Raw genomic sequence first — 72,089 nt, 5'->3', positions numbered from 1 at the left:
CGCCGCTTTTGTCGCTCATGCTCTTGTCGACAGTGACTATCCTGTGTTGATGAGGGACGCACAAAATTTCACGGTAAGGTCAGAGGCTTGTTTCACTTTACTGGCGAATCGTAGCCCTTGATGAAGTCACATGAGCTGCAATAAAGTTTGGGAATGTAGTAAACAAATTGGCAGCATCTTTGTGGATATTTGGTGATGAAAAATTAGCATTTATATCTTAATATGAGACGTGTATGCTCATTTGTACTATAACGGTGGCCTCTGACACAAGAAAAGGAAATGATTATGTTGGGCGCCAGGCAGCATTAAAACTGCCGTGTCAGTATTAAGACTACGTCACCCTTCCCGTTTTAAAGTTGACAATAAAAGAAACACAACACAGCATATGGTTTTCAAGCAGGTGATGCAGTGTATTAAACAAAATGTCATTCAGTTCAGGACGTCGGCGACGTCGACAACAGTTCATTAGATCAACAAAACGCTATGTCTATGGCGACACACACAAACAAAACAATAACCAAAAACAAACAAATGAAAACGAGCGGCCTAGGAGGGCTGCAGCAAGTGTTCCTGTGTGTGTGTGTAGCCTATATGAGCGTGTGTGTGTCCCGGGAGGAGAGCAGCAAGGAAGAGATGAAAACGACGTAGGCCTAGTTGAAACCGAAGTTTTTGGAGGAGGTTTAGGGAGGTATAGGCTTGATTAGCCAGGCAAAAAGTGTAGCCTAACACTTCGCACTAATCCAATAGCACAGTACCTTTATAATCCACACGTCCATTCCGAACATCCACGTTCACTTCCAGTAGTCCAATAGGTCCATAGATTTTAGTTTGCTTCCAGTAGTCCAATAGGTCCATATCCTTTCATATCCACTGATTGATAACGTCTTAAATCCCTCTCGACATTTTCAATTGACTCCCACTCAAACTGAGTCTCCAAGGGCCTAATGTTTGTTCCAACACTTCCGCTCCAACAATTGGACAAATAAAGACTTCTCAAAGATTTGCACTCTTATCACAGGAGGCTCAAAAGTTTAGATACAGACACAATTCCAGGGAGCTTACTCTTTTCCAATTCCCTTCAAATTGACACAATTCCAGGGAGCCCACTCTTTTCCAATTCCCTTCAAATTGACACAATTCCAGGGAGCCCACTCTTTTCCAATTCCCTTCAAATTGAGAGCCCTTTATGACAAAGATTTTGCAGCCGTCTCTCGAATTAACTCTTTTTATATAGTTACCACAGTGCCACCTGTGGTTGTATAGAGTAACCTGTGGTAACTCTATACAAAACATATTGATCTCAATGGTGCATCTTGCCCATGTTCAGGGTGGAAAGTAAAAAAGAAAGATTTGCATAAGACAAGTCATTGGTGTTTTTAAAAAGAAGGGATCATGGAGAATAAAGAAAAAAATATCAACGAAATCTTTGTATATTCCCACAAGGTGCTCTGAAAATGAGAACCAAAATGATTTCTCAGACTTGTGAGGTCTGCTGTTCAGACCCTGAAGGAATGTATTTTCTGGTCATTGCTTTTTGTAAGAGTGTTTCCACTTATCTCAGTAAGGAACATAAATCAAGAGCCTATGCTAAGTACAAATATGTCTTCTGAAGGCCTAAACAGAGCCCAGCCAAAAACTCCAATACAATTTTGATCAACTTTGAGAGACAGCTATGACCATGCAGGATCCTCCAGACCAAATGTTACGATTCTGTTACATACTATTCCTATTTATGTACCAGCATGCAAAATGTGAGCCTCCTACATGGTTTAGTTATTGCGGTATGGGCTTGTGAACTTTGACAAAAAAAGAGGGCGAACACAATCGACACCCCATCCTCCTGTAAAACTGGCTGTATCTTGGAAAGTATTGATCTTACATAAAAGTAATTTTACAGTGTACACCTGGTAATTTTTTCAGAATTTTTTGAGACCTAAGTGCATGGGCCCTGGTTGAATTGACGTGGAATGACTCAACAGCAAATAATGCTGATGAAGAAAGCAGAAAAAATAACCATATTTGTATTACTTTGTGTCTTACCTTCGTCTTTATAACTATATTTATTTATTAAATAAATAAATTGACATTGACTTTTAAATGTTTTTGAAAAGTTTTGTGAAAGGGATTAAAGCCCGCCTCATAGGCCTGTCTGAAATATCAGCTGGTGCTGCAGTTAGCCGTTTTTGAAAAAAAAAAAAAAAGGACTGGCCTAGCCAGGGAATACAAATACGATTTTTTGGCAAATTTGGGATTCAATGAAAGGAAGTCAATTAACCTTTTCCCGACCCACTCCCAATTGTACAGTTGTGAAGGTCTGGGTTGTTTGAAGTTTTACGGGTAAGCTTATTTTCCAAAATGTTGGCATGTTCCTTTTAAAGAAATGAGAAATGTCTGCACTTTGCATGAGTTAGTTTATCACACAATACACAGATGGTTTTCCTGTGGTGTTAAGACTAATAAGTGATGGACTGTTTAAAGTAGGCCAAGTGGGGATGCCAATGGTTTTTGTTCTTGCCATTTGAGGCTCATGTCATCATTAACAATTGTAAGCCAGATATCCCTGCCTCACATTGGCCCTCATTGGATTGGAATTACAGCTATCAAGTATGGTTTCCAAGATACAGGTGGTAGCTCAGCTTACCCACTGGCTCCAACTATCCCTTCTACGTAGTATGGATCAGTTATTGTTGTGGTTAATATATATATATATATATAATAATCAGTACTGACATAATAACTCATGGTATACAACTTAAGCCCTCCTTACACTGACAGACTTTGGAAAGATTCGCAAAGATTTGGAAAAGATTTGTGAAAGACTACAGTCTCAGACCCTCTCACATCTAAAGACAAGTAGTAGAGTTTTAAGTCACAGACTATGATTTTGCAATGACTAGGGATCTTGCAGGGTCACTATTTACAAGACTGCAACTAGATTCCTTTAAATTATTACCCATTGTGCAATAGATAAACACGGGTTGTACGGGAGCGCGCCGCGATTCCAGTACAACTCCCATGATTTCTGTCCGACTTTGGAAATGTAGTCGCCGACTGTGAAAACAGACCAAAATCGTACAATGTAAGGCCGCCATTAGTCTGCATAGTACCTTACTAAACTGTGGAAGTTAACCCCCATAAACTATTGGTTAGGGGAGGGAGACTCAGAAATGGTAATGCAAGTGTAGTCTAGAAATTCCTCACTGGATGATACTTGACGATATGAGAATTCATACATAATGCAGGCAAATCATTATTTTGTTTGTCTACTTATTTCTATATATCTCTATGGTTGTGACAAATAAAATCCTTGTATCTTTGTAATTGTAAATGTCATTGAATGCAGACCGACATGAGCTCAATTTGTCAACATTACATTATATAAGCTTTTGTAAATGTTTAATAAATACAGCCTTGTGCTTTACCACAATTTATGACTTATATTGGGAAAGACCATAGACTTTATATTATATTGGGAAAGACAGGTAAAGTTCAGTATCATTCGCATAACCATGATAGATGAATCAGTGGGAGCGAATAATCTAACCTAAGGAAGTGGTGTAAATGGAAAACTAATTTACATTGTGAGTAGAAACTAAGCTCAAAACAAGATTAAGTAAAATAACTAAGAGTTGGTATTACAGTGTGTCAAAACAATGAATAGAGCTTTGGCTAGAGGACATGGATAACAATTGGATTTTTTTTTACATTGTAGGTTTGTACTTTCACTTTGCTACTCCACAACAACTCTGCACAGTGTCCCATTAACTGCATGACAGTACGCATTTACATTTTTCTGTGAAGTAAAAATCATGATGGGTGTGCGTACCATAACATTCATTCCTCCAGGCGCCTCTTGGTAATGCTTAATAATATGTTACACTGACGATGGCTTAGGCCGAAACGCGTCTGTGGACATGGCATTAATAAATAAGTAAAGAGAATGTTCTTGAGAGTGCGGTTTTTCTATTCTAAATCATCTCTGGTGACACATTTTATGTTTACAACCTTGTCTGAATACTGCTTTTCGGATCTTTGGAAGTTGAAGCCCATAAATTATTGGATTTGATAGTGGAGGGAGAATCAAAAACAGTATAGCCAATGCATTGCGTACACTAATTGGCAGGTTTTCTGAACCAACCCAACTGTATGATACGTCAAACAGTGTTGTCATGATGAAGATGGCTATAACCAAAATATGGGGCACACAAGTTTTGGCAAACTTTGTTCTGCCCTCACTGGATGATATGCAAACCCGTACAATACGAGCATATGAAATTAAAATTAAAACAAACTGTATACAGTAAGCTGTAATATGTAACATGCTCCAAACCTGGTTGGCTGTGGCTAGAGAACAACCCAGCTTTAGTATTGAAGGATTATCACAGAATAGTTTACGGATGTGAGATCCACAAATGGGTATTCTAACAGTAAGAACAAGAGCTGTTGCGGTTGCCAAAAGTGGATAAGCCCAGGCCACTACAAGCAGTTTAAGCACAGCATGTGGAGTCAAAATACTGTGGTATTGCAGTGGTCTGCAAATTGCCACATAGCGGTCATAAGACATCACTGTTAAAAGAGTGATTTCACACATTACTGAGGAATAAATCACATAAGCTTGTGTTATGCACCAACTGTATGTTATTGTATAAGTATCCGATTGCAAGTCCAGCAAAAATTTAGGGTAAAAACCAACAGTCCCATAAAGGCTATTCAAGCATAGATTAGAGAGGAAAATATACATGGGCTCATGGAGGCTATTTTCTATGATCACTGTTAAGATCAAAGTTAAGTTGACTGTAATGATTAGGACATAAAGGACAAACACCAACAAGACGTACATAGGCTTATAAACAGATCCCTGCAGTCCAGAGTAAACAAACAATTTAAAATCAGACAAGTTGTCCATCATCTCAAGCATAATTCACATGCATCTTAATAATAGTCTAGAGGTAGCATTTGAACATATCCACATAGAATCACACACCAAGTAACATCATATTGCAGTATTATGGTCAATATATATCAAAGACCATTTACAGGTACATTAATAATATAGAAACATTTTGCATTTGAAATGGTGTCATACAGCTATTATATGCACTGCCTGTTTTCGGTTTTGTTGTGAACTCAGGGACTAGATGGATTGCTCATTTATAGCTTAACCTCTACCTTTGGGACCGATCATATGAATAGCCTACCTGATTAACTCCAAGGTAATGGGGACTTCACATTGCACGTGACATGTGCTGTGCTCGCCGCTAGGTTGCTCTTGGTTGAGTAATGTCCCATGGTTTTTTTTTTGTAGTGCTTGCCGCCAAGCTCAGCACAAAATACCAATGACAACATGATTGAACTTCCACCGCGGCAAGAGCGGCATAAGAGGCAAAATGCTGCTTGCTGTGTGCTTTGCTCAGCGCAGTGGCAGGCCAGTTCTTGTGCGCGTGTGACAGTAGCCTACCTTGTATATAAACAGTCACCAGGTTCTAATACCCTGTTACCCAGGAACCTACCCGTTAAATTAACCTGATAATTTCCTGTTTACCACTAGGGTTACACAAGTTGGTAGTCTGAATAATAGGCAGAGACGTGAGATTACAATACAAAACTATTACAATTTATTTATTTAAAACAGGATCAATGTACATGCACTTAAATACCAGAGCAACACCATGTAATGCTAGATCGTCAGGATCAATGTTGAAACTAGATTGGGCTTACCGTAGAGGGCAGATGTCAAAGCCTCGGAGGCGAAATCTGTGATTCAAACCACACTGCAAATCAAAATGAAAAGGTGACTTATCTAAACTAATTAACACAGCACACACAATAAGGGATGGACACCAGAGGAGAATACACCCTCCAACATGCGCCCAATGTAGCCCCCAGCAGGAGAGACAAGCAACATACACAGGGAAAGCCCACTTGACAGTACATGCAGTAGAAAAAACAAACAAAAACAAATGAGTACAAATAAGACAAAACAAAATACAGAGAAAAGCACAGAGCATCAATAGAGCAGCAAGCAAACCAAACTCCCACACATGCACACTCATGCAACAAACACACACGTCCGCACTAAACAGGCCCAAGCAGATAGCCACCACCAGGTTAGCTAGCAATCATGCATCAGAGACGCAGCGATGGAAGGCCACAGAGAGAAGCGGAAGGCGCTCCACACAGCAAACCCCAAACAGGAACAAAACAGCAAGGCCGTCACCACATCAGGATACCATACAGATCCTATAAGGAGTACAGAGTCATTACTCTAACGTTATGCTTAATTTAGGTAAATAAAGCTACAACCTACCATGCAACAGCTAACGTCAGATGTAGGGAGCCCGGACAGCGCAACACTCTGTGATGTTGCTGTAATTAACAGATAACGTAAACGAGTGGCCTAGCTATGCGATAATGTTTGCACACAGGAAGGACTACACCTACCTAAGCTGGAATTGATGAGCACACCGGGGGTTAAGAGCAGCCGTGAGAATATCCAGCCAGTAGTTTAGCAGCGACTTCTGTTACTGGAATGTAAACAAGTTCTGAACTTTCCAGCACATCAGTGCACAAACGAATGTTCATCAGACAAAGACTCAAGCCTACCTGGAGCAAATGGTGGAACAAACTACAGCCAAACGTCGGGGATAGGCGATAGGTCGGTCAGAGTCGTCCCTGGACAAAGCAGACGTCTGCCCTGGATAGCCGCGCTTCCTTTTTATGGAGCACAGCTGCCAATTACCCACTTACGAAGTAGGTGGGGCAGGAGCGAGACACAACAAAACCCATCACAATGCTCCAGGTAAGGACTCGTCCGGCTACACGCGCAAGCTATTGAAAATAACGTGTTTCATAGCGCAGCACTGCCGCTTGAATGTGCAATGTGAACCCCGCTTAAGAGTGTTTTTAAACTACACTCTCAGCGAATCAGTCCGAGTAACAACAGCTTAATGTTTAAATGAACAGCATTTTTTGTATTAACCAGGAAACACGATCTAAACTAGATGTACATTCTCTCCGCAAAAATAAATCACGTGTGGATGTGTGTGTGTGTGCGCATATTTTGTGTTTGTTTTTGTGTATATCTGTGCTTCTGTGCATGTGTGTGTGTGTGTGTGTGTGTGTTTATGTGTATGTTTATCTGTGTGTGTGTTTTTATTTGGGGTAAAGCTATTTGCACCCCTGGTACAATAAGAAGTGAATTCTATTTGTACCCCGGTGCACACAGCAGATAGATAGATAGATAGATAGATACTTTATTGATCCTCAAGGGAAAATTCAAGCAATGTGTTCTATTAATACCCTGTCTGGTACCAGGGCCGGCCCGAGGCATAAGCGAACTAAGCGGCTGCTTGGGGGCCCCCAATCGAGTTTCTTTTTTTTTTTTACATAATAAATAACGTAAACAAGTGACATCAATGAATGAATAAATGAAACAATTAATAATTCAAAACAAGAAAATTCTGATTTCATGATAAACATGCCTGCCTACCTCTACTGTGTCTGCCAGCCTTTGAGTCACGCGCATAAACTAGACACCTCGGGTGCATAGATAATTCGTGCAGACACTGCATCAAGTTCAAAAATCGGAAGAGACGGCAATGTTAAGACAAGTCACAAAAAAGGACGTATCCCTCTGGTGCCGAAAACAGAAAGAAGAAAATGACAGAGGAGGAGAAAAACAAGCTACAGGTATGTTTGCATGATTATTTACAGTATGTTTTGTGCTTGAGGTAGCTAGCACTAGCTAGCTGTCATGATCTAATATAAGCCATCACCAGAGCTAAATCCCCGCCATCAACAGAGAAATGTCTCCCATTAATATACATTTATCTAGGTGTATTTTAGATGTCAAGGATATTGGGATTGTTTTGGATGTTCAATCAAGCATGTTCCCTAGGCAAAGGTGGGCTTATGTTGTAAATTGAAGTTAGCTAGCTGACTGAAGTGGACATTAGCACTACAGTAGCTACATGAAAACGTAGCTGAAGGCAAATTTACCACAGAGGGATTGTTTCTGATTTCGCACTTGAAAGTGTTGATAGTTTATTACTGTTCTATAATATGTGACATAGTGGTAAGTCTGATAGCAACAGCAGGCTAAGCCCAGGCTCCCAGTCCCAACCCCAACCCACTGACTAGCGCGACTCCGGGCATCGGTAACGTTCCAGCTTCATAGGCAAAGATGGAACAGTACGTGCGCTCTGCTCGATCTTTGGAGAGAGATGGTAGTGTTTGAGAAAATATACCATGTTGGGTGGGGAGACTTCTGTGATGAAAATAGACTTTTTGATTAAGAGAGTGGCAAGTGATGTAGCGGTGCTACCCTAATATTTAGGCTGCAGTAGATCACCATGTTAAGCGTTCACTATACGGCAATTATGCCTCATTTGCCAATAGAATATGAATTGTTAGATGTGGAATTGCTTGTTGATGAGTGTAAGTAATGATAGCAAAATAAACTCATTCTGCTCGATCAAATATGCACTTATGCAATATTTTAATTTTTTTCAGGGACACTGTTAAAATACTTTGGAGCACATCTCTACCTCTACCTAACTCTACCTCATCAAGTGTCTGCCTCCATGGCTGATGGACACAGAAGGTGAGGTTTTCTTGATGGCAAATGGTTAGCCTGTTAATATGACATGACACATTTAACATAGTTTTTTTTATTTATTTATGTATTTATTTAATCATTGCAGATTCGTCCACTGCAGAGTTGCAGATGCCTGAAAGCCAGGAACGAAGTAGGAATAAGTATCTATTTTTTGGGACATTTTATTTTTTATTATTAATGTTTGTCTATTTTGGTTTTATTTTGTAGTTGAAGATTGCTCATTTAATGCACATTTGCGGATTTATTCTGCAAATCTGTTGAAAAACAAGTCATTAAACTGATGTACTTGTTTACAACAAATACAAATGCTGTTGTATTTTGTTATTTGTCAATTCAACTTCAGTAAACCACCCTTAGTGCTTCACTTTGAATATGAATGTTTCAAATAAATCTGTGATTTTAGTACCCTCTAAGATTAAAAGGTGACAGTTGGTGTAAATAACAACTATATTAATACATTGGTTTACCAAGCACATGGGGCCAGAAGTCTAAAGCGGAGCCCCAAAACATTTTTGGCATGTGAGCAAGGATGGATTACTGAATGAGCCTACCGAGTCCTTATGCATGGGTGTCCAGGGGGACAGTAGTTCATAATCAGTCACTGTATTAATACATAACCTAACTGTATTAATTTATAATATGACATTATAGTGTGAAGTTGTCAATTATCGCCAAGCACAGGTGACTCTGCGTTGTGGGAGGGGGCCCCCAAATCAAATTCTGCTTAGGGCCCCCAAAAGGCTCGGGCCGGCACTGTCTGGTACAAATATCAGTGTATGCTATTTGCACCCCTGTGCATTTATTCTGGCATATTTATCACACAATGTAATAATAATTTTTTTTTTTAAAACAAGCAACATGTTTTTTTGTTGCTACGTAACAGGGAATAGCTCAGCTGTGTAATAGACACTCTAAATAAGGTATGCTGTTTGCATCAATGTACAGTTAGAAGTGGATGCTATTCGTACCCTGGTGTTTATAGTACTGTATGCTATTTACACCTTGGTGCATGAACTAGCTAATTGTTGAAATCAATACTTCCGTTTGAGAACTGATTTCTTGTTCAAATTGCGCACCTTCTCTCCAGAGTGCACACTCACTCTGCCAAAACGCATTACACGGAAATTGAACCCCGGTCTCCCACGTGCTAACCCTAGTCTATGACCACTAAACTATCTTCTTCCACAAGTAGATGGTGTTTGCAGGTAAACTTATAGTTTATAGGCCTGAACATCATATTCACGAAATTTCTGTTAACTAATCTGAACAGATATTAGTGCCGAAACCTTTCAGAATTCTTCCCTTTCTGCTGACGAAAAAACGAATGTCTGCCATGTTTTTGTGCACGTGAGCAACATCTTTTTGTTGTTATGTCACAGGGTGTAAATAGCTCAGCTGTGTGGCCAAGGCTATTCGTACCAGGGGTGTAAATAGACAATAATTTTATTTGTGTGTGTGTGGGGGTGTTTGTGTGTGTGGGTGTGTTAATGTGAGTGTGCATGCTTCTGTTTATGTGTGTGTGTACGTGCGTGTGTGTGCATATACAAAACATATTGATCTCAATGGTGCATCTTGCCCATGTTCAGGGTTGAAAGTAGAAAAGAAAGATTTGCATAAGACAAGTCATTGGTGTTTTTAAAAAGAAGGGATCATGGAGAATAAAGAAAAAAATATAAAATAAATCTTTGTATATTCCCACAAGGTGTTTGGGTGCTCTGAAAATGAGAACCAAAATGATTTCTCAGACTTGTGAGGTCTGCTGTTCAGACCCTGAAGGAATTTATTTTCTATTCATTGCTTTTTGTGAGAGTGTTTCCACATCTCAGTAAGGAACATAAATCAAGAGCCTATGCTGAGTACAAATATGTCTTCTGAAGGCCTAAACAGAGCCCAGCCAAAAACTCCAATAAAATTTTGATCAACTATGAGAGACAGCTATGACCATGCAGGATCATCCAGACCAAACGTTACGATTCTGTTACATACTATTCCTATTTATGTACCAGCATGCAAAATGTGAGCCTCCTACATGGTTTAGTTATTGCGGTATGGGCTTGTGAACTTTGACAAAAAAAAGAGGGCGAACAAAATCGACACCTCATCCTCCTGTAAAACTGTCTGTATCTTGGAAAGTATTGGTCTTACATAAAAGTAATTTTACAGTGTGTCTCCTGGGTAACATAGGTACACCTGGTAATTTTTTCAGAATTTTTTGAGACCTAAGTGCGTGGGCCCTGGTTGAATTGACGTGGAATGACCCAACAGCAAATAATGCTGATGAAGAAAGCAGAAAAAATAACCATATTTGTATTACGTTGTGTCTTACCTTCGTCTTTATAACTATATATCTATTTATTAAATCAATAAATTGACATTGACTTTTAAAAGTTTTTCTTGCAAATTGGAAAATAATTCTGTACACAGTGTTACGACCCCCTGTGCCCCTTCAGGCCTCTCCTTGTCAGTGCACGGGCAGGTAGGGCCTGATTAGGTCAATTAGGAATTGTGTACACCTGCATCAGGGTGTGGTTATATAAGGAGTTCTCCTCTCTTCTCCTGGAGGCACTTTTCTTCTCTCTTGCAGGCACCATTTTGACTTTCTCTCTGCACTGGCACTTTACTCTTTCTCTCCTCTCTCTCTAATCTTTCTATCTTCTTTTGTCTACTATCTTACATACTGATGCTGACATTGCATTCATACATACACGCACGCCAACAGTCATCTTCCCCCTAGACACATCATGTTTGGTATTACTATTGTTGCTTAATCTTAATAAATTATAAATTGGAACTTTGTTGTCCGTTTCCCTTTATGTTGCGGTCAGTAAACGAGCCGGCCGTAACATAATTGGGTGCTCGTCCGGGATAAACAAACAAACAAGTAAAAACGGGACCATAGACTCGCGGAGATCCAGGTGAGAAGCTCTTTGGCTTAATTGGTTAATTAACAGACTCTGGCTAGGAAGAGTCCTCCAGCTGGGCTGTGCCCTTCCACCGGTGCACTTTTTGTTTATTTTGGGTTTTTGTAAATGTAATTTTTATTTTGGGGGTAATCCTAGTCGGGAATCTTGCATTCCTGTTGGGGGCACGCTTCTCGCGCAATCTTTCGATAATTTTGTGACGAGGTTCATGCGTTATTCAGTCGCCCCGAGGCTGGCAGGCCCCTGAAGACTAGCCAGGTGGAGTTAGTAGTTTGGTGTGATATTCAGGTCACCAGAGGACTGTTTAATCAAGGATGTTACAGCAAGTTATTTGTGACTGATGTGGCGATTTTCACCTGGATTACTGTGATGTTATTTTGGACTGTTCTTGTGAGTTTGGGTAAGTGCATTTAACGTAATTGTTGGCGTTCGCTGTTTTGCATCAATGTTTAATGTTTGTGTTAACTAGCTTGTTAAGAGTAGCCTATACAATGCTACGTGATTTGTTCTAGAAAGATCACTGAAGAAGTTCGCATTCTTAGCTAGTTACATGTTTGTTTGAGATGGGGAGACGTCGTGCTTGAATGAACTTTCAGGAAGTTTATGAATGACTGATGACGTAGAGCTCGCGTAGTGAGTCATTCGTCGTAATTTGTAGTGCCGCTTTGGTAGTAGGATTACATGCCTTTTAAGTAATCATTGAACAGCGTTTTTGTGTGGGACTACGTGATTCGAATCAGATTGTGTGTTCATTTTTGTCCAATTTGCTGTTAATAATTTGCTTGTGTGTAATCTCAATTTTGTGATTGTGCTTTGTTCCGTAGAGAGAGTATTGGGATATTTTTGTGCCTCGTTTTTTGTCTGCTATCTTAAAAAAAAATAAGACTAGCTACCTTGTGCTATATTTAATGGTGTTTTCACACTTTAGTGTTTGAGAGTGGAGGTTATCTTGTGTTGTGAATTAGTGACATTTCTATCTATCTCTAAATCATGACTTCATCGGAGGAATTTATCGCTGGCCCATCTGCAGAATTGCTAGAAAATCTCACTAAAGAGCAACTTTGGCAAGTGGCAGAACATTACGAGTTGATTATAGCTGCTCATTAAAAGAAGCTAAAGGAGACATTATTTATTGCTGTTAAGAACCAACTGACTCAGAAAGGTGTACTTGGGGAAGGTACAGCTTCACCAGATAAACCTTTACAGTTCGATTTAGAGAAGCTGAGGGCCGAGCATGATGCTAGATTAAGGGAAAAGGAGATGGAAAAGGAAATTGAACTCCGCCGGCTTGAGCAACAAGTAGAGTTGAAACGGATTGAGATAGAGGAACGTGAGCGTGAACACCAGCGTGAGCGTGAAATTCGTGAACACGAACTTGCTCGCGAACGTGAAGAACACGCGTTCACTCTTAAAAAGCTTGAAATTGAATTGGCTGCTCAAGGGGATGGTTCTTCACCTAGCTCTCCTTCTGTCCCTGCGCCCACTCCTTTAGTTCCAATACAGCCTGGTTTTGATGTAGGCCGAAACATCCGGCTAGTGCCACCCTTTTCTGAAAAGCACGTGGACAAGTATTTTGCACATTTTGAGAGGGTAGCCATTACACTGAAGTGGCCCAAAGAAGTGTGGCCGCTGCTGTTGCAGTGTGTTTTAACTGGGAGGGCCCAAGAGGTGTACACAGCACTTAGCCTTGAACAGGGTAGCCAATATGACGTGGTTAAAGCCACAATCTTGCTGGCTTATGAGCTGGTCCCTGAAGCGTATCGCCAACGCTTCAGGAGCTGTACGAAGCTGGACCAGCAGACCTTTGTAGAGTTTGCCAGGGAGAAAGAGGGTATGTTTGATCGATGGTGTACTGCTCGAAAGGCAGAAACTAAGGAAGATCTTAAACAGCTGCTTCTATTAGAAGATTTTAAAAGTTGCCTCCCTGAATCTGTGGCAGTGTACCTAAATGAACGGCATGTCCAGAAATTGGAGGATGCTGCGGTTCTAGCCGATGAATACACCCTTACCCATAGGCAGACTTGCAATCCGCAATGCCGTAACAACCAGGATAGGTTAGAGACTATGCCTGGGGGCAGATTGAGGCGTGGGTCTCAGGATTCAAGCTCCTCCAGGTCATCTCCTCCAGGTAGTCGCTGTCAATCCCCTGCTAAGAGTGAGGTTGTGTGTTTTTACTGTAGGAAACCTGGCCACAAAGTCGCAGACTGTTTGGTCCTTCAAAAGAAAGGAAGAAGGCCCAAGTCTCTTGGCGTGGTAACACCTCTTGCTATTGGGCCATCTCATAGTATTGTTGATAGCAGTCATTCTGTGTATGAACCTTTTATTTCAGAGGGAGTTGTGTCGCTGCTGGGTTAGAAAGATGGGGTGTCTGTCCGCATCCTCAGGGACACAGGGGCTGCTCAGTCTCTGTTGTTGGACGGTGTTCTACCCATATCTGATCATACGGTGACAGGACATGTGTTGGTAAAAGGGTTTGAGAGTTTTGCTAAGCTGCCGCTTCACCACATTCAACTGACCTCCAAGATGGTCACCAGTAGCGTGGTTATTGGTGTGTGCCCATCTCTTCCAGTGCCAGGTGTGTCCCTACTACTGGGAAATGATTTAGCTGGATGTAATGTGTGGGGAAGTACTGCCATGGTGTCGCCACCTGCAGTGACGGAGTTGCAACCAGAGCTTGAGAGTGTGCAGAGACCCCAAGGGGATGCTCTCGGTTGTGTAGACTCCATCACAGAAAAGTTGACCCATTGTGAGAACTTTAATTTTGGGCATTTGGATAACATCATTACTGCTGCTGTGACTCAAGTAGATGATTTGTTGGATTCACCTGCGGGCCAGGTGAATAGTGTCACGGTGTGTGTGTATGATTTTGTGGGGTGTGTTGAAAATGTTGCTTGTGCGACTAGTGTAACAGGAAAAATTACGGAAATTCCAGTTGGTGTCACTTGCACTGAGGGCACAAGTGACTTTAGCTGTATTGTGTCCGAGTTTGATCCTTTAGTGAAGCCATTCCCATCTCTCTTCCCTAATGTGCCTTTTTCCTCCTTGGCCCAGCATTGTGGTGATCGTGGGTCGGTACCACCCAGTTATCACTTTTGCATTTTCGATTCGTGGGAATGTAGCGACCCGAGTGAGGGAATTGGTTTGGGTTTGTGTCCATCTAGCGAACCTACTTGGGGCAGGACTACAGGACAGGTCTTGTGTGTCGATACGTCGCATGCATGACCATTTGGTCATTCCGAGTAAAATGCTTGAGAGTATGTTCGATCACTCACCCTGCCATGAACTAATGTTCATGATTCAAATCGTTCTACTTTTGATTTCAAGGTTTATTTTCCATGTTGGGTGGGGTTTACAAATTGCATTGGGTTCGTAATTATGTTTTCTTTAGTCTTAACCACTGTGTGTTCTGTTTCTCTCCTCTCGCTGTCTAAGGGCCCAGGATGGTGAGTTCAGAGAGTCGGGATTTAGAATGGACCACAGGAGGTCTTCTGTAGTTTTTTTTGTTTCCATACTGGTAGCTGAGGTTTTCCTATGGCAAATCTCTTTTTAGGGAGGGAGGTGTTACGACCCCCTGTGCCCCTTCAGGCCTCTCCTTGTCAGTGCACGGGCAGGTAGGGCCTGATTAGGTCAATTAGGAATTGTGTACACCTGCATCAGGGTGTGGTTATATAAGGAGTTCTCCTCTCTTCTCCTGGAGGCACTTTTCTTCTCTCTTGCAGGCACCATTTTGACTTTCTCTCTGCACTGGCACTTTACTCTTTCTCTCCTCTCTCTCTAATCTTTCTATCTTCTTTTGTCTACCATTTAGTCATCTTACATACTGATGCTGACATTGCATTCATACATACACGCACGCCAACACTCATCTTCCCCCTAGACACATCATGTTTGGTATTACTATTGTTGCTTAATCTTAATAAATTATAAATTGGAACTTTGTTTCCCTTTATGTTGCGGTCAGTAAACGAGCCGGCCGTAACAACAGGATGCACTAAAACAGACATTGAAGGCTGTCAAGAACATGTCAATCAAACAGATGGTGATACTGGCCAATCGGGGAACCGACAACTCCCTTTTTTCGAGATGGGCCTTGCTGCAGAACACAAAATCCAAGGGGTGGAGCTGGACCTAAATCCAACTCCTCCTCCTATATCCGCGCTTGCACCCTACCGAACATTGACGTGATGCTGTAGGTGGCGGTAATGCACGGAATGTCGCCTAATCTGCCAATAAACACTCACAAGATGAAGATGACTTTGCATACTCTTGTACAATCACTACATGTTATGTCCCAACAAAATATGGTTTTAAGCACTTTGAAGAAGTACTGCATAATTGTTAGCTAACCAAAACAGCAGAAGTGAACACACATTTGAATTATGTATGAAACATGTTAAAAATATGACATGGATGTATGTATTCATTGATATTAATAAGTCTACTTTACAAAATTGTTTAATGAACTTATTTTAATCCTCGGTTGGCCAGCGCTGAACCAAATCCATAGCAACAAGCTAACAACCCCAAAACTATATTCAGACATATCCGACTCCACCCATTGAACCCAAATTCAGTGTTTTAAAAAATATCTGTTTTAATTGGTCGAAAACAGAGTTTTTGTATAGATGAAAGGCAAAAATGCATGAAAATACATTTTTCCATAATTTGGAGCCCAGATAGCTACTAATATGGGTAGGTATTCAGATAGCCTACTAATATGGGTAGGTATTCAGATAGCTACTAATATGGGTAGGTATTCAGATAGCCTACTAATATGGGTAGGTATTCCAGCAGTCCATCATCAGATAGCTACTAATATGGGTAGGTATTCAGATAGCTACTAATATGGGTAGGTATTCAGATAGCTACTAATATGGGTAGGTATTCAGATAGCTACTAATATGGGTAGGTATTCAGATAGCTACTAATATGGGTAGGTATTCAGCGTGTTTGAAATAATTAATTCGATAATATTTTTCATCTTTGCAAAGGAAAAGATATGTGTGAAAGGGATTAAAGGCCCACCTCATAGGCCTGTCTGAAATACAAGCTGGTGCTGCAGTTAGCCGTTTTTGGAAAAAAAAAAAAGCACTGGTCTAGCCAGGGAATACACATACGATTTTTTGGCAAATTTGGGATTCAATGAAAGGAAGTCAATGAACCTTTTCCAGACCCACTCCCAATTGTACAGTTGTGAAGGAAGGTCTGGGTTGTTTGAAGTTTTACGGGTAAGCTTATTTTTCCCAAAATGTTGGCATGTTCCTTTTAAAGAAATGAGAAATGTCTGCACTTTGCATGAGTTAGTTTATCACACAATACACAGATGGTTTTCCTGTGGTGTTAAGACTAATAAGTGATGGACTGTTTAAAGTAGGCCAAGTGGGGATGCCAATGGTTTTTGTTCTTGCCATTTGAGGCTCATGTCATCATTAACAATTGTAAGCCAGATATCCCTGCCTCACATTGGCTCGCATTGGATTGGAATTACAGCTATCAAGTATGGTTTCCAAGATACAGGTGGTAGCTCAGCTTACCCACTGGCTCCAACTATCCCTTCTACGTAGTATGGATCAGTTATTGTTGTGGTTAATTTATATTTATTTATATATATATATATATATATATATATATATATATATATATATATATATATATATATATATATAATAAATCAGTACTGACATAATAATCACTCATGGTATACAACTTAGTCTGCATAGTACCTTACTAAACTGTGGAAGTTAACCCCCATAAACTATTGGTAAGGGGAGGGAGACTCAGAAATGGTAATGCAAGTGTAGTCTAGAAATTCCTCACTGGATGATACTTGACGATATGAGAATTCATACATAATGCAGGCAAATCATTATTTTGTTTGTCTACTTATTTCTATGATAGCTTCAGCGAAAGTTCTACTAGGAAGACTCGTAGTGTAGCTTACTCCTCCCATGCTTACACGGAGCCAATCTTAGCGTTGCCTACTTTCGGGAAAGCCCTGCAATCTGATCATTCACTCATTCAATCAGCGCTAGCCTATAGGAATTCAGTGGGCTCTTTAAATATGTACCACCTAACACTGCTTCTGCTTCTCAGTACGCTGACTTTGACGTCCTAGCTCAGGCTTCCGCGTGGACCTGGGCTCTCTGCATTTTTACATTCGCCCCTTCTGCCCTCAGTGGCGTTACTTGTTACAATCCAACCGCGCTCGTTCGCTGCGCTGTTCAGACCTGTGCGTCCTTCAGTCAGGGCCACTGCATGTCGCTTCATCGCTAATCTCTGCCTATCGGAGCCAGTCACGCTCACGCTGTTACAAGGATACAAGGATACAAGGAAGTTTATTGTCACATGCATATAGTTACTGGAAGTAAGAAATGCAGTGAAATTATGTCTGGTGTCAGCCTATTTGTGCATTAATGGGGGGGGGGGGTAAAAAGTGCAGTAGAAGAGGGGTTTAGTAGATTAAGTGGCAAGGGCTGCATAAAAAAGGTGGGGGAGGATTGGGATTGGGTGGGGGGCACCAACAAGGAGCACCCAAGAGCAACAGGGGCAAGGAAAAACTCCCTTACCAAGGAAGAAACCTTGGGCAGATCCACGGCTCAAGGGGCTAACCCAACTGCCAGGGGTCTTGGTGTGTGTGTTGGGGGGATGACAGGGGAGATGGGATAGTGTGCTGTGTATGTGGGGAGAGGGCAGTGTGCAATATGTGTGTTGGAGAAGCTTCCTCATGAGACAATGTGCTGTGTATTGGGGGGGGGGGGGGCGGGCAGTGTGCTGTAAGTATGTTGGGGATGTGTGTTGGAGAAGCTTCCTGATGAAATAATGTGCTGTGTATGTAGGGGGGGGGCAGGGACTTACTATTGCAAGCAGAGTACTGTATGTAATGTATGTGAGTGATGACAGTGAAGATGTGTGTGTGGGCGGGAGGGGAGTGGAGCAGTGACTGTGTGTGTGTAGTGGGTAGGTGGGTAGGTGGGGGCAGTGTGCTGTAAGTATGTAGAGGATGTGTGTTGGAGAAGATCCTGAAGACAATGTGCTGTGTATGTGGGGGGGGGCAGTGTGCAGCAAGTATGTAGAGGAGGCTTACTGTAGCAAGCAGTGTGCTGTATGTATGTGAAGTGATGACAGTGATGATGTAAGTGTGTGTGTTGGGGGGGGGGGGGGGCAGGGACTTACTATTGCAAGCAGAGTACTGTATGTAATGTATGTGAGTGATGACAGTGAAGATGTGTGTGTGGGCGGGAGGGGAGTGGAGCAGTGACTGTGTGTGTGTAGTGGGTAGGTGGGGGCAGTGTGCTGTAAGTATGTAGAGGATGTGTGTTGGAGAAGATCCTGAAGACAATGTGCTGTGTATGTGGGGGGGGGCAGTGTGCAGCAAGTATGTAGAGGAGGCTTACTGTAGCAAGCAGTGTGCTGTATGTATGTGAAGTGATGACAGTGATGATGTAAGTGTGTGTGTTGGGGGGGGGGGGGGGGGGGGTCAGGGACTTACTATTGCAAGCAGAGTACTGTATGTAATGTATGTGAGTTGCAGCCTTCAATTCACGATAGCCTACTGCCGGGTCGCCGTCCTCGCGCAACTCTGTTGCAGGCCCATGTCGTTTTCGGCAACAATTTCTCAAGCTTCAGCGTCTGGTTGGTAAGGTTATCGTGCTCTCTTCCCAAGCTCCTCAAGCTGGGCTACACTCTACCCACAGTCATGCAACCTGCTTGCCAACGATATTCGGCGGGCAGCAAACAAACTGACTTGTCTGACACGGTTTAACTTTCACTTAAGCCTCCTTACATAATTCCTGCTGATTTTATAATCCTTGCGATTTGTGCTGTAAATTGCTGGCCTGCACCACGCTGCCATTGAACCCAACCCTGTATTAAGACCTGTTTAATTGATGTTCTACACTCACTGTGGTTATCTCAATGTCTACCTTGGTTGAGCGTCGTCAAACCAGTTGTCTTTTTGTGTAGCCTCTTAATTTGCCTCGCTGCTCGTTGGGCTGCATAGGCTTTAGGCTAGGCTACTCGTCTGCTGGACCTTCGGTTCAGGTATCACTCCTTGTGCATGGCTGCGGGAATCCAGTTCATCGCTGCATTCGTTTAATCATCTGGGATTGTGTCCCATACCTTCTGGTAGGAAGTCTACACGGCCTTCCTCGGGTGATTCTGTGCATGCACTTGCCGTTGCTCAAACTACTCTCAGCTACCGCTGATCTGTGATGTCCCAGGTATGCCGTGACGTCCCCAACGTTTTCAGCTATCTGGGTTCTCAATTTTGGGGGGTCTTACACCAAAGCTCGAACCAAAATGACGGCACGCCGGCCCATGGTCATCAATTGCCAGTATGTCACACAAGCTATTATCTAGGCAATAATAGGTGTTTTCTTTTCAATGCCCGTATTATGTCAGTGTTCATGAGCTGACACCACAGTGTGGGCTCATGCCCACATGGTTGAGCTTTTAATTAAGAAGCTGTATCATTTGTGTATGTAACATATCCTTCTAGCGTCTTTTGTATGTGTAAAATGTCTTTTCTGATTCCGTATCGTGTATTGGGTTCCTAGGAATTCTATGGCAGGCCTCACTTTGCTCACTGCCCACCAGTGGGTCGCTTCAGCACTCCATATATTGGTTTTAATGGTTACCGGCTGTTCATGATTATGTCGGCAATTTTACATTTTGCTAGTTGTGGTTTAAATGGTGGCCTATGCTGGAAGTTCGTTGATCACGACTACCAACGTAGCCGTTGGCTGGTTGTTTTACCGATGACGATGCTACATGTCGCCTGTCTAACCACTCCTTCCTTCTCGCAGGTCAAACGGAGCGGTCCATCATCACTGGCAGACTCAAGTCTCCTTCAGGCCAATGCCGTGCCCTTCATGCACTCTCTTTAGACACAATGGGTCTCTGCGTGTCCACGTGATTTCAGCCCATCTAGTCATGCCATCAGTCACATTGATTGCTGACTCGAATTGCCGTTTTAGCAGGATCCTCTGCAAATGTGTACTCTAATTTCCATTCTCCTATTTTGCCTTGGCTGTTTTGTTTTTGGCAGATATGCTCACCCGAAGTGATCGCGCCAGGGAGGACGTGCAAGTTCCTTTTACATTCTCCTCCCAATCTTTAATTTGCTAACCCCTGCAGGTGCATCATGCCTCCCCTCTTCCGTTGAGGGGATGCAGTTCGTCAATGGAGAAGCAGTTCCACATATCACACTAACATCTACTTTCTTACAGGGATGGCAGTGCCGGTTCACAGAATCACGCAATCGTGTGGATCATGTTTCCAGTTCATACTGGAGGGGGGTCATCCCTCCGTCTTCACAAATCTCCCGAAGGCCAGCGCTTCTGAGGATATCTCCTCTTGTAGCACGGCTTAAAACTAGCCTTCCTAATCCCAGCACTTATCACCTGTCTAGAACTGACTCTTGACTGTGTAAAACCGGCACTCACTGATGCACTTTTCGTTATTGTGCTCTACCTTGTAAATTGTTTTTAATTGCACTGGCATTGTGGGAGAATTGTTTTAGCTTTAACCTGTTTGCCGTCACGTTGGTCTAGGTTGCCCTAGACGCTGGTTGCCCAGCTCACTGTCCAGGTTGCCTCGGATGCCGGTTGCCCGGCTCATGACGCTCGTCTAGGTTGCCCTAGACGCTGGTTGCCCAGTTTGGTCCAGGTGGCCCTGGATGCCGGTTGCCCGGCCGTCATGTCTGTCTGGGTTGCCCTGGACTCTGGTTGCCCAGCTCATGGTTCAGGATACCGCTATACAGTCAATGTTAACTGCCTGATTCCGGACTTCGACGCAATTGGATGACACTACGTCTGTCATCTGTTTAGATCGCCTCTGGCCCGCTAGATCAGCTACACATATATTGGTTCCCCGCGATGCAAGGGGCAAAAGTTACGTGCATCATACTCCTTGCCAGACTCGAGTCTCTCCCTGAGCAAACGCTTCTGTGAGAACTCTGGATTCCCAGGGTACATCGTCAGTCGCTTTGATTAAAAATGTCCTGGCCACATGGAATGTCACGTGAATGCACACCCCTCCACTCACTCAGGGGCCAGTGCTTGGCGCATGACTAATATAATTTCTGCATCCAGTTGGGCGATATGTATTGCTTATTCTCTCCTCATTGCTACCTTTACTCATTGTCTCTCCAGCAGCCAGTTCTAAACTGTACTATCCTGCCAGTGGTGCAGCTGGTATAGCAAGCTCACGTTAAGTCATTCTCAGAGCTCCTCTGCACTCTGAGATGCATAAGCACCATGGTGGTACCCCAGCACTCATCTGTTCGTTGTCTCGTCATATTTCAGTTACATATGTTTCTTCCTCCTGTCACATACAGGCATGAATTGTCCTGAAGTCCTTTGTCTACGTCGCAAGGTCATGCTTCCCTCGCATTACTGATGCTGCTCATCTTATTTTGGGGGGCTTTCCAAGAGCAGGTGCTAAGGTGTAGCTCACACGCATCCATCTTGGCCTTGGGTCTGCAGCTCAATGCATTCATCTCACTCTAGCTGCTGCAGATGAGCTATCGAACCAGAACACACATCTGGCTTCACAAGCACTAGTCTTCTACAAAACTAGTCATTATGCTTATCTATCCTAAATATTAAACCACATGACTTCGATGCGAATATACTCAAGCACCCATATCAACTAACTCATTGCTCTGGTCCCAAGCATCTGCAACCACAAGCTCTATTCCCCTGCATTGATCCTGAGTACATCATGTTTAACCTTTTAACCCTAACCATGTTTTGCTTCCCTGGTCCCCGTTCACTACCTTAAACTACGGCTCACACTTTACCTGATTTTCAGCAGCCATCTAGCTAACGTGCTGCTTAAATGTAACCTCTCTTCAAAGAGGTTCACTTCTCACTCATTCCGCATCGGCGCAGCCAAGACTGCCGGCCAAAAAGGGCTATCCACGTCATCCATCAGGATGCATCAAACTAACTCCTCTTGACATTTTCGATGCTCAGAAGTTGCTCTCCCATGTTAACTCGGGTACCTCATTTTACCTTCACAAATCCTGGTGGCGGTGGTTAAATTCTGGCATTCGCCTTGTACTAATCGCTGAAACATATTGGGGCCCAGCATGCCGGTAGCTTGTGGTGATTTAGTCTCAGCCATGGGCATGTTGCCCTTTTCACTGGTTGCCCAGCTCGTTCGACGCTTATGGTTCAGGTCACTTCTCGCCGGTCGCCCGGCTCGTGATGCACGTCTAGGTTGCCCTAGACACTGGTTGCCCAGTTTGGTCCAGGTTGCCCTGGATGCCGGTCACCCGGCCATCACATCGGTCTAGGTTGCCCTATACGCTGGTTGACCAGCTCACTGTCCAGGTTGCCTTGGACGCCGGTTGCCCGGCTCATGACGCTCGTCTAGGTTGCCCTAGACGCTGGTTGCCCAGTTTGGTCCAGGTGGCCCTGGATGCCGGTTGCCCGGCCGTCATGTCTGTCTAGGTTGCCCTAGACGCTGGTTGCCCAGCTCATGGTTCAGGTCGCGTCGTACGCCGGTTGCCCGGCTCGTGACGCTCGTCTAGGTTGCCCTAGACACTGGTTGCCCAGTTCGGTCCAGGTTGCCCTGGATGCCGGTCGCCCGGCACGTCACGTGGTCTAGGTTGCCCTAGACGCTGGTTGCCCAGCTCGCATAAGCACTAAAGTCCAGGTTGCTCTGGATGCCGGTGGCCTGGCTCGTCACGATGTACTAGCTTGCTAGTCACTGGGCGCCCAGATCGTGAAGTGCTTATGGTCCAGGTTGCCCTGGACGCCGGTTGCCCGGCCGCCGCATTGGTCTAGGTTGCCCTAGACGCTGGTTGCCCAGCTCGTCAAGCTTCTAAATCCCACTAAAGCGAAAGCATGCTGCGGGCCCCACTACAACCCTAGGTTTATGGTTAAAACCTAGCTACTTTAAAATTCTGTCGGCGTCCTGGCACAACGTCTTCACCCCGGCCCAGTCATGCTGTTTAATTCATTTTGTATGTATACTAATGTCGCTGCTCCTCTCAGAACCAGATTACTGAGTCACCGCCCTGGCGGACATCACTCATCCTTTTGGGGGTAGGCTCCCCGCCCCTGCCTTCATCCATCGGCAGGAAATGAGATCCTCTCATCGCTGGACGGATCCGAGACGGGGCCTACGCCAAAGACTGTTACCTATTCAGGACTCCATCATGCTTGCATCCAAGCCGTTCCTTTACTAATTAAATTGTTAACTGATTCTATTCTGTCTACTGAGTCTTTCTGGTAGAAATAGATCTGACAAATAAAATCCTTCTATCTTTGTAATTGTAAATGTCATTGAATGCAGTCCGACATGAGCTCAATTTGTCTACATTATATAAGCTTTTGTAAATGTTTAATTAATACAGCCTTGTGCTTTACCACAATTTATGATTTATATTGGGAAAGACCATAGACTGTATATTATATTGGGAAAGACAGGTAAAGTTCAGTATCATTCGCATAACCGTGATAGATGAATCAGTCGGAGCGAATAATCTAACCTAAGGAAGGGGTGTAAATGGAAAACTAATTTACATTGTGAGTAGAAACTAAGCTCAAAACAAGATTAAGTAAAATAACTAAGAGTTGGTACCACAGTGTGTCAAAACAATGAATAGAGCTTTTCATGAGTAAATCACCGTATAATTTCATTTAAGAGTGAGATATCCACCAGTTACCAAACCCAGGACATGGATAACAATTGGATTTTTTTTTACATTGTAGGTTTGTACTTTCACTTTGCTACTCCACAACAACTCTGCACAGTGTCCCATTAACTGCATGACAGTACGCATTTACATTTTTCTGTGAAGTAAAAACCATGATGGGTGTGCGTACCATAACATTCATTCCTCCAGGCGCCTCTTGGTAATGCTTAATAATATGTTACACTGACGATGGCTTAGGCCGAAACTCGTCTGTGGACATGGCATTAATAAATAAGTAAAGAGAATGTACTTGTGAGTGCGGTTTTTCTATTCTAAATCATCTCTGGTGACACATTTTATGTTTACAACCTTGTCTGAAGACTGCTTTTCGGATCTGTGGAAGTTGAAGCCCATAAGTTATTGGATTTGATAGTGGAGGGAGAATCAAAAACTGTATAGCCAATGCATTGCGTACACTAATTGGCAGGTTTTCTGAACCAACCCAACTGTATGATACGTCAAACAGTGTTGTCATGATGAAGATGGCTATAACCAAAATATGGGGCACACAAGTTTTGGCAAACTTTGTTCTGCCCTCACTGGATAATATGCAAACCCGTACAATACGAGCATATGAAATTAAAATTAACACAAACTGTATACAGTAAGCTGTAATATGTAACATGCTCCAAACCTGGTTGGCTGTGGCTAGAGAACAACCCAGCTTTAGTATTGAAGGATTATCACAGAATAGTTTACGGATGTGAGATCCACAAATGGGTATTCTAACAGTAAGAACAAGAGCTGTTGCGATTGCCAAAAGTGGATAAGCCCAGGCCACTACAAGCAGTTTAAGCACAGCATGTGGAGTCAAAATACTGTGGTATTGCAGTGGTCTGCAAATTGCCACATAGCGGTCATAAGACATCACTGTTAAAAGAGTGATTTCACACATTACTGAGGAATAAATCACATAAGCTTGTGTTAGGCACCAACTGTATGTTATTGTATAAGTATCCGATTGCAAGTCCAGCAAAAATTTAGGGTAAAAACCAACAGTCCCATAAAGGCTATTCAAGCATAGATTAGAGAGGAAAATATACATGGGCTCATGGAGGCTATTTTCTATGATCACTGTTAAGATCAAAGTTAAGTTGACTGTAATGATTAGGACATAAAGGACAAACACCAACAAGACGTACATAGGCTTATAAACAGATCCCTGCAGTCCAGAGTAAACAAACAATTTAAAATCAGACAAGTTGTCCATCATCTCAAGCATAATTCACATGTATCGTAATAATAGTCTAGAGGTAGCATTTGAACATATCCACATAGAATCACACACCAAGTAACATCATATTGCAGTATTATGGTCAATATATATCAAAGACCATTTACAGGTACATTAATAATATAGAAACATTTTGCATTTGAAATGGTGTCATACAGCTATTATATGCACTGCCTGTTTTCTGTTTTGTTGTGAACTCAGGGACTAGATGGATTGCTCATTTATAGCTTAACCTCTACCTTTGGGACCGATCATATGAACAGCCTACCTGATTAACTCCAAGGTAATGGGGACTTCACATTGCACGTGACATGTGCTGTGCTCGCCGCTAGGTTGCTCTTGGTTGAGTAATGTCCCATGTTTTTTTTTTTGTAGTGCTTGCCGTCAAGCTCAGCACAAAATACCAATGACTTACAGCGCGCCACAGTCTAAGTTCAACATGATTGAACTTCCACCGCGGCAAGAGCGGCATAAGAGGCAAAATGCTGCTTGCTGTGTGCTTTGCTCAGCGCAGTGGCAGGCCAGTTCTTGTGCGCGTGTGACAGTAGCCTACCTTGTATATAAACAGTCACCAGGTTCTAATACCCTGTTACCCAGGAACCTACCCGTTAAATTAACCTGATAATTTCCTGTTTACCACTAGGGTCACACAAGTTGGTAGTCTGAATAATAGGCAGAGACGTGAGATTACAATACAAAACTATTACAATTTATTTATTTAAAACAGGATCAATGTACATGCACTTAAATACCAGAGCAACACCATGTAATGCTAGATCGTCAGGATCAATGTTGAAACTAGATTGGGCTTACCGTAGAGGGCAGATGTCAAAGCCTCGGAGGCGAAATCTGTGATTCAAACCACACTGCAAATCAAAATGAAAAGGTGACTTATCTAAACTAATTAACACAGCACACACACACAATAAGGGATGGACACCAGAGGAGAATACACCCTCCAACATGCGCCCAATGTAGCCCCCAGCAGGAGAGACAAGCAACATACACAGGGAAAGCCCACTTGACAGTACATGCAGTAGAAAAAACAAACAAAAACAAATGAGTACAAATAAGACAAAACAAAATACAGAGAAAAGCACAGAGCATCAATAGAGCAGCAAGCAAACCAAACTCCCACACATGCACACTCATGCAACAAACACGCACGTCCGCACTAAACAGGCCCAAGCAGATAGCCACCACCAGGTTAGCTAGCAATCATGCATCAGAGACGCAGCGATGGAAGGCCACAGAGAGAAGCGGAAGGCGCTCCACACAGCAAACCCCAAACAGGAACAAAACAGCAAGGCCGTCACCACATCAGGATACCATACAGATCCTATAAGGAGTACAGAGTCATTACTCTAACGTTATGCTTATTTATTTAGGTAAATAAAGCTACAACCTACCATGCAACAGCTAACGTCAGATGTAGGGAGCCCGGACAGCGCAACACTCTGTGATGTTGCTGTAATTAACAGATAACGTAAACGAGTGGCCTAGCTATGCGATAATGTTTGCACACAGGAAGGAGTACACCTACCTAAGCTGGAATTGATGAGCACACCGGGGGAAAGAGCAGCCGTGAGAATATCCAGCCAGTAGTTTAGCAGCGACTTCTGTTACTGGAATGTAAACAAGTTCTGAACTTTCCAGCACATCAGTGCACAAACGAATGTTCATCAGACAAAGACTCAAGCCTACCTGGAGCAAATGGTGGAACAAACTACAGCCAAACGTCGGGGATAGGCGATAGGTCGGTCAGAGTCGTCCCTGGACAAAGCAGACGTCTGCCCTGGATAGCCGCGCTTCCTTTTTATGGAGCACAGCTGCCAATTACCCACTTACGAAGTAGGTGGGGCAGGAGCGAGACAACAAAACCCATCACAATGCTCCAGGTAAGGACTCGTCCGGCTACACGCGCAAGCTATTGAAAATAACGTGTTTCATAGCGCAGCACTGCCGCTATGAAACTGAATGTGCAATGTGAACCCCGCTTAAGAGTGTTTTTAAACTACACTCTCAGTGAATCAGTCCGAGTAACAACAGCTTAATGTTTAAATGAACAGCATTTTTTGTATTAACCAGGAAACACGATCTAAACTAGATGTACATTCTCTCCGCAAAAATAAATCACGTGTGGATGTGTGTGTGTGCGCATATTGTGTGTTTGTTTTTGTGTATATCTGTGCTTCTGTGCATGTGTGTGTGTGTGTGTGTTTATGTGTATGTTTATCTGTGTGTGTGTGCTTGTGCCTGCATGTGTGTGTGTTTTTATTTGGGGTAAAGCTATTTGCACCCCTGGTACAATTATCAGTGTATGCTATTCGTACCCTGGTGCAATAAGAAGTGAATTCTATTTGTACCCCGGTGCACACAGCAGATAGATAGATAGATAGATAGATAGATAGATAGATACTTTATTGATCCTCAAGGGGAAATTCAAGCAATGTGTTCTATTAATACCCTGTCTGGTACAAATATCAGTGTATGCTATTTGCACCCCTGTGCATTTATTCTGGCATATTGATCACACAATGTAATAATATTTTTTTTTTTTAAAACAAGCAACATGTTTTTTTGTTGCTACGTAACAGGGAATAGCTCAGCTGTGTAATAGACACTCTAAATAAGGTATGCTGTTTGCATCAATGTACAGTTAGAAGTGGATGCTATTCGTACCCTGGTGTTTATAGTACTGTATGCTATTTACACCTTGGTGCATGAACTAGCTAATTGTTGAAATCAATACTTCCGTTTGAGAACTGATTTCTTGTTCAAATTGCGCACCTTCTCTCCAGAGTGCACACTCACTCTGCCAAAACGCATTACACGGAAATTGAACCCCGGTCTCCCACGTGCTAACCCTAGTCTATGACCACTACACTATCTTCTTCCACAAGTAAATGGTGTTTGCAGGTAAACTTATAGTTTATAGGCCTGAACATCATATTCACGAAATTTCTGTTAACTAATCTGAACAGATATTAGTGCCGAAACCTTTCAGAATTCTTCCCTTTCTGCTGACGAAAAAACGAATGTCTGCCATGTTTTTGTGCACGTGAGCAATGTCTTTTTGTTGTTATGTCACAGGGTGTAAATAGCTCAGCTGTGTGGCCAAGGCTATTCGTACCAGGGGTGTAAATAGACAATCCATTTTATTTGTGTGTGTGGGTGTGTTAATGTGAGTGTGCATGAGTGCATGTGTGCTTCTGTTTATGTGTGTGTGTACGTGCGTGTGTGTGCATATACAAAACATATTGATCTCAATGGTGCATCTTGCCCATGTTCAGGGTGGAAAGTAGAAAAGAAAGATTTGCATAAGACAAGTCATTGGTGTTTTTAAAAAGAAGGGATCATGGAGAATAAAGAAAAAAATATAAAATAAATCTTTGTATATTCCCACAAGGTGTTTGGGTGCTCTGAAAATGAGAACCAAAATGATTTCTCAGACTTGTGAGGTCTGCTGTTCAGACCCTGAAGGAATTTATTTTCTATTCATTGCTTTTTGTGAGTGTTTCCACATCTCAGTAAGGAACATAAATCAAGAGCCTATGCTGAGTACAAATATGTCTTCTGAAGGCCTAAACAGAGCCCAGCCAAAAACTCCAATACAATTTTGATCAACTATGAGAGACAGCTATGACCATGCAGGATCATCCAGACCAAACGTTACGATTCTGTTACATACTATTCCTATTTATGTACCAGCATGCAAAATGTGAGCCTCCTACATGGTTTAGTTATTGCGGTATGGGCTTGTGAACTTTGACAAAAAAAAGAGGGCGAACAAAATCGACACCTCATCCTCCTGTAAAACTGTCTGTATCTTGGAAAGTATTGGTCTTACATAAAAGTAATTTTACAGTGTGTCTCCTGGGTAACATAGGTACACCTGGTAATTTTTTCAGAATTTTTTGAGACCTAAGTGCGTGGGCCCTGGTTGAATTGACGTGGAATGACCCAACAGCAAATAATGCTGATGAAGAAAGCAGAAAAAATAACCATATTTGTATTACGTTGTGTCTTACCTTCGTCTTTATAACTATATATTTATTTATTAAATCAATAAATTGACATTGACTTTTAAAAGTTTTTCTTGCAAATTGGAAAATAATTCTGTACACAGTGTTACGACCCCCTGTGCCCCTTCAGGCCTCTCCTTGTCAGTGCACGGGCAGGTAGGGCCTGATTAGGTCAATTAGGAATTGTGTACACCTGCATCAGGGTGTGGTTATATAAGGAGTTCTCCTCTCTTCTTCTAGAGGCACTTTTCTTCTCTCTTGCAGGCACCATTTTGACTTTCTCTCTGCACTGGCACTTTACTCTTTCTCTCCTCTCTCTCTAATCTTTCTATCTTCTTTTGTCTACCATTTAGTCATCTTACATACTGATGCTGACATTGCATTCATACATACACGCACGCCAACACTCATCTTCCCCCTAGACACATCATGTTTGGTATTACTATTGTTGCTTAATCTTAATAAATTATAAATTGGAACTTTGTTTCCCTTTATGTTGCGGTCAGTAAACGAGCCGGCCGTAACAACAGGATGCACTAAAACAGCCATTGAAGGCTGTCAAGAACATGTCAATCAAACAGATGGTGGTACTGGCCAATCGGGGAACCGACAACTCCCTTTTTTCGAGATGGGCCTTGCTGCAGAACACAAAATCCAAGGGGTGGAGCTGGACCTAAATCCAACTCCTCCTCCTATATCCGCGCTTGCACCCTACCGAACATTGACGTGATACTGTAGGTGGCGGTAATGCACGGAAGGTCGCCTAATCTGCCAATAAACACTCACAAGATGAAGATGACTTTGCATACTCTTGTACAATCACTACATGTTATGTCCCAACAAAATATGGTTTTAAGCACTTTGAAGAAGTACTGCATAATTGTTAGCTAACCAAAACGGCAGAAGTGAACACACATTTGAATTATGTATGAAACATGTTAAAAATATGACATGGACATATGTATTCATTGATATTAATAAGTCTACTTTACAAAATTGTTTAATGAACTTATTTTAATCCTCGGTTGGCCAGCGCTGAACCAAATCCATAGCAACAAGCTAACAACCCCAAAACTATATTCAGACATATCCGACTCCACCCGTTGAACCCAAATTCAGTGTTTTAAAAAATATCTGTTTTAATTGGTCGAAAACTACGGAGCCCGGGAGAGCTCACTTTAAGTGATATTTTTTCTGGTTGTGATAATTTGTGACCACGTTTTCCTTTAATTGAGCCCTTGAATTTATAAAACGTGACCCCGTTGTAGGCCTAAATTGAGCTCTCGAAATATGTATTTCGTGCTCACATTTAGTAATTCCCGACATTCTCACCGCTCGCTGTGCTATGGTGGCAACTTCGTGTTACCTTGGCATGGACTAGGCCTACAGCTGTCTGTAACATTACAGTTCATATTGGTAATGTGATGATAACCGTAGGCAGCGTCAGGATAGTTTATAGCGGACTTCTACTCTTTGTAGCAGGGTCACATGTGGTGTCAACCGCCAGCTATGGAGACCCATAATGGGGAAATTGTACTAGGCTACTCGGGCTCTGTTGTAATTACCGGTTTCCACTACCTTCTGGATTGTTGACTAAAGCCTACGTTAACTGTGAGGCCTAGAAGGCAATCGAAGCACACACAGCGACAAGCTCCCAAACAATTACAACACGTAGACCTATGCTGTTGGTAGGCTACAATAGGCTAGGCTACTGCGTATTAGTAGGAATACCCACCCAATACAATAAGGTTCCCTCTAGCGCCCGATGGGCCTCACCATATAACCCACCCGCACACAAATATGATGCACACAACGCAGTAAGCTTTGATACGGACTATGAAACAGGAGACATAAACAGTGGCGTACATGATGCTCACCTTCTCACGCTATGTAGCTCACACCGTTCGCGATAAACACCACAGCTCTCTGCATAAACTTGGACTTCAACAAACACTCAAAACTTCGGCAAACATTCAGCTGGACGAAGATGGCAAGGGGCCTGTGCAAACACACAATCATCTCCCACCTATAGCCTACCTAACGGGGCTATATCCAGGTGCACTGCAATCAATGAGATTCCCCCTACGTCACTACAAGCGACACACCTCCCGACGTCATTCCCGGGGATACCCCTTGACACCACACTACGTTTTTGTGCACACAATTTAATTTCTTCGAGCCCACGTTTTAATTATTCGTGGGTGCGTTTTAGTAGATCGAAATCTCGAATATACTATAACGTGCTCATGTTTACATGTGTCAAGACAATATTGAGTGCACGTTTTACAAGTTGTGGCCACGTTTAAGTAGATCGTGCACACAATGTTCTATAACCATGTTCACAAATTGTGCTCTCGTTTTAATAAATCGTGCCCTCGTTTTAGTAAATCGTGCGCTTGTTTTAGTAAATAGTGCACTCGTTTAATAAATTGTGCCCTCATTTACTATGCTTAAAATGAGAGCTCAATTTAGTAAAATGAGCACACACTATATAGTAAATTGTGCACACGATTTAGTAAACCGAGCACACAATTTAGTAAAACGAGTGTACGATTTAGTAAAACGAGTGCACAATATAGTAAAACGAGAGCACAATTTAGCAAAACGAGCGCACATTCTCTCAACATGCAAAACATTTTGCGATGACACCTCTAGGGCTCCGTAGAAAACAGAGTTTGCATGAAAATACATTTTTCCGTAATTTGGAGCCTATCATCAGATAGCCTATATGAAATACCGTATTTTCCGGTCGCACTTTTTTTCATAGTTTGGCTGGTCCTGCGACTTATAGTCAGGTGCGACTTATATATGAAAAAAATTATATAATTGAACATGTTTTTAAATGTTAATTTATATTAACTGACATGAACCCTACATGAAACATTACCGTCTACAGCCTCGAGAGAGCGCTCTCAAATGCACAAGTCCTGTGCACTTTCAGTCAGAGATTAGTGCTTGCTATGCCTGAAACACACTTGCATACTTAAATGCTCAAATTATGGCCGGGATTCTATTTATAGCCGGCCATCAGATTCGGACAAATAAAAGCCAGTATAATTTTGCTTCAATTTGACTCATAAAAGAGCTCTTCTTAATAATTTATATTGTTGGTTGGTTTAATATTGTTGCCAATGAAAAGTCATCATCCTACACCATGAGTCTCCAACACGTTGCTCTCAAGCTACCAGTCGCACGCAGCCCCTTTCTGAGCTAGAGGCTGAAGCAATAACCTACATTTAAACACAATTGTTTCTGCCAGGCATCAGCCTACGAATTTTATAAAAAAAAATAAATCATGCATAATTTAAAAAATAACTAAATGTAGGCTATCTTAGACCTCTTTGGCTATATGGAATAAGTTTTCCCTTGCAGCACAGCACACGTTCCATGATGAAAGCGGATGCCTTATCTCGCAATAAGCGGATGGAAATCCCGACACTCTTTCATACATGAAACTTAATGAACCATTGCCATTGATATAGGCCTAAGCCGCTCCTATAACGAAAAGTATAGGCCTATGTCTCACAGTAAAACGCAAGAAATAAAGGCCTATTGCTGACTCGAATAGCCTACAAGCCATGGTCCTGTGCTTTGCCCAGCCATACTTTGAGGATTTACGATAGTCTGTCCCCTAAACATTCCTCACCCGTTATCTAGACATACATGAAAACATTTGAAAACAAAATTCACTGCCATGTAATATTTGATCGCTGTTTTGTGACTAATTATCTTTCACGTGAATATGCAGAAAGTGAAAGTAGGCCTACTATGCTCCGTGTCTGTAGCTGTCTGTTCACGTCCGCCATCGATTATAACGTTCCTCAAATGGAGAACACATCCATGTTCTCTCGCGTTATATTATAGGCTGTCATGGTTCTGTGTTCTCTAAACGTTTGTTAAACGTTTGTTTTCCTTTCCTGTCGATAGCGGTTGATGTAGAAGCACCTATAGGCTATAATTTGACTTTAGCGGTGACAAATCCTGCTGAGAGAGAGACACAAATGCACGGCTTTTTTTCTCTCGCTCCCTCAGAGGTGGCCAGCGAGCATTTGTTCTGTTGCTTGTGCCAAAATATCGTCCAAAATGCTTGATTGCATTGCATTCTCCACATTTTTAGCTAAATGTTCATGTACCACATCAGCATTTTTGTTCAGTGAATCTTTTGTAAATTGCTTTACAATAGCGTCGGGCCCTTGTCAGCAGCCTTCGGCTTGCCTCTTGCCACTATTCACTCCTTCATCTTCAACATTCCCTGTAGAATTCTCAATATTTTTGGCCTCTGTCTGACATAGTCTGTCTGTTCTTAGTCTTGGATTTTGTGAAATACATTTCTAAATATCACCTGCTTGCTGCAGCTTTGGTCTGCACGTCCTTTTAAACCCGCATCTTTTTCTCTCTCAAGCCTTTAATCTGCTGCCGGCTTGTAACTCCACATCGTCCAAAATGCTTGATTGCATTGCATTCTCCACATTTTTAGCTAAATGTTCATGTACCACATCAGCATTTTTGTTCAGTGAATCTTTTGTAAATTGCTTTACAATTACCGTCAGGCCTATAGGCCTATTGCCTGGCTTGCCTCAGCTTCAGTCACGTCCTTTTAAAACCGTCTTTTTCTCTATCATGAGTATTTAATCTGCTGCCAGCTTGTGACTCTACATCGCCCAAAATGCTTGATTGCATTGCATTCTCCACATTTTAGCTACATTTTCATGTATCATATCAGCATTTTTGTTCAGTGAATCTTTTGTAAATTGCTTTACAATTACCGTCAGGCCTATAGGCCTATTGCCTGGCTTGCTTCAGTCAAACTGCATCTTTTTCTCTCTCGTGAGCATTTAATCTGCTGCCAGCTTGTGACTCCACATCGCCCAAAAGGCTTGATTGCATTGTATTCTCATTTTAAATACATTTTGGCGTACCACATGGCATTTTCTTTCAGTGAATCTTTTGCTTTGCAATTACCTTCCTGCCCTCCTCTTGGCTGCCTTCACTCCTTCGTCTTCATTAATCTTTTTGCCCTCAATAATCCAGTTACATAGTCTCTGTTTTTGGTTTTGGATTTAGTGAAATACTTTTCTAAATAAATGCGACTTATAGTCCGCTGCGACTTATATATGTTTTTTGTTATATATGTTCCTGTTCATGACTCATTTTTTGACTGATGCGACTTATACTCAGGAGCGACTTATAGTCCAGAAAATACGGTAATTAATTCGATAATATTTTTCATCTTTGCAAAGGAAAAGATTTGTGTGAAAGGGATTAAAGGCCCGTCTCATAGGCCTGACTGAAATACAAGCTGGTGCTGCAGTCAGTGGCGTAACTATAGTAGGTGCAGCAAGTGCAGTCGCACCAGGACCCGTGACCTCCCGGGGCCCGTCGCTACCCCCGCCCTGCCTCCTTTTTTTTTTTTTTTTAGAACTTTAGAATGTTAGAGCACGGAGAGTGAAGCGTCACTTTGACGATCTATCGGAAGATGAGCGCTTAACCGATGCAGAGAGATACTTCAAAGTGCAGGTATTTAATGCAAGTCTGGACATCATAATCAGTCAGCTCTCCCAAAGATTTGCAAGTATGCGGGAAACTTGTCATGTGTTTGAGTCTTTACTTCCTATGACCCTTCAACTCGCAGGTGATGATGAACTGCTTGAAAAGACTAGACGTTTGTCAGACCATTATAGCAGGGACATTGCACCGACATTCCCAACACAACTCCTCTCATTCAGGTCTTGCTTTAAAGCAGAAATTTCACAGAAGTCATCTATTTTTCAACTTGCCAAAATGCTGGTGGTAGATTATGACAGTGTAACATCCACATTCGGGGAAGTGTGTACTCATGTTGTTTCTGACATTGCCTGTGACTGTGGCAACAGCTAAGCGATCTTTTTCCAAACTCAAACTTATTAAGACCTATACCTAAGGAGCAGCATGGGGCAGGAGAGGCTCCGTGGGTTAGCTATCCTGTCCATTGAAAATACGAGAGCCAGAGCATTAAATATTGGGAACATCGTTGACAATTTTGCACAACAAAAGGCTCGTAAGATGGCCTTCTTCTAATGGCCTAATTCACGCATATTGGGGATTGTATGCATATGAATGATTTTATTTGGTTTCTGGACGGTTAAATAAGTTAGGCTACATTAATTGTACAGTTGTGAAGGTCTGGGTTGTTTGAAGTTTTACGGGTAAGCTTATTTTCCAAAATGTTGGCATGTTCCTTTTAAAGAAATGAGAAATGTCTGCACTTTGCATGAGTTAGTTTATCACACAATACACAGATGGTTTTCCTGTAAGTGGTGTTGAGACTAATAAGTGATGGACTGTTTAAAGTAGGCCAATTGGGATAGAGCAAAGCATTACCCCTGGTCTGGAGAGGTTTCAATAATACTGTCTTCGTCTGACTTGCATATAATGTACCAAAATAATTTGCAATGTAATATAAATGTTGTCAGACAAAGACTGTTAAGTAAATATGTAGATCAATGGAAACAGGACATATGGAAGAAGCCAAAACTTAGAAATTATGTTCAATTTAAGAATGATTTTGTAACAGAACCTTATATTTTCCTTAATCTAAAGAGAAGGCAGAGGTCCCTCTGTGCTCAATTGAGAACTTACCTTACCTCTGGCAGTGGAAGCGGGTCCATTTAAAGGTACACCTGAACACTTACGTTTGTGTGAATTCTGTGATCTTCAGGTTGTGGAAGATGAATTTCATTTTGTTTTTTGTTGTCCTTTATACTGTGACTTAAGGAACTCTCTTTTTGAATCAATTCAGTTAAAAAATCCAGATATATTTTGGAAATATGAAGGGGAGATTTTATGCTGGCTGTTGATGGCAACAAAAATGATGTTTTTGCTTTGGCAAAGTTTATAGAAAAGGCCTGGTCTCTGCGGCAAAGTATTTTGTATCCCATATGACAAGCCATCTCTATGTGTATGTATCCTTATTTTTAGTGGTTTAGCTATGTTATGTTATGTTGGGTTCTGTGTTACGTCACGTGGTTATCTGGAGATAACAGTGAAATTATTACTGCAGTCAAATCAATCAATCAATCAATTGCCATTTGAGGCTCATGTCATCATTAACAATTGTAAGCCAGATATCCCTGCCTCACATTGGCTCAGCATTGGAATTACAGCTATCAAGTATGGTTTCCAAGATACAGGTGGTAGCTCAGCTTACCCACTGGCTCTAACTATCCCTTCTACGTAGTATGGATCAGTTATTGTTGTGGTTAATTTATGCATATATGTATAATAATCAGTACTGACATGGTAATCACTCATGGTATACAACTTAGTCTGCATAGTACCTTACTAAACTGTGGAAGTTAACCCCCATAAACTATTGGTAAGGGGAGGGAGACTCAGAAATGGTAATGCAAGTGTAGTCTAGAAATTCCTCACTGGATGATACTTGACGATATGAGAATTCATACATAATGCAGGCAAATCATTATTTTGTTTGTCTACTTATTTCTATACATCTCTATGGTTGTGACCGACATGAGCTCAATTTGTCAACATTACATTATATAATCTTTTGTAAATGTTTAATAAATACAGCCTTGTGCTTTACCACAATTTATGACTTATATTGGGAAAGACCATAGACTGTATATTATATTGGGAAAGACAGGTAAAGTTCAGTATCATTCGCATAACCGTGATAGATGAATCAGTGGGAGAGAATAATCTAACCTAAGGAAGTGGTGTAAATGGAAAACTAATTTACATTGTGAGTAGAAACTAAGCTCAAAACAAGATTAAGTAAAATAACTAAGAGTTGGTACCACAGTGTGTCGAAACAATGAATAGAGCTTTTCATGAGTAAATCACCATATAATTTCATTTAAAGTGAGATATCCACCAGTTACCAAACCCAGGACATGGATAACAATTAGATTTTTTTTTACATTGTAGGTTTGTACTTTCACTTTGCTACTCCACAACAACTCTGCACAGTGTCCTATTAACTGCATGACAGTAGGCATTTACATTTTTCTGTTAAGTAAAAACCATGATGGGTGTGCGTACCATAACATTCATTCCTCCAGGCGCCTCTTGGTAATGCTTATTAATGACTAAGACAATCATCTCTGGTGACACATTTTATGTTTACAACCTTGTCTGAATACTGCTTTCCGGATCTGTGGAAGTTGAAGCCCATAAGTTATTGGATTTGATAGTGGAGGGAGAATCAAAAACTGTATAGCCAATGCATTGCGTACACTAATTGGCAGGTTTTCTGAACCAACCCAACTGTATGATACGTCAAACAGTGTGGTCATGATGAAGATGGCTATAACCAAAATATGGGGCACACAAGTTTTGGCAAACTTTGTTCTGCCCTCACTTGATGATATGCAAACCCGTATAATACGAGCATATGAAATTAAAATTAAAACAAACTGTATACAGCAAGCTGTAACATGTAACATGCTCCAAACCTGGTTGGCTGTGGCTAGAGAACAACCCAGCTTTACTATTGAAGGATTATCACAGAATAGTTTACGGATGTGAGATCCACAAATGGGTATTCTAACAGTAAGAACAATAGCTGTTGCGCTTGCCAAAAGTGGATAAGCCCAGGCCACTACAAGCAGTTTAAGCACAGCATGTGGAGTCAAAATACTGTGATATTGCAGTGGTCTGCAAATTGCCACATAGCGGTCATAAGACATCACTGTTAAAAGAGTGATTTCACACATTACTGAGGTATAAATCACATAAGCTTGTGTTAAGCACCAACTGTATGTTATTGTGTAAGTATCAGATTGCAAATCCAGCAAAAATTTAGGGTAAAAACCAATAGTTCCATAAAGGCTATTCACACATAGATTAGAGAGGAAAATATACATGGGCTCATGGAGGCTTTTTTCCATGATCACTGTTAAGATCAAAGTTAAGTTGACTGTAATGATTAGGATATAAAGGACAAATACCAACAAGAAGTACATAGGCTTATAAACAGATCCCTGCAGTCCAGAATAAACAAACAATTTAAAATCAGACAAGTTGTCCATCATCTCAAGCATAATTCACATGTATCTTAATAATAGTCTAGAGGTAGCATTTGAACATATCCACATAGAATCACACACCAAGTAACATCATATTGCAGTATTATGGTCATTAGGCTATATCAAAGACCATTTACAGGTACATTAATGATATAGAAACATGTTGTATTTGAAATGGTGTCATACAGCTATTATATGCACTGCCTGTTTTCTGTTTTGTTGTGAACTCGGGGACTAGATGGATGGCTCATTTATAGCTTAACCTCTACCTTTGGGACCGATCATATGAATAGCCTACCTGATTAACTCCAAGGTAATGGGGACTTCACATTGCACGTGACATGTGCTGTGCTCGCCACTAGGTTACTCTTGGTTGAGTAATGTCCCATGGTTTTTTTTTGTAGTGCTCGCCGCTAGGTTACTCTTGGTTGAGTAATGTCCCATGGTTTTTTTTTGTAGTGCTTGCCATCAAGCTCAGTACAAAATACCAATGACTTACAGCGTGCCACAGTCTACAGTGGGTCCCAGTTAAAAATTGACACTTCATTCACGATCAAGGTGATTCACGCAGCTGGGTGAAATGTAAGTACAACTGCAGCCGCTTGGGGGCAGCATAGTCCGCTGTGGTGTTCCACGGTCGAACCGGACGGCGCATTCGACAGCAAGGGCTGTGATTGTCCGAGTTTTCAGTGCGTTTCTCTGTGTTTTTAGCAGCCCCTGCAACATGCTAGTCCACTGTAGCCTAAGCTTTGTACATAATGTTAAACATAGTTTTGGATTCAGTGGCAAGATTTCTTGATTGTACAGTGCCTGTCTCTCAGTAATGTTTTAAAATGACAGCTTCGTCAGCTGGCAGTAGGCTACTTTGTCGGTAGTCATGAGAAGTTCGCTTGCTAACAGAACATAAATATGCTGCCCAGAAACCTTGTGAATAGTTCTGATTTTTTTTACTACACTAACGAGGTTGAAATATAGCCTTTGCCTACAGCATCTCCTTAACAGTAATGTTAACAAAATGACAGCATTCATATGACGAAGGAAAACGAATTCGGTCACTCAAGACTGTGCCACAGCAACCAGTGTAGGCTACATTCCTACCCAATAGGCTACTCGAAGCAGATAGCTTGTCTGACGGTCGAGTGGGTTAATGCACGTATATCTAGAACAGGTCTGCAACTTTCAGGCAGTTCTGAGTTCGAATCTAGGCAGGAGCAGAGCTATATAAAGGCCCAGGCCTGTTGTTATCATTTTTTGCAAGGTGTTGCTCCTGGCTATACTTGTTTATAAGACGTTTGGTGATTAATTGATAGCTGTTTTTGGGACACGTTAAACGTTCTTTATAATGAGCGCATACGGGGAGTAAAACGACTGTTACGCGCTGTTACAACTGTAGGCTACAATGATTGCAATACAAAAATATGCGCGTGTTAGTTTAGTTAGTTTTGTGATTTTTTGCACTTTTGCCTCATGTGTTTTCAGGTTTGATGGCTTTTTTGGCAAGATTGACCTTGGTAGACTCTGCATATGTTATTTCTCTGTATGGAAAATAAAGTCAATTTTCGACACACGTCTGTTATTAGTTCAATAAGAAGTGTTGCTTGTTAAAACATGTGACTAGTGAAACTCAAATGATTTTAGAAATATTTAGCCAAAGCCAAAAAGTGTTAGAGAGAAGGAGACGCCGGTGCAGCTCAGATGTCTTCTTAATTTTCTTTATTCTTTAGTAAAAGGTGCAGAACATTATTCAACTTTAAAGACAGAATACGCACGCAGGCACATAACTAGGCTACTTGTTGTTTTCTTTTACTCGGCTATCTATATATGGTTATCAGCACACAATGTTGGGCTAATTCACTAGTTATGGATATCACAAGTTTAAACAACGAAAACAGAAAGGATGGAGACAGCAAAGCTAGAGGAGTTATTCCAGATGGGCAAGAACAAGGTAGGCAATTGGTGTGCTTGTCAGAACGTTAGATTATAGCTGTTTAAAGCCAGACGTCACGGTACGCTAGAACAAAACTAAAGGTAACTTTAGCTATAGGGCTGTATCAATTTGTCCAAATTAATAGGTCATCGTAGACGTTGTTGTTGTATTATTGCATGTGGATATTGTTATGCTATGTAGGCTACTTTTTTTGCAATGCACGGACCTAAAACCGGGAAACGGACAAATATTGTACACGCACGCGTGAATTTGTTTTTGCGGGGGTGGGTGGGTGTACGTACCATAGCTCTCTCTCACACACACACACACACACAGTACCTTTCTTAGCCACAGTTAATTTTAGTGGTGATATGTGTTATGGACATTGTTATGCACATTATTGACTGCAGTTTATTCTCATCAATGTCAGTCCATGAATGCATATTGATCAGTTGTTAACTAATACTGTAGGCCTAGAAGTTGCATTTGAAAATGTTACTGTTGTAGGCTGTTTGTTTTTTATTTCAGCCACACTGTTTTAAAGTGGTTAGGACCATTACACACCAATTTTGAATAAGCCATACTGCAATACCGATTTCATGGTTGCAACATGCACATGTTCGCCGATTATGTGGCCCTCAGTAACCTATAAATTCAATGATGTGGCCCTCTATGAAAATGAGTTTGACACCCCTGCTCTAAAATATCTGTCCTGGCCTGGTTGCACCGGATTGTGGCCAAACGACAGAAGCGCGGAGAACCCTCCTTTGTCTACCAAAAAGTGTTACTTTGTGCCCCACGCTCCCCCACTGCTTGTGAAAGAAGGGGGTGGGGGAGGGGAAGGAACGTGAAAAGGCTTAATGTCCCAAAACGGCAAAGTCATAATGGTAGGCTACAGGAAGTGGGGGGAGGGCATGGGATGACCAGAGCCGTCTTCGCTGTGCTATTCAGAAAGCATCTTATTGTCTTTCCAGGCGCACACGTTATAGCCTATCGAGTGCCTTAGCAGATACTGTAGGCTCTGCTCTTGGATTTGGCCTCACAGCGAACTCAACCCTCTTGTTGCTTGCAGTTTGTTAAATAAAGCGATGCAGATTACATTATTTATTTCTGATTAATTGCGTCTTTTTTGCAACATCTGCTTGTTAGGCTGGGCTACTGTCAATGTCCTGTACAGGTATATGTGCAACAAATGCTGGTGTAGGCCTACAGGCTATAATCAATTAGGGACTGTTCGTTATTTATTTAAGGGGCTACCGGAGGAGTTTTGGGAGCGTTAGTCAAAAAAGACGTGACCCTCCCTCGCCAGCAAGACATTTTTCTATGACCCTCCAAAGTGATTGAGAAAAAACGCATGACCCTCCCCAGTCCCAACAATTTAGGCTATTGATGCCTTCTGTCTACTGGGTCAATTTGGGAGCTTGCATGCTACGACTCCTTCCTTGAAATGCCTTGAAAAGGCTGTCGTTTGCACAATTTCACAAATAATCACTGGGACCGAAACAAACCTGTCAACTTTTCCCGGGTTTATCGCGTTTTTTAACTTTTTCCTCGCTGTCTTAGGAGGAGCTGCAGGGCCGTCGCAAGGAGGTGCGAGGCCCTGTACGAACTTGACAGATGCATGAACTTATGTGCATGAAATCATGCGATAGCTTACTTTACACATAGCCAAGGCTACCGTCGGTGCATTTTAATAGTAGCCTAGTCTAATAAGCTACACCAGCTTGTCTTTAAGAGGGGAAATTGTATAGCCTATAACATTAGCTGAGTCACATATTTGGCCATATGGTGTTTATCATAGGCTACATCATGAAACCAAATAGTGTAACAAAGGCGAACACTTTAACAGGGGAAATGAGTTCACGTCAACCACCCATGTACACTTACCATAATATCCCATGCAAAATGGTTAGCTTGCTAGCTAGCTAACTGTGGAACTTCAGTATAACATAGCCAATTATCTCACCTAGTTGTAGGAAATAGGCTACGTTCATATTACAAGTGATAGAATGAATGTGTGACTTATGTTTAGTTGATGTTATGACATGTAAAGTTAAGCTTGCTGAACTTAATTAGTCAGCCACGGGCAGTTTGACTGTGCCTACTGATACATTCGTGACACTCCTGTTAGTAAACTGGAGAGAGCAAAACATAGGAACATGGTCACATTAAGCCCATAAACACACAGATAACTCTTACACCAACCTTGTTTTGTGCCTTTTATTTATGTTTGTTTCAAGATTTAGTAAGTAGTACTATAAGCACGTTTTGCTCTCGTTAATAACGCGTTTAACTGACAGCACTAGTTAATAATTATGACCGCCGCGCAGCGAAGCGTCGGTCATATAGGTTTAGTCAGATTTTTTTTTTCTTTTTTTTTTTTTCTTTTTCACATGGCCACATTTCCGTCAAGGATGCCCGGGACACTGAAAGACCGTGGTATACGAAACTTGGTGGGCATGTAACCCCACATGGATAGCATGGAACAATCATTTTTCGTTTTGATCTGTAGCCCCCCCCGCTGGACTGGACCCCCGAAAGGAGGGTAGGGCAGACACAGTTTTCTGTGAATATCTCCGTAGGGTTTAGGAGGACCACCTTTTTTTTATATGTTGATCTCAAGGGGCCATGTCAACCCATTCCATAACCACTCATTTCATGTATAGCGCCACCTAGTTAAACACAAAAAAGTAAAAATGAGGTGTTGTAATCGCAGGTATCTGTGACCAAACAAAGTCAAAACTGCACAAAATTGGAAGTGTAGGATCATTATGACACCCTCTGAAAGCACGCCAAGTTTCGTGGAATTCCATTCATGGGGGGGCACACAATAAATTTATTTATGTTACTATACACCAACTGGCCTGAAGGTGGCCGGAGACAGTTTTCTGTGAATATCTTGAGAACCGTAGGGCCTAGGAGGACCACCTTTTTTTGTATGTTGGTCTTAAGGGGCCATGTCAACCCATCCCATTACCACTTTTTTCGTGTATAGCGCCACCTAGTTAAAAATTAAAAAGCAAAAAATGAGGTGTTTTCATCACAATATCTCTGGCTGACATGGTCAAAACTGCACGAAATTGAAAGTGTAGGATCATTATGACCCTCTGAATGCATGCCAAGTTTCGTGAACTTTCGTTCATGGGGGGCCTTACAATAAAATAATTTATGTGTACATTTAGTGACCGTACACCAACAGAGTTTTCTGTGAATATCTTGAGAACCGTATGTTTGCCTCCTGGCACATGTGCTAAACAGATACACACGCACACACATACATTCACAGTAATCATATGTATGACACATACAGTGGGCAGTGCTTCGAATTGGCCAGCTTCACTCGCGGTCCGCGCGTGGGATCACGCGGTATCACGCGACTTTAATTTGTATTTTTCCAGTGAGACGCTGCAACAACCCAAACAACCGGTAGATGGCTCAAGTGAGCAGGGTGTCTCGTAAAAAGAAATGGAGCCTGGAAAACCCTACACAGACTTCACTACAGACTTTAGCAGACTGGTTTAGAAATAATGTAATAGCCAGAAATATGCCTGCCCTAATAAAGAAATATTTGGTTAACTGCTAGTGAATCCCGTTTGCAGCCGTAGAGACGCAGGACAAATTAAACATTCTGGTTTTCTCCGAGTGCAACGATGATAGACAGACATCATTTGGACAAAATATAGAGTATTAACCTCCGTTGCTCAGCCAAATGCCTTCCTGTTACGTCCTGTTATCACGGAGTTACAGGCGATAAATGATTTTTGATGGTCACAAGTTTACTTCATTAGGGACTGTTCGTTATTTATTTAAGGGGCTACCGGAGGAGTTTGGGGAGCATTAGTCCAAAAAGACGTGACCCTCCCTCGCCAGCAATAAATTTTTCTATGACCCTCCAAGGTGATTATGAAAAAATCACTGTCAACTTTTTCCAGGTTTATCGCCTACTGTATTTTAACGTTTTTACATATTTGGCCATAAGCCGTTTATCATAGGCTATCACAAAACCAAACTACAAAGGCGAACACTTTAACAGGGGGAATTAATTGGGCATGAATCATGCTGAATGCTATTTCGCTACCTTAGAATAATAAGGTTCTATCTGCGTTTTGAGTAGGTACAACCGGGACGATTGAAACGGGGACGAATGAAACATTCCGGTTTTCTCCGAGTGCAACGATGATAGACAGTCATCATTTGGACAAAACATGGAGCATATTAACCTCCGTTGCTCAGCCAAATGCCTTCCTGTTACGTCCTGGTATCACGGAGTTACGAGCGATAAACGATTTTTGATGGTCACAAGTTTACTTCATTAGCGGTTTATTTTTTTGGATTATTAAAGAGTGTTTTTCATTTAAAGGTTTGACTTCGTGCTTATTCAGTAGAGCATTTAGTGCTCTCCCCAATCCCAGACGTTCACATTGCATGTTTGTTTGTAATGGATGCAACCGCGAGATAGGCTATGCGTTTGACAATAAGTTGTTAACAGAACCAAGACATATAGCCCAGCAGCAATCTAGGGACTGATCGTTATTTATTGAAGGGGCCACCGGAGGAATTTTGAGTGCTTCAGTTGGAAGTTGCATGACCCTCTCTTGCCTGCTAGAAATTGTTCAATGACCCTCCGACAGAATTGTTAAAAAAAGACATGACCCTCCCCTGCCAATTGTCTTCCGCCCGCGCCACAACCACACACTTTGTGATAACATTCTTAAATCAATCTTTCCCGTGAGCTTGCATGCTACCAGTCCTTCCTTTTCAAATGTGTTGCGCCTGTTTGCACAATTTCACAAATAATCATATGTGATTAATAGTATGACAAATAATCCCTGTGCACGGGGACCGAAACAATGCATGCCAACTTTTTCCGTGTTTATCACGTATTTTAACTTTCCCCGCTGTCTTGCCGTTTTAATGTTTTCCCGTAGAATATCCTATATTTTAATACTCTCATAACAGCCCTGCCATCGGGCCTGTCTCTGTGTTGCCCTGTTGCTACCCCTTGCCCTTCCAACGAAACAGATGTCTTCAAATCATCGTTTTCCTTGCTTGAAGGCGAACTTAGAGTGATGTTAACCTATTTAAGTTTAACGGCGCGATTGCCGTGAGAGCACGATTCATTGGCGCTTGCATGTTCGGCCTTATGTCTACGTGCGCACCTGAGGCTACTCAGCTGCAAGAGAAATAATTTCCCCTCTTTGTATCTTCACTGCAAGTTGGCCTACCATAACTTACCAACTCTGCACTGTAGACTGGCTATTTATATTTTTCTGTGAAATAAGCAAATGTATTTGTTCAACTTTATGAAGCAGAATTACGCATAGGGTACTTGGAACATAATACATTTGACAAAGGACAGATGAATGTTGCTAGTGACAAAATATTAACTTTCAGTGTTTTACGATGTCTTTGTCATGGGGAAGTGTTTTTCCCCATGCATTTATTCTAGGTTACCGTCAGTGACTGCCGTGAGAGAAGCGGGTTCTGTGTTTCGTTCATGTCAGTGACTGACGCGAGAGAAGCGGGGTCTGTGTTGTGTTGTGTTGTGTTGCGTTGCGTTAATTTATTTTCATTGGGCATACCGTGCCGTGCCATCCACAGCTCTTCAGTTCTGACAAAGCCAAAATTACTCCTTTTGAAACAATGAGTGCAGGAAGCGCGTTTGTATGGTTATATTGCTTGACGGGGGGGGGGGGGGGGTGTCCCAAGCAGCTTTCAGCCATAAGGCTACTTTGAGAACATTTCAATTCCCCCGACACTAATATTCAAAATGTTGAAAACTATTTCGGCATAGCCTATAAAGCAGTTTAATTAAATGGAATGTTAGTTGTAAACAAACAAGCTACTTGGTGAGGCTTGGCCTCACAGATGCGCTCGTGCCTTAGATGGCAGGAAAAATCTTCACGATAGGCCTATTAACTAACCACCCAATTCACGTTGGCTGGGGGGAAGGGGGGCCATCAGACAATTGTGCCCAATTAATCCGGCCCTTCCCCCAAAAAATCACACCTTCCCACCTCTGACAGCTTAAAAGAAGTCAAGAGGACTCCTTACTCACAGACCTATTCACAAACCTGCGGTTTTGAAATCCTATGCAGCTACAGGAGCTTCCAATCGCGAGGAAGCAATTTTGCATTGTAGGCATAACTAACATGCAATAACGCCGCCAACAACAACCAAAACTAGGCTAATCATTGTCAACATGTAAATTAAATGTAACATTATTGTGAATCAAATTAAAATGTTCTCTTTTGCAAACGTAGGCATAGTAACAGAATAATTTAATAATGTTACAAAGATACTACATCAATCCGTATGTTTCATTGGGCTACTAGGCTATTTGTTTTGCCTTGATTCATTTAGGCTAGGCCTTTTTATTCAGGGGCCGTATTCACAAAGAATTTTAAGGCTAAAAGTAGCTCCTAACTGGCGAATTTAGTAGCAACTCCTAAAAATAATGGGCGTGTCACTCCTAACTTTAGGACTCCTAATTTTTTCACAAAAAGTAATTCACGAAGCATTTTAGACCTAAAAGTAGCACCTAAGTCTGGGACAGCTTAAGTCGAGAGGACTCCTAACTCACTAAGACCTATTCATAAACAGCTTTTTTGTGGCATTTTACGTTGCGATGTTTTGAAATAGCCTATGCGCAACAGGAGCTTCCAATCGCGAGGGAACAATTTTGCATTCATAAAAGGGATGCAATAACGCCACCAACAACAACACAAACTACTCATTGTTAACATGGAAATGAAATGTAACGTTTCATTGTGAATCAAATTAAAATGTTCTCCTCTTTGCAAACGTAGCCTAGGGATATGGTGACAGATTAATTTAATAATGTTGCAAAGGTAGGCTACTGCATCAGTCCATAGGCCTATGTTTCATTAGGCTACTAAGCTATTTGTTTTGCCTTACTCTTTATTCATTTAGGCTAGGCCTTTTTATTCAGTTATTAATCATCTTCCGTCCTTCGCACTACTTGTGTAGCGCACGCATTCTCCGACCTGTCACCTGTCAGTCATCATCGGAAGAGAGGTGTTTGGAATTCCCGCGTTACAATCGTCAGCCAATCAAGGTGGTCGCTTCAGTCAAGCTCGTGCATGAGTAATGACGTCATCCATAGCCACGAAGACTCACTCCTAGTTTAGGAGTTGTCTGAAAGGCTTTGTGAATATCTTTTAAGAGAAAACTCCAATCTAAAATCTTTAAGTGCGATTTAGGAGTAGCCTACTCCTAGTAGTAAGATAAAAGCCTTTGTGAATAGCCTACGGCCCCAGTTATTCATCATCTTCCGTCCTTGTGTAGCGCACACATTCTGAGACCTGTCACTCATCATCGTAAGGGAGGTGTTTGGAATCATGCCCGCGTTACAATCATCAGCCAATCAGCCAATCAAGGTGGTCACGCTTGCCCATTTACCCAAATTAATGGTCGAATATTACTGATGATCATTGTTATTTAAGAACATGCAGTGTGCGTAGGGTACCAAAAACATCTTGCTCGTAAAAAAGCATCATAACGCACATTCTGGCGGGTCTGTTATTTACTGTAGGCTGCGCAAACCACATGCCTTTATTTTGGGCAAGCCTGCATTCATTCATTCATTCAACCTTTATTTATTCTCGGAGGGTCATTGAGGGAAGCCCTCATTTTCAATGAAGCCGAAATTACAGAAGCGAAGCAAAGCGCTCCACAAACAAGACAACATTCGAGGCCTTCTGTTGAAGAATTTTATATAAAGCCTGCGCTGACAGTAATCCTCCTGCCCCTGATAGGCCTACCACAGCTGTGGATAGTGTGGAATGTTCAAGTAATAACACAATCCAATGTGTGTCTCAATTGTCCCCCGCTGACCACCTCACACATTTCTCTAGATTTTGCAACGAACTTACATGACACAATGCCATAAAATATGCCAGTTTTAGGACACAGAATAATGTTTGTAATGATACCAGGTAGGCCAGGTATTGTCGAAGGTGCATGGTGAAGTGAAATTCTTGCTTTGGAAAACAAACATTTGCCGATATCATCGCCGATCATCAGAATATTGCAATAGATTCTGTGTTCTGGACTGCAAGTAACTTGTTAAGCCAGTGGTTATCAAACTTTTATTTCATTCCCCACTTTGATCAAGGGGCATGACTGATGATAGTGGAGATAACGTGTTATCCCGAGGCTTTTGCAAGTCAGCATCTTCGACGGTAGTCTATTAAAAATTTAAAAAAAGTTTTCGATGTCCCAAACGGAGAGCCATACTTTATTGTTTTTAACGATCTCTATGCTACTCACAAAAATGTAGGCATGGGGACATGATGAAGTAGGTTATCCAACTGTCGTGTGTTAAATTATTGTGATTACGAGCCAGTGGTTTTCAAACATTATGTGTGACTCGGACATCTAACTAAATGCAACAGGCTCATATCGTCCTCGCATTCGCAAAATGAGGACCAGTGTTTTGTCAAATTGCAAATAGCTATTCGTTTTAACTATTTCTTTTTTATGATAGTAGCCTATACAAAAAGCACTTTATACTATCTTAATATTGGAATATGGGGAGGGAAGTGGCGCGTCTGCAGTCAGCCAAATATGAATGTTATTCTGCGGCATAAAGCAGATGTAATTGTTTATCGTACAGAAAAATAAAAATGACATGTCAAGCAGTCAATTGACTACATTGCAGTCAAGAAGTAGGGCAAATTAATTTACGAAACCAAAACGTGGGTCATAGTTGTCTAAGCCTCTATTGCGTAGCCTGTTAAAAACGTCGCCAGATAGTATTAAATCGGCAACAACATTGTTTTCTGCAGAAGCCTACCCAAGGCTACAGATTAATTCTGAAAAGTTATTTCTCTACTGGCTCAATTATCACACCACTGTTTTGATTTGCGTAGTTGCGTTAACCCCAACACTGACAATAATGTAGACAGCAAATTTCGATTTCGATTTTCGTGTAGTCAAGCCTTAAGCCATACCCAAGTAGCCTAAATCGAGGTAATGTTTAATTATGCATGATTTATTTTGTTATTGAATTCGTAGGCTGGGATTACTCTCGGCAACAATTATGTAAGGGACGGCAGGCAGAGCGATGTACAGTGGCAGAGCGACGCACAGTGGCTGAAAGTGGTACTAAAGCTTCACGCAGCTTCACGCCGCGTAATGCGCGAATGAAGTGGTCATTTGAAAGCGATGCCCACTGTACTCACACAGTAGACATATGTACGCATGCATGCACATGCACACACACATAAACATAAACATGTACACGCAGACATGCACACAATTCAAGGAATTTCTCAGAATTATGAACAGGCAAGATGGGGGTGGGGTTGTATAAAATTAATTTTACATGTGAAATCTATGAACTAATCATGTTTTGGTACTTGCTGTCTAGCAGATACCAGTGAGAATTGAGTGTGCATAATGCAATTTAGTGAGACAGTTAGAATCATATATGCCTTTTAGCGTGATTTATTTTTGTGGAAAAAATGTGCTGGACGGGGTGGCGGTCATATTTTGTACCGCTCTGCGGTACATCTAGTTTATAGTATTTTATCATCTGCATAATTACTAATAGCTAAACATAATTAGTAATTTGAATACATCATATTCAGACACCAATTGCAGGGGCCAGTCTCCCTGGAGCAACTCTATGAGTCTTGCTTAATTAAGTAAATGAATTGTGTTTGAGTTGGGGTCAATAAATTAAGCTGTTCTGGATGACATCTCAATGTTTTAACTCTTTTTATTAAATTAAGTGCAAAATGTAATGCAACACATCTAACATGGCAGTAAGTACACATCCAGACAGGCTGTAAAACATTTATGTTATCTAAACTCTGTTAAGGTCCAGTCAACCATACAAAAGTATGGCTTACAGAGGGTGAGAACATTTCAGGAAACCTGTCAAATGATACAGCTTATGGCATAACAAATGAGATAGCGTGAAGAAGACTTTGGGAATTGCAGTCCATGTCAGTATGAGCATAATGTACATAATTTAATCATTATTTTGTATTAAAACATTAATACATATAGACCGACATAATCCCAATTTATCGACAATACATGCTCTTATAGTTTATGCTTTACTACATTTAACATTACCGACATAACCTACATTGTCCAATGTTAATTTTGCATTGTGAGTAGAAACTGACATCAAAACATGATTAAGTAAAAGAAGTAGGTGTATGAGTTGGTGTCACAGTGTCAAGACACTGAATAAAGCTTTACACAGGTACATCTATCTAATTTTATTTAACAGCAAGACATTCGTCAATTATCAAACTCAAGACAAAGTTAACAATTACATTTTTCAATATTGACCAACCAGTATTGATAATGCTCTCGGACTAAGAGAGTCATCTCTTGAGTTTACACAGAATTTTGTGTTTACAACGTTGTCTGCACACTACTTTTCGGATCTGTGGAAGTTGAAGCCCATAAATTATTGGATTCAATAGTGGAGGAAAAATCAAAAACTGTATAGCCAATGCATTGCGTTCACTAACTGAAAGCTTTTCTGACCCCTCCCAGCCATACAGTACATCAGACACTGCTGTAATGATAAAGATGGCCAAAACCAAAATATGGGGCAAACAAGTTTTAGTAAACTTTGTTCTACCCTCATTGGAGGATATACAAACTCGAACAATAAAAACATACGAAATAAGAATTAAAACAAACTGCAAAAGTACACCTGCAGTTAGTATCATGCCCCATACCTGATTGGCTTTGGTTTGAAAACACGCCAACTTTAGTATTAAAGTATTATCACAAAATAATTTACGGATGTGAGATCCACAAATGGGTATTCTGAGAGTAAGAACAAGAGCTGTTGATGATGCCAAAAGTGGACAAGCCCAGGCCACTACAAGCAGTTTAAGCACAGCATGTGGAGTCAAAATGCTGTGGTATTGCAGTGGTCTGCAAATTGCCACATAGCGGTCATAAGACATCACTGTAATATTTGAGATTTCACAAAGGACAGAGGAATAAATCACATAAACTTGTAGTAAGCACCAACTGTAGGTTACTGTGTGAGTATCAGATAGCAAGTCCAGCAAAAATTTAGGGTAAAAACCAATAGTTCCGAAAAGGCTATTCACACATAGATTAGAGAGGAAAATATACATGGGCTCATGGAGGTTTTTTTCCATGATCACTGTTAAGATCAAAGTTAAGTTGACTGTAATGATTAGGATATAAAGGACAAATGCCAACAAGAAGTACAAAGGCTTATAAACAGATCCCTGCAGTCCAGAATAAATAAACAATTTAAAATCAGACAAGTTGTCCATAATCTCAAGCATAATTCACATGTATCTTAATAATAGTCTAGAGGTAGCATTTGAACATATCCACATAGAATCACAGACCAAGTAACATCATATTGCAGTATTATGGTCATTAGGCTATATCAAAGACCATTTACAAGTACATTAATGATATAGAAACATGTTGTATTTGAAATGGTGTCATACAGCTATTATACGCACTGCCTGTTTTCTGTTTTGTTGTGAACTCAGGGACTAGATGGATTACTCATTTATAGCTTAACCTCTACCTTTGGGACCGATCATATGAATAGCCTACCTGATTAACTCCAAGGTAATGGGCACTTCACATTGCACGTGACATGTGCTGTGCTCGCCGCTAGGTTGCTCTTGGTTGAGCAATGTCCCATGATTTTTTTTGTAGTGCTTGCCGCCAAGCTCAGCACAAAATACCAATGACAACATGACTGAACTTCCACCGCAGCATAAGAGGCAAAATGCTGCTTGCTGTGTGCTTTGCTCGGCGCAGTGGCAGGCCAGTTCTTGTGCGCGCAAGCTATTGAAAATAACATGTTTCATAGCGCAGCACTGCCGCTTAAATGTGCAATGTAAACCCCGCTTAAGAGTGTTTTTAAACTACACTCCCAGTGAATTAGTGCGAGTAACAACAGTGCATGTGTGTGCCTGTTTATGTGTGTGTGCGTGTATGTGTGATTTTTCACATCAGTGCTAAAAGTGTGTAGGTGGACTCTATGACCCAAAAGTCTGCCATGACCGGCCTCAGGTCAAAGATGTTTGAGAAAGGCTGGCCTTTGTCATAGATTTCTATTTAGAGTGCATGAAAATGCAATCTACTGTTATCCGATTTCTTCTTATTACAGTGCATGAAAATGCACTGTACTGTTCTTCCTAGGCTTCTTATTACAGTACTGTACTGTTCTTCCTAGGCTTCTTCTTCTTTTTCTTCTTATTACAGTGCATGAAAATTCACTGTACTGTTATTCCAAGGCTTTTTACAGTGCATCCTAGGCTTCTTCTTATTATTATTATTATTATTATTATTATAGTGCATGAAAATGCACTATATTGTTCTTCCAAGTCTTCTTATTAGAGTGCATGAAAATGCACTCTACTGTTATCCGAATTATTACAGTGCATGAAAATGCACTGTACTGTTATTCCAACTTTTCTTATTACAGTGCATGAAAATGCACTGTACTGTTCTTCCTAGGCTTTTTATTACAGTGCATGAAAATGCACTGTACTGTTCTTCCTAGGCTTCTTCTTATTAGAGTGCATGAAAATGCACTCAATTGTTATCCGATTTATTACAGTGCATGAAAATGCACTGTACTGTTCTTCCTAGGCTTCTTATTACAGTGCATGAAAATGCACTGTACTGTTCTTCCAAGGCTTTTTACAGTGCATGAAAATGCACTGTACTGTTCTTTCTAGGCTTCTTATTATTATTCCGCTTACCACTTTTTCCATACGCAATTTCTCTTGAACAGTTTAACTTAGAAACTTCATTCAAACTTTGTAACGTAGGTCTTCAAACAGATCGGGTTGCTATGTCTTTTCAACTTTGAAACTTTTATACTTTTTAAACTATTAAAGAAAAACTTTTTAAAAATCCCCATAGACTTAACATTGCCGATTATGACATCATAATACGTCCATTAAGCAATTAGAATCCTATGGCAGGTGTTCAGGCCACCTGCAGCCTCAGGCTTTAAGCATACAATCTGGGTCAATTAAGACTACACATCCTATTCAACAGTTTCCTCTGCCCAAAACTGTTTCAAAATAAAGGTCCTCACTACAATAATTCACTGTTAAACAATGTAACCCATTAAACTACTGAGTTAGCATGCTAGTTAACATAGTTAGCATAACAACTAAAAATGACTAGCTAGGTTAGCTAAGTCATATGGTTAGCATAGTTAGCATAACTACTAAAAATGATTAGCTAGGTTAGCTAAGTCACATGGTTAACATAGTTAACATGCTAGTTAACATAGTTAGCATAACTACTAAAAATGATAACCATGTGACTTAGCTAACCTAGCTTAACATAGTTAGCATGTTAACATTGCTAACATAGTTAGCATGTTTAACAAAACTGCTACAAAACATTAGTTAAGTTAGCTAAGTAGCATGGTTAGCATATTTACTATTGTTAGCATGTTTACAAAACTGCTAGAAAACATTAGTTAAGTTAGCTAAGTAACATGGTTAGCATGTTAGCATTGCTAGCACTGCTATTAAAAACATTAGCTAAGTAGCATGGTTAAAAATCTTAGCATAACTGCTAGCAAACATTAGAGCCATTCCAACTTTCAGTTATCATCAAATATCTACCTATACACAGCCATTAAACTATTTGAATATCAACATTCATTAAACTTCCAGTCTGTCAACAACTTTTAAACTATTTACCTTCAACTTTTAAACGGTCTACTTTTAAACTATCTATTAAACTAGCATAGTTAGCATGTTAGCATTTTTAGCAAAACTGCTAAAAATGATTAGCTAAGTTAGCTAAGTAACATGGTTAGCATAGTTAGCATGTTAGTTAGCATTTTTAGCAAAACTGCTAAAAATAATTAGCTAAGTTAGCTAAGTAACATGGTTAGCATAGTTAGCATTGTTAACATGTTAGTTAGCATAACTGCTAAAAATGATTAGCTAGGTTAGCTAAGTCACATGGTTAGCATAGTTAGCATGCTAATTAGCATAACTACTAAAAATGATTAGTTAGGTTAGCCAAGTCAGATAATTAGCATAGTTAGGATGTTAACATTGTTAGCATGCTAGTTAGCATAGTTAACATAACTACTAAAAATGATAGGTTAGGTATGCTAGGTTAGCTAAGTCACATGGTTAACATAGTTAGCATGTTAGCATTGCTAACATAATTAGAATGTTTAGCAAAACTGCTAGAAAACATTAGTTAAGTTAGCTAAGTAGCATTGCTAACATAGTTAGCATGTTTAGCAAAACTGCTAGAAAACGTTAGCTAAGTAACATGGTTAGCATGTTAGCATTGCTAACACTGCTATAAAACATTAGCTAAGTAACATGGTTAGCATAGTTAAAAATCTTAGCATAACTACTAGCAAACATTAGAGCCATTCCAACTTTCAGTTATCGTCAAATATCTACCTATATACACAGCCATTAAACTATTTGAATATCAACATTCATTAAACTTTCAGTCTGTCAACAACTTTTAAACTATTTACCTTCAACTTTTAAACGGTCTACTTTTAAACTATCTATTAAACTATCTATTAAGCTAGCTGCCTATCAACAACTTTTAAACTATCTACTGTCTATCAACAACTTTTAAACTATCTACATTCAGCTTTTAAACAGTCTACTTTTAAACTATCAACTTTTATTAAGCTATGCAACCACCATGTCTATCCTAGCATCACCGTAGTAACCATCTCTGTATTATCTGTTTTAACTATACATGATATTTTACATCACAACTTTAGCATTTTCATGCACTGGTAATTCCTTGGAATTGCATTTCTAGTTATTATTATTCCGCTTACCACTTTTTCTGTACGCAATTTCTCTTGGAACAGTTTAACTTAGAAACTTCATTCAAACTTTGTAACGTAGGTCTTCAAACAGATCAGGTTGGTATGTCTTTTCAACTTTGAACGTTTTGAAAATCCCCATAGACTTAACATTGCCGATTATGACATCATAATATGGCCGTTAAGCAATTAGATTCCTATGGCAGGTGTTCAGGCCACCTGGATCAACTGCCAGTCTCGGGCTTTAAGCATACAAACTGGCCCTATTAAGACTACACATCCTGTTCAACTGCTTCCTCTGCCAAAAACTGTTTCAAAATAAAAGTCCTCACTACAATATTTCACTATTAAACAATTTAACCCTTTAAACTACTGAACTTTTTAACTGTTCACCCATTGTAACTGTTACTTGTCATCAACTATGACTCCTACCCACTGTAGTTAGTTAGCATAGTTAGCATGTTAGCATTGCTAACCTTGTTAGCATGTTTAGCAAAACTGCTAAAAATGATTAGCTAAGTTAGCTAAGTAACATGGTTAGCATAGTTAGCATGTTAGCATTGCTAGCAAGCAAATAATTTAACCATATAAACTACCCATCTATTTAACTGTTCAGTCATTCCAACTATATTAAACCTCATCTACCTAGCAACCAATATAGTTTGTTTTTACTCTGCATATTTTACATCATATTTTTTGCATTTTCATGCAAGGTATTTCCTTCAGGAAATGCTTTTCTAGTTATAGTGCATGAAAATGCACTATACTGTTCTTACAAAATTTCTTGTTATAGTGCATGAAAATGCACTATACTGTTCTTACAAAATTTCTTATTATGTTCTTACAAAATTTCTTATTACAGTGCATGAAAATGCACTGCACTGTTCTTCCTAGATTTCTTATTACAGTGCATGAAAATGCACTGTACTGTTCTCCCTAGGCTTCTTCTTCTTCTTCTTCTTCTTATTCGTCTTCTTCTAACGCAGTTAATGCAGCTTCAACCGTTTAACATAGAAACTTCATTCAAACTATGTTGCATAGGTCTTACTTAGGACATGGGGGCTTTGTATTTTTCATCTTTGTAACTTTTATACTTTTTAAACTATTAATTAAAAACTATTCAAAATTTCCCCATAGACTTAACATGGGCTGATGACATCATAATAGAGCACTTAAGCAACTAGAAAAGCATTTCCTGAAGGAAATACAGTGCATGAAAATGCAAAAAATATGATGTAAAATATCATACAGAGTAAAAACAAACTATATTGATTGCTAGGTAGATGAGGTTTAATATAGTTGGAATGACTGAACAGTTAAATAGGTGGATAGTTTATTTAGTTAAATGATTTGCTTGGTAGATAAGGTTTAATATAGTTGGAATGATTGAACGGTTAAATAGGTGGATAATTTAAATGGTTAAATTATTTAGGTAGATAATTGACGATAACTGACCGGTAGAACGGCTCTAATGTTTGCTAGCAGTTATGCTAACTATGTTATCAAAGATAATAATGTTAACCAAGTTACTTAACTTAGCTAATGTTTTCATTTTTAGTAGTTATGCTAACTAGCACTATGTTAACCATGTGACTTTTTTTTAGTAGATATGCTAACTATTTTAACTAGCATGTTAACATGCTAACTATTTTAACCATGTTACTTAGCTAACCTAGCTAATCATTTTTAAAAGTTATGCTAACTAACATGCTAACTATGCTAACCATGTTACTTAGTTAACTTAGCCAATTATTTTTAGCAGTTATGCTAACTATGCTAACTAGCATGCTAACTATGCTAACCATGTTACTTAGCTAAGTTAGCTAATCATTTTCAGCAGTTCTGCTAAAAATGCTAAGAACATTAGCAATGCTAGCATGCTAACTATGCTAATCATGCTAACTACCTACAGTGGGTAGGAGTCATAGTTGATGACAAGTAACAGTTACAATGGCTGAACAGTTAACAAGTTCAGTAGTTTAAAGGGTTAAATTGTTTAACAGTGAAATATTGTAGTGAGGACTTTTATTTTGAAACAGTTTTTGGCAGAGGAAGCAGTTGAACAGGATGTGTAGTCTTAATAGGGCCAGTTTGTATGCTTAAAGCCTGAGACTGGCAGTTGATCCAGGTGGCCTGAACACCTGCCATAGGATTCTAATTGCTGTGATTTCATAAAGGCCCAATGTTAAGTCAATGGGGAAATTTTGAGTAGTTTTTAATTAATAGTTTAAAAAGTATAAAAGTTACAAAGGTGAAAAATACAAAGCCCACATGTCATAAGTAAGACCTACGTAACATAGTTTGAATGAAGTTTCTACGTTAAACGGTTGAAGCTGCATTAAGTGCGTTAGAAGAAGAATAAGAATCATAAGAATAAGAAGCCTAGGAAGAACAGTACAGTGCATTTTCATGCACTGTAATAAGAAGAAGCCTAGGAAGAACAGTACAGTGCATTTCCATGCACTGTAATAAGAAGAAGCATAAGAATAAGAAGCCTAGGAAGAACAGTACAGTACATTTTCATGCACTGTAATAAAATGCCTTGGAAGAACAGTACAGTGCATTTTCATGCACTGTAATAAAATGCCTTGGAATAACAGTACAGTAAATGCACTGTAATAAGAAGCCTAGGAAGAACAGTACAGTGCATTTTCATGCACTGTAATAAGAAGAAGCATACGAATAAGAAGCCTAGGAAGAACAGTACAGTGCATTTTCATGCACTGTAATCAGAATCCTAGGCCAGGTGTTCCGGCCACCTGCATCAACTGTCAGTTTCTCAGGCTTTAAGCATACAGTCTCATTCTCTTAATAAGACTACACATCTTGTTCAACTGTTTCCTCTGTCCACAACATAATTTAACCATTTAAACTATCCACCTATCTAACTGTTCAGTCATTCCAACTATATTAAACCTCATCTAGGCCTACCTCACAAATAATTTAACCTTTTAAATTATCCACCTATTTAACTGTTCAGTCATTCCAACTATATTAAACCTCATGTACCTAGTTCAGTCATTCCAACTATATTAAACCTCATCTACCTAGCAAATAATTTAACCTTTTAAACTATCCACCTATTTAACTGTTCAGGCATTCCAACTACATTAAACCTCACCTACCTCACAAATAATTAACCATTTAAACCAGTGTTTTTCAACCTATTCACTTTTGACACTTAAAATGTCCCACGGCACACTAACATCCTGTGTGAAGAAAAAATAAACATACCATAGCCTAAAATTTAAAATAATACACAGATATGGCTTTATTATGGCTTCTATGTAAGACCTGCTCAATAAAACAAGCCCTCTGTTTCATTTGTAGGTGACTATATCTATAATTTAATTGTTGTTATGAACTGGATATGTGATGATTCTGTGAATACTAGATATGGGGGCCCAGTTGTACAATGCCTGCATACCACAAATAGTGCAATCATACAATCAATGAGGGCATGTGGTTATAAATTCTTTGATGCAACAGTTGCTTTTCTGGATCAGTGAGTGACATTTGGGTAATTTTCTGCGGCACACCTGATGATCTCTCACGGCACACTAGTGTGCCCCGGCACAGTGGTTGAAAAACACTGATTTAAACTATCCACCTATTTAACTGTTTAGTCATTCCAACTATTAAACCTCATCTACCTAGCAACCAATATAGCAACCACGTCAAATACCCTAGTATCAGCCTAGCAACCACTTCCACAGTTACAACCTAGCAACCAATGAGTTTAACCTAGCAACCAGCATAGCAACCACCACAACTAACCTAGCAACAGCCTAGAAACCACCTCAAGTACCCTAGCAACAGACTAGCAACCATGTCAAATACCCTAGCAACAGCCTAGCAACCACTTATACAGTTACAACCTAGCAACCAACATAGCAACCAATGAGTTTAACCTAGCAACCAGCATAGCAACCAAACTGGCCCTATTAAGACTACACATCCTGTTCAACTGCTTCCTCTGCCAAAAACTGTTTCAAAATAAAAGTCCTCACTACAATATTTCACTGTTAAACAATTTAACCCTTTAAACTACTGAACTTTTTAACTGTTCAGCCATTGTAACTGTTACTTGTCATCAACTATGACTCCTACCCACTGTAGCTAGTTAGCATGGTTAGCATTTTTAGCAAAGTTGCTAAAAATGATTAGCTAAGTTAGCTAAGTCACATGGTTAGCATAGTTATCATGATGGTTAGCATAGTTAGCAAAACTGCTAAAAATGATTAGCTAAGTTAGCTAAGTAACATGTTTAGCATAGTTAGCATGCTAGTTAGCATAGTTAGCATAACTACTAAAAATGATTAGCTAAGTTAGCTAAGTCACATGGTTTACATAGTTAGCATTTTAACATTGCTAGCATGCTAATTAGCATAGTAACTTGGTTAGCATTATTATCTTTGTTAACATAGTTAGCATAACTGCTAGCAAACATTGGAGCCATTCCAACTGTTAGTTATCGTCAACTATCTACCTAAATAATTTAACCATTTAAATGATCAACCTATTTAACTGTTTAGTCATTCCAACTATATTAAACCTTATCTACCAAGCAAATAATTTACCATATCAACTCATCATATTTTTGCATTTTCATGCACTGTATTTCCTTCAGGAAATGCTTTTCTAGTTTTTTGTTAATATCTCAAAAAGTATAAAGTTTACAATTCCTCAAGTGTCCTTTTCAAGACCTACGTTACAAAGTTTGAACGAAGTTTCTACGTTAAACAGTTGAAGCTGAATTAGACGCAGAAATTTGGTGGGATAATAATAATAAGAAGAATACTTTGGATAACAGAACAGTGCATTTTCATGCACTGTAACTACTAAACTACTTCGGTGCCTCAGGCCCTTTGCATAAACAATTGAAGTCACCCTTAATGTGTATTGCATGTATCAGAGCTAATTCATCCTGGGCCAAAGTTCGTCGGTATGGGGCCCGCGTAGCACCTGGGCCCACCATTGGTTTGTTACACCACTGACAGGCCTAGGCCTACTGTTAAACACCTGAAAAATATTAAGCTGCTGTTTTCTTTTCATGACGAGCACTAGGCCTACGTTTGAATGATTTAGGACTGAATGGAACGTTGCGTTTTTAAGCGCCAGAACGGCTTATCACGTCGTGTGACAGTTTACACCAATCATCATCTTCTATTGTAGTCCTATCCTTATGTTGAGATGTCCATTCTCTTTGCCCTAGGCTATCATTTGTGCGTGAAGCATGTTTCAATTAAGACAGTACACAAGCTATTTTTATTGTTGTATTGAATGATTTCATGAATGAATTGTACGCACAGTGCGTAGGCTACATGATTACGGCTGGCGGCGCCACTGACCAAGGCCACAGTAGCCTGTGAACCTCTGATTTTCAAAGGGGAATCACGGCCAACGCAGGGGGCAACTCTTCTCTTCAATTTCCCTTCCAAATTACTTTTTATTGTCTGAAGACATCTATCGCAAGAATCTAACATTCTAAGCAACAGCAAAGCAAATGCAAGCTAACCAAAGTGCAGTCGGTTGCCATGGTTTTGGAAATCACACATCTGCTGCATCTGAAGGCCCACGCATAATAAGGCCTTAACCTATCACTCTACACGCCCCTGTTGCACGTCACATTAATAGCTGATGCTGCCTCCCCAAAATTCTGCATCATGTGAACAGATCAGCAGGCCTGCAAAATTTCACCTCGTTTTCAGACACATGTTGCGGCAAAAAGACGTCTCATTGTTTTTTTTTGTGTCGGGTCGGGTCAGGTTCGGGTAGTTAATCAGTGCATATTGAGGGTCGAGTGGGTGCAGATTGACTCTCTTGACGGGTCGGGTGGGTGAGGATGTTAAAAAACCTTAACCGGCGCAACACTACTGTTGAGCATATTGTTGTACACTGCAAAAACTGCTTATCTAACAAAATCTAACCAAGTGTTATTAATCTTATGTCAAGATAAAAAAAAATAGTTGGTATTGTTTTCAGTATAAAGAGACTTACCTAGCGCTTTTTTGTGAAATCATTTGACTTAATTTAAAAGAAATTTGACTTATTTTAAGACATCTCATCTTGAAAACAAGCAAATTTGTCCTAAAAACAAGCACATTTGTCTGCCAGTGCGTTGAGCAAATTTGTCTTGATAAGACTCCTTAAAATAAGTTAGTCTTCTTAAATTAAGTCAAAATGATCTTTTGAGAGGGCGCTAGGTAAGTCTTTTCATACTAAAAACAATACCAAATAGATTTTTTAATCTTAATATAAGATCAATAACACTTGGTTAGAATTCATTTTTTGCAGTGTAGCGTTGAATGGATGAATAGCTTACATATGGGTACCCCGCACTTTTCAAAACACACTCAAGCTTATGGTTATTGTCCCCACTACTTCTAAAAACAAACGGACGCCCTTGGGAATCGTGCTACTCGTCACTTACGTTCGGTGGTGGTGTAACGTGCAGCGAGACGGTATAGGAAAGGAATTACATTCTTGCGTGTTCGCAGGTTCGCTTCCCATACGAAGTATTAAGGCTACATTGTTTATCACCTTGATGATGGCATTTTTAGTTATAATCTTTGATGAAAGACATATGTCTACTGCTGATAAAGGGTCATGCACATTTGGTAGGCTGTTCAGTGACAGCTTTGCCAGTGGGCTATATTAGGCTATATCAAGCCAAATGATAATTATTCTGTAGCCTAAAGCCTATGGTACGGTCCCGCGTCTGCGTCCCGTGCACGCGGCACTGGTGAGCGCGTGACGAAAATTGCGTCATTTTTACAGCATGCGTCGCGTCTTTGAGTCGACCGAAATTTAAGACCGTGCGTCAAAGTGACGTGTAGAATGCGCATGTGTGAAACGGAACTGCTGTAAACACTTCCCTCCAGTAGGTGGACCACATAGAAGAACAACACTTAAACCTAGAAACAAACCTAGACAGAAGAAGACTTGTTTGGTTACCATAATGACGATGGAACAGAGCGCCTGTCCTCAGCTTGCCTGGCTTTGAGTTACGTGAGACACCACGACATGGAGTCAACTTCGACCGATGTAAAGCCACAATCCACAGATACATTCTTTAACATTATATTTAACGGTCACTTTACCATCTATGGTGTAGAACCCAAAGTATTTCAAGACACCACATTTTAGATGAGTTGGGGACGTAATTATCTGTCTGCTGGCCGTTCTGTGCGTTACCTTTGATTGTCGAAACAGGGTGGCTGCATGGGCTCATTGTGGCTACTGGCTATTATATTGGCTTGATTTGGTCATGAGCCCTGGATCATATAGCACTGAATGAGATGGCAAACAATAAAATAAAACTAATCATAGACTGTAGAAATGCGCTACACAGCACTAAAAACTGAATTATATATTAATAGTTTATTTATAGTTCGACTACGGATATTTCACGTCATGTTCGAATAAAAAGTGACAGCCCTACTCCCTGCATAGAGAGCTGACATGACTTCGGATTAAATGCATCTTTTAGAAATGAGCGTATGCTGAAATCAAATCGCGAAACCCAGAGCCATATAAAGGTATCTATCAAAGATTCTAGAACAGAGCTTTAGAATCTTTGGTATCTATCTACAACGCTCAGGCGAAACCCAGTAACACTTGCTGATCGAGATGCATTCTCGCCTGTTCCGTATATAATGCGTTATCAATAGTGATTTTAATAATAAAGGGAATGTAGCCTACCTCTCCCAGGTGCAATCATTATCACCTAGCCTACTCCTGAACAATGCTGAACTCAAATCTCGAAACTCGCCTGTCAACACCAGATAATGCGTTATCATAATAATAATTGAAGAGGCTACCTCTCGCTCTAAATACACCCATTATCACAGTGAGACATTATACATTATGAACACAAATAGTTACTTCAAAAGTTTTATTGACACGTCATATTTACAGGTTTTTGGTTCATACTTTTTGGTATGAGGCAGGTGTGAAGACTCAATACAAATTTAATTGAGGACATCTGTACGCACAACTCTTTCTTACCATGACACTGCTGTGTTTAGAAAAATGTCTTTACTTTGTATCGTACCAATATTGCTGCCCTCGCAGCACCGAGTCACTTAGCTATAGGCTAAGCTATAGCTATAGGCTAAGTAGCCTAATAAGCAAGTAGGCTAAGCTAGTCTCTCAGCTATACCAACAGGTGTGCTGTGTGTGTTCTGGTGGATGATAAATGGAGCGATGCGATGGGCCAGCTTATCAAACTTCCCAGCAGACAGGCGAACGTACTCGTGGTGCTTTTTCCTTCATCAGCTCTTCCTTCGTTCAGTGCTCGCACATCCCAAGTTCTTCTTTTCTTCAGGCGTTTCAGGCTTCTTTGGTGGTTGTGTCCTACTTTCAGGCTCGACGTACCGCCCCCAGTTGGTGGGGCAGAGTATCACAGTTAATCCGTAGTGCGCAGTCGCTAACCTTAACGATTTAACGCGCATTCAGGACAGCAGAAATTGGAGTATGCTTCATGTCCACGGCAAAAATGACGCACGTCTTGGACACGCGCAAATGTGACGCAGGACCATGCCAGAGCCTTAAGGCAGCTCATGAATGTCAAATCAACTGTGAGCTACACAGATTAAATACTAGGCATAACTTGAATCGAAAGCCATTGCATTTCAGATCATTTTATTTCAAACACTTTGGGACTTATGGGAGACAATAGGCTATTATGTTGATACTAATTTATTTTATGACCACCTACACCTAGACAATAATTTGGAGTGAACTCTTTTAATATAAGAACGTAGGCTATAGATAGTTTTGAATGCCAAAGTTGTTTTTGAGTTTATACTATTTATTCATTCCCAAGTTTTGTTCAAGCATAGACTGTATAGTCTGTGTTCAAGAGTGAAGCCAATGAAACTCGCAATTGATTTCAAACCATTAGCATTGTTGTTTTAAATGTATGCTTTCATTATTCTCCAATTTCTGTAGGCAATCTATTTTTGTCTCTCGAGGTTGAATTTGATGACTTTCGATAAAAATCCTGTAGATGGCACTTGCCTATCGAACAGAAATCGTCTAGTATTGTCTTAATTTTACGACATATATCGTCTTTTCATCAATCTACTGTTTTGGTCTACTTTTCTACCTCGTGCACGAGGAGAGATGAAGCTAATAAACGAGGCCAAGATGCCGCTAACTTGAGTTAATGGAACGGCTTCAGCCCCAAGTGAAAGTCTACGCTAGTTCAAGCACGGCTATTTCTGTTAAGCGCCGCCTTCATTAGCGAGGTTGATGGAATACCCCCCAGGTCAATTAGGCTAACTCCCGTATGTAAAAATAAACTGATTTGATCCTAAGAATTGTTTAGCGATCACACACAACTTAACACAGCAACCTCAAACACCACTGTTGAACCTAGGCTACTGCTTCAGTCATGTAAGAATAGCAGTTTATGAATTATCTTTACCCGTTTAATCAAGTCCACATGACCAAAATAATAGCATATTTAAAGGCTGAGCTAGCATAACAGCCTAATATAGCAATGGATAACTAATAAAAAGTGTTTACATTTACGTTTTAGCGATTAAAACGTTTACAACAGGAAATGACCACAACGCAAGTGGCAACAGTGGAATAAGCGGGATAATGGACTCCACGGTGGTCTGTTTACAGAAGTTAATGCACTTAAGAGGTTTAAACGGCCCTCCGCTTCGCGTCGGGACCGTTTTACAACCTCGAACGTGCATTAACTTCTGTGAACAGACCACCGTGTCATCCATTATCCCTTACGTAGATTAGCCTACATTGCAAAAATATCACCATGCATTCATAACCTCGTGATTCAGTGAAAGTGATCCCAAAACATCGGAAAGTGACATTTCTGTATTACATTTTGTCAAGAGGAAAAATCAATAGCAAACTCCCAACTGACTATAGCGCTGTGAACCGATCCGCTATGGAACAAGCGTGCCTGTTGTTAAAGGGAATGTGAGATGACGCTCTGATTGGTTTATTGCACGTTACGCCCAAACCACACTCATGATTAATGTAGCTACTTCAGACCACCCCATTTTAGATTTGCGTTGGGCACAACAGTCATGATCCCCCGGTAAAATAGAAACAGCGCCCAAGATCACCACAAAGCGATTTGCGCGAAGTCAATTGCGCTAAAGTGCAAGATATAGCCCGATTAGTTCATAGATTTCACATGTAAAATACATTTTATACAACCCCACCCCCATCTTGCCTGTTCATAATTCTGAGAAATTCTTAAATTGTGTGCATGTGTGCGTGTACATGTTTATGTTTATGTGTGGGTGGGTGGGTGGGTGTGTGTGTGTGTGTGTGCGTGCGTGCGTGCGTGCATGTGCTTGTGTGTGTGCCTGTGTATGTGCCTGTGTGTGTGCATGTGCATGCATGCGTACATATGTCTACTATGTGAGTATGTGTCATACGTATGATTACTGTGAATGTATGTGTGTGCGTGTGTATCTGTTTATGCACATGTGTGCATATGGAATGGGTTAACATGACCCCTGGAGGAAAACATACGCAAAAAATTGGTCATCCTAGGCCCTACGGTTCTCAAGATAATCACAGAAAACTCTGTTGGTGTACGGTCACTAAATGTACATAAATTAATTTATTATATGGCCCCCCATGAACGAAAGTCCACGAACCTTGGCATGCATTCAGAGGGTGTCATAATGATCCTGCACTTTCAATTTCGTGCAGTTTTGACTATGTCAGCGAGAGATATTGTGATTAAAATTTTTCACCTCATTTTTTGCTTTTTAATTTTTAACTAGGTGGCGCTATACATGAAATAAGTGGTAATGGGATGGGTTGACATGGCCCCTTAAGACCAACATACAAAAAAAAGGTGATCCTCCTAGGCCCTACGGTTCTTGAGATATTCACAGAAAACTGTGTCCGGCCACCTACAGGCCAGTTGGTGTACAGTAACATAAATTAATTTATTGTGTGGCCCCCCATGAACGGAAATCCACAAAACTTGGTGTGCATTCAGAGGGTGTCATAATGATCCTACACTTATTACAACACCTCATTTTTACTTTTTTGTTTTTAACTAGGTGTCTCGAGATATTCACAGAAAACTGTGTCTGCCCTACCCTCCTTTCGGGGGGTCCAGTCCAGCGGGGGGGCTACAGATCAAAACGGAAAACGATGGTTCCATGCTATCCATGTGGGGCTACATGCACACCAAGTTTCGTGTACCCCGGTGTTTCAGTGTCCCGGGAATCCGTGACGGAAAATTGGACATGCAAAAAAGAAAAAAAAATCTCACTAAACCTATATGACCGGCGCTTCGCTGCACGGCGGTCATAATTAGAGAAGAAAATATACATGGGCTCATGGAGACTTTTTTCCATGATCAGTACATAGGCTTATAAACTGATCCCTGCAGTCCAGAATAAATAAAGAATTTAAAAGCATCATGAGGTAGCATTTAGATATATCCACAAACAATCACACCAAGTAACAGCTCATATTTCAGTATTATACCTAATATTGTGCAGGTTCCCCTTTTGCCACCAAAACCTGTCAAGGCATGGATTCCACTAGACCTCTGAAGCTGTGCTGTGGTATCTGGTACTGGTACCAAGACGATAGCAGCAGATCCTTTAAATCCTGTAAGTTATGAGGTGGGGCCTCCATGGATCAGACTTGTTTGTCCAGCACATCCCTCAGATGCTCGATTGGATTGAGATCTGGGGAATTTGGTGGCCAAATCACAGAGGTGGAACAAGTACTAAAATATTGTACTCAAGTAAAAGTACCAATACTTTGATGAAATATTACTCAAGTACAAGTTAAATTACCCATCTGAAAATGTACTCAAGTAAAAGTAAAAAGTAGTTCATTTAAAATGTACTTTAAGTAAAAGTTACTTAGTTACTTTTTGGAGGGGGGGGGGGGGGGGGTACGAAAAAACCCGAAAACAATCGGTTTTACCCAGCTCGAGTTGCTGCAGCCAGCAGCTAAAGTAGCCAGGCAGCTACAGCGCTACATTCTGAGGTCATGTTTGTGAGCCCCCATGTTCATGCCCCCCAGAGTGTATAGCTGTAGCTGCCTGGCTACCTTAGCTGCTGGCTGCAGCAGTACTCGGTGACCTCGAGAAACGGAGAGCTATGTGAAAAATTGCCGGAGTTCTCCTTTAAATTTGAGCAGCAGTTGATTTTCAAAGTTAGTTGTGCTCATCCTTGCTTGCTTTGCAGTGAACAGTAATCCAGCACAACTGAAAAGCTGCTCACAGGCATCTGAGGCAGGCAGGCCCATGTTTCAGAGAGAAACTGAGACAACCCATTGAAAGAGCAGAAAATACACTTTCCTAGGTGACACAGGTAATCTGAGGTATCTCGTGATCCACCTCCATCTCTATCTCTTTCAGAAGGACTTGGCGCCAGCTTGATTATTTGTAAAGGAGTTCAGCAGATCCAAGGGCCTCGGACTGTGGAAAAAGTGGGACTGACTACAAGGCCCCAATGAAGAAGAGGGCCCTTGAAAAGTCTGGAATATATCTTATTTTACCTGAATATTTTAATTTCCAAATTAAATGTCAAAATAAACGTTAGACGAAATGTAAAGTTTGACTGACTAAATGTTGTATCATCACTGGTTGTACTATATCAGTGACACTGTTTGCCCTGTCGATGACCATGCTTGTCAAGGCTGCAGAAGTGGAATGCAGAGGGCCTCTCTCCAGATCTGGCACTCGCCAACCGCCAATTAGAGCCTTTATGGATGACCTGACAGTCACAGCAACATCAGTGCCAGGGTGCCGCTGGCTCCTTAAAGGTCTCGAAAGGCTAACATCTTGGGCGAGAATGACATTCAAGCCAGCTAAGTGCCGGTCCCTTGCCCTGAGGAAGGGGAGAGTGGAGGACAAATTCCGCTTCCACATGAATGGTCTCCAAATTCCATCATTGACAGAGAAGCCGGTGAAGAGCTTGGGGAAGCCAATTGACCGATCCCAAGCCCCGCCCCCTTTTGCTATGTCACAATGAGGACTTCGGAGGACAGCCAACCTCGGTCAATTTTGAATTTTCTAGTGGCCATTCGGTATGACAATACGCCAGTTATGCGAATGCTATAATGCTTCTTTTGCGAGTAGCTTAAGTAACTAAATAACTAAAGAGCTCAAAAAGGTTCAAAGATAAGCCTGGGATACTTGTAGAAGTGACATCTGATATCCTGACCGTGTGAAACGTTAACACACATAGGCCTAACTTTGCATAACTTTGGATAGGCTGCTACTTTTCAGTAAAGAAATCTGAGTGTGTACGAAAATGTTCCATTTATTTGTGTTCATAACTAGGCTACACACAAAAACATAACTAAATCTGGTTTCCACTGATGAAACGACAACATAAGCCTACGCAAAAAATTATACCTACCTTGTAGGAACTGAACTCGCATATTCATACGATTGGAAGACGCGCAAAAGAATACACCTTCAATCACGTATCGCCTTACACACAACAAGAATACTTTCAGCTTTGCTACCTTGCCATGTTTAACTTGGGATAGAAGACTGTTCACAGAAATAAGCTAATGATCCTTTTTTCAACAAACGCAATAATAGCCTATACTGCGATGCATTATTGATGGCTGAACGAGAGATAGCCAATGTCTTCTAAAGATCGAATCACTATGCAGTCTCGAAATCGCCCATATTAGACCTAGGCTACTACATTGCCCACGTTTAAATTAATTATAGCATAAGCGGGCAAGTCTAGTGCAAGACAAATCATGTCTGCAAACTGCAGATATGTCAAACGTGATAGGCATGGGTTTGAACTCGGAGTGGTTTCTTTTCAATACACTTGTATCATGTTTATTTGAACTCTTCCTTCTAAAGCAGCCATTCAAAATAATAAGTAGGCTATCGGGCCTACCGAAGAGAAGCTATCTCTCCACCTCCCCAACATGAGCTGCTTGGCTAGTCACTCTCCCAAGTTGCGTGGGAACTTGGATCTGCAGCACTTGGTCCAGTCTTCTATTAATCATCGAAATATGGTTAGATTTTGTTATGGACACGTCAACACCATATTTTTGCACAGACCTGTTTATTGAATCAGTCACATCTGCAGCAAATAAGGTAAACTACCTGCTCGTGATAACGTGCTAATTGTTTATCCCCAGTTAACATGCATCCCATTAAGATCCACGACACCGGATTTGTTTGTCCTCAATTTGTGGTGTTCCACCTCGTTGATAACAGCAGACATTGTGAATGTGTCCATCTGCATACTGAAGGCCTTTCTGGCCTCTGTTTTTTGAATATATCAAGATTACTTGACGCCCAGAAATCCAGCATACACTGTTGCACTCGGCTAAATGGGGGTGCTGCATCCCCATGTTGAACACGCGTTCTCGCACACTTTCCTGCAAACTTGTCCGACTTAGCAACAGTAACTATGGGACTGACAATGGGAGGAGGGGCTTGGGATCGGTCAATTGAACCAATTGGGAGCATGCACTGACTCGGAAAATCACCTGGTCAGAACTTTGGAGGTCAGAGCCAGCAAGAATAAAGTTCCTGATCCAGTCAGTGTATGACGTCCTACCGAGTCCAGCCAATCTGCATTGCTGGGGGCTAGCTGAAGCACCATCCTGTCCCCTGTGCCCTGCAAGAGGATCGCTGGAGCACATCTTGAGCTGCTGCCCGAAAGCACTGGGAGAGGGGAGGTACAGATGGCGCCATGACCAGGTGCTGAAGGCAGTAGCGGACACCATCCGTGCGGGAATCCAGCAAAGCAAGCACCAGCCCTTAGCAAGGCCACACATTGCTTTCGTCAGGGCCGGCGAGAAGCCTCAGTCACAGCCAAAGGTCCCAGCTGGGCTGCTATCCACAGCAGGAGATTGGCAGATGAAGGTGGACCTGGGGAGACAACTGAAGTTTCCAGAGCACATCACCAGCACCAAGTTCAGGCCAGACATGGTAATAACATCAGAGAGTGCAAAGCAAGTGGTGCTACTGGAACTCACAGTCCCCTGGGAAGACCAGATTGAGGAAGCGTTGGAGCGGAAAAGGGCGAAGTATCTGGAACTGGTGGAGGACTGCAGGCTGAAAGGGTTGAGGGCCCGCTGTGAACCAATCGAGGTTGGCTGCAGGGGATTCCCAGGACAGAGCCTGCACCGATCACTCAGGCTGCTTGGAATGAGAGGTGCTCAAGAAAGGAAAGCCACCAGAAACATCTGCGAGGCAGCTGAGAGAGCCTCTAGGTGGCTATGGATCAAAAGGGGCGACACATGGCTTAGTGCGCTGCTTGGACACAAGTTGGGGTCTGATCAGCCCCGGCTGGGTCGCCCAGGTGAGGGTGTCTGATGATCTGAGACCCGAAACACCCTGTGACCCTGGGTTCATCACTGAGGATGTGTCCAAGCTGCACCACTAAGGTGTTTCTTATAACTAAGTATACCAAAAAAAAGTGAAGACTGTCTAAGGCAGGGGTGTCAAACATCATGTAACAAGCAGGTTTCACACAGCCCCCCAGATGTTTTGGGTGGGAAGGGAAAATTAGAAAAAAAGATATTCCCATCCAGTTGTCTTCAACAATGTGTTATAAGCAATATTTCTAGAATATGACACATTGATTAAACCTAGCACTACAAACCACCCTCAGCAAGGAATAAGCAGAAAAACTAACATGGAAGTACAGTAGGCACGGGCGCAACTACCCTTTTCTGAGGGGTATGCAATAACATCATTGCCCCCCCTCCCTCCAAAAAATAAAATAAAAAATAGGTTACTGTTTTAGTTATGATTGATTAACCTTACATTTACATTTAAATAACATTTAGATGATAACAAAGATAGATAGATAGAGATAGATAGATACTTTATTGATCCCCAAGGGGAAATTCAAAGGTCTCAGTAGCATACAGACATCACTCACAAGAGAGTGTGTGTGTGTGCTTATGTATGTGTATGTGTGTGAGTGTTTGCGTACCTGTGTGTGTGTGTGTGTGTGTTTCTGTGTGTGTGTGTGTGTTTATGTGTGTGTGTGTGCATGTGTGCTAGTATAGTGTGTGAGTGTTTGCGTACCTGTGTGTGTGTGGGTGGGTGTTTATATGTGTGCATGTATCTTTATGTGTGTGTGTGTGTGTGTGTGTGTGCATGCGTAGTCTACAGTCATTAAAGGTAAGGCAAGGCAAAGCAAAGTTTTATTTATATAGCCCATTTCAGAACGGTAACCCAATGTGCTCAACATACCACGAAAAAATAACATATATTAAAATAATTAAAACGAAACAAGCCAATAAAAAAACATAGGGACAGTTTGTGTCATGGACATAGCTATGGTAGCAGATGGAGTGATTCTTTATGATTTGGCCATGCAGGAGCATATACAGATTGAACAAGAGTGGCCTGAGGATCGATCCCTGAGGGACACCGCAGGTTAATGACATTGGTGTTGAGGTAAAATTGAAACTTTTATGCTCTTAGTAGGACCTCAGCCAACAGATGACAGTGCCAGAGAGACACACCCAATATTCAAGTCATAATATGTATGTCAAGTATATGCTGTGGTTAACAGTGTTGAAGGCTGCGCTGAGATCCAAAAGCATCAAGACTGTAGTTTTGCCAGAATCATTGTTTAGCCGAATATCCTTTACTACTTTTATAAGAGCTGTTTCAGTGCTATGATATTCTCTAAAACCTGATTGATACAGTAGAAATCAAAGCAGAAAGTTGAAGTCAAGAAAGCAGACACTTCATTAAAGATAATTCTTTAGTATTACGGATAAAAGGTAAATTTGATATGGGCCTGTAGTTGTTGAGGACAGATGCAGATTGTTCTTTTTAAG

General features: G+C 41.0%; 3 protein-coding genes and 2 long non-coding RNA genes across 5 annotated transcripts; all 5 read right to left on the bottom strand.

Moving 5' to 3' along the window:
* Positions 1 to 5,783: 5,783 nt before the first annotated feature.
* On the bottom strand, positions 5,784 to 6,814 carry LOC121688523. Its single transcript, XR_006024617.1, has 4 exons — positions 6,604 to 6,814; positions 6,442 to 6,524; positions 6,308 to 6,366; positions 5,784 to 6,240 (listed from the first exon to the last, which is right to left on the bottom strand). It is a non-coding gene; the product is annotated as an uncharacterized LOC121688523 (long non-coding RNA).
* A 17,624-nt stretch (positions 6,815 to 24,438) lies between these two features.
* Positions 24,439 to 25,388, bottom strand: LOC121688045 (olfactory receptor 6N1-like). Its single transcript, XM_042067364.1, has 2 exons — positions 24,769 to 25,388; positions 24,439 to 24,454 (listed from the first exon to the last, which is right to left on the bottom strand). The coding sequence occupies exons 1-2, from the start codon at positions 25,386 to 25,388 to the stop codon at positions 24,439 to 24,441; spliced, it is 636 nt and encodes a 211-aa protein (XP_041923298.1).
* A 1,024-nt stretch (positions 25,389 to 26,412) lies between these two features.
* Positions 26,413 to 27,345, bottom strand: LOC121688650. Its single transcript, XR_006024644.1, has 4 exons — positions 27,183 to 27,345; positions 27,022 to 27,103; positions 26,888 to 26,946; positions 26,413 to 26,817 (listed from the first exon to the last, which is right to left on the bottom strand). It is a non-coding gene; the product is annotated as an uncharacterized LOC121688650 (long non-coding RNA).
* Positions 27,346 to 37,599: 10,254 nt separating this feature from the next.
* On the bottom strand, positions 37,600 to 38,466 carry LOC121688044 (olfactory receptor 2G3-like). The gene is made up of 2 exons (XM_042067363.1): positions 37,957 to 38,466; positions 37,600 to 37,713 (listed from the first exon to the last, which is right to left on the bottom strand). The coding sequence occupies exons 1-2, from the start codon at positions 38,464 to 38,466 to the stop codon at positions 37,600 to 37,602; spliced, it is 624 nt and encodes a 207-aa protein (XP_041923297.1).
* A 12,354-nt stretch (positions 38,467 to 50,820) lies between these two features.
* On the bottom strand, positions 50,821 to 51,759 carry LOC121688043 (olfactory receptor 5F1-like). Its single transcript, XM_042067362.1, has 2 exons — positions 51,441 to 51,759; positions 50,821 to 51,017 (listed from the first exon to the last, which is right to left on the bottom strand). Exons 1-2 carry the CDS (start codon positions 51,757 to 51,759, stop codon positions 50,821 to 50,823), a joined length of 516 nt encoding a protein of 171 aa, XP_041923296.1.
* Positions 51,760 to 72,089: the final 20,330 nt, after the last annotated feature.

Source organism: Alosa sapidissima, chromosome 17 (genome assembly GCF_018492685.1).
Source record: "Alosa sapidissima isolate fAloSap1 chromosome 17, fAloSap1.pri, whole genome shotgun sequence".
Lineage (NCBI taxonomy): Eukaryota > Metazoa > Chordata > Actinopteri > Clupeiformes > Clupeidae > Alosa > Alosa sapidissima.
The sequence above is the reverse complement of the archived record's forward strand: the minus strand, read 5'-3'. Positions and strand labels throughout refer to the sequence as shown.

What these genes read in the sequence shown, in the direction of transcription:
- LOC121688045 (XM_042067364.1), bottom strand. Translation starts at nt 25,388, where the DNA reads ATGTACGTCTTGTTGGTGTTTGTCCTTTATGTCCTAATCATTACAGTC.
- LOC121688044 (XM_042067363.1), bottom strand. Translation starts at nt 38,466, where the DNA reads ATGTACTTCTTGTTGGTATTTGTCCTTTATATCCTAATCATTACAGTC. An exon ending in CTCTAGCCACAGCCAACCAG is followed by an intron (nt 37,714 to 37,956) that starts GTTTGGAGCATG and finishes TTGGCTATACAG; the next exon opens with TTTTTGATTCTCCCTCCACT.
- LOC121688043 (XM_042067362.1), bottom strand. Translation starts at nt 51,759, where the DNA reads ATGGACAACTTGTCTGATTTTAAATTGTTTATTTATTCTGGACTGCAG. An exon ending in GATTTATTCCTCTGTCCTTT is followed by an intron (nt 51,018 to 51,440) that starts GTGAAATCTCAA and finishes TTATCATTACAG; the next exon opens with CAGTGTCTGATGTACTGTAT.